This window comes from Gossypium hirsutum, chromosome D06 (genome assembly GCF_007990345.1).
Source record: "Gossypium hirsutum isolate 1008001.06 chromosome D06, Gossypium_hirsutum_v2.1, whole genome shotgun sequence".
In the NCBI taxonomy this organism is placed as follows: Eukaryota; Viridiplantae; Streptophyta; class Magnoliopsida; order Malvales; family Malvaceae; genus Gossypium; species Gossypium hirsutum.
Genome location: NC_053442.1, coordinates 16,617,307 through 16,689,395, shown reverse-complemented (window position 1 = coordinate 16,689,395; position 72,089 = coordinate 16,617,307). Strand labels below are relative to the sequence as shown.

General features: G+C 32.6%; 4 protein-coding genes across 9 annotated transcripts; 3 read left to right on the top strand and 1 right to left on the bottom strand.

Moving 5' to 3' along the window:
* Nucleotides 1-23,080: 23,080 nt before the first annotated feature.
* LOC121218304 (MACPF domain-containing protein CAD1-like) lies at nucleotides 23,081-25,150 on the top strand. Its single transcript, XM_041095356.1, has 3 exons — nucleotides 23,081-23,188; nucleotides 24,162-24,400; nucleotides 24,918-25,150. The coding sequence occupies exons 2-3, from the start codon at nucleotides 24,162-24,164 to the stop codon at nucleotides 25,123-25,125; spliced, it is 447 nt and encodes a 148-aa protein (XP_040951290.1). The 5' UTR covers nucleotides 23,081-23,188; the 3' UTR covers nucleotides 25,126-25,150.
* Nucleotides 25,151-34,473: 9,323 nt separating this feature from the next.
* LOC107901000 (E3 ubiquitin-protein ligase AIP2) lies at nucleotides 34,474-36,248 on the top strand. Its single transcript, XM_016826814.2, has 5 exons — nucleotides 34,474-34,851; nucleotides 34,942-35,158; nucleotides 35,385-35,587; nucleotides 35,685-35,900; nucleotides 35,997-36,248. Exons 1-5 carry the CDS (start codon nucleotides 34,693-34,695, stop codon nucleotides 36,144-36,146), a joined length of 945 nt encoding a protein of 314 aa, XP_016682303.2. The 5' UTR covers nucleotides 34,474-34,692; the 3' UTR covers nucleotides 36,147-36,248.
* A 2,211-nt stretch (nucleotides 36,249-38,459) lies between these two features.
* Nucleotides 38,460-43,789, top strand: LOC107901001 (uncharacterized). Of its 3 annotated transcripts, none has more exons than XM_041095351.1 (10): nucleotides 38,603-39,130; nucleotides 39,206-39,409; nucleotides 39,484-39,541; nucleotides 39,723-39,785; nucleotides 40,641-40,716; nucleotides 40,961-41,076; nucleotides 41,397-41,486; nucleotides 41,573-41,704; nucleotides 41,865-42,015; nucleotides 43,263-43,789. In XM_041095351.1, the coding sequence occupies exons 1-9, from the start codon at nucleotides 38,778-38,780 to the stop codon at nucleotides 41,997-41,999; spliced, it is 1,227 nt and encodes a 408-aa protein (XP_040951285.1). In that variant the 5' UTR covers nucleotides 38,603-38,777; the 3' UTR covers nucleotides 42,000-42,015; nucleotides 43,263-43,789. The 3 variants fall into 3 exon arrangements, with proteins under 3 accessions (XP_016682304.1, XP_040951285.1, XP_016682305.1); XM_016826816.2 differs by having other exon boundaries at nucleotides 38,631-39,130; nucleotides 43,260-43,789; XM_016826815.2 differs by lacking the exon at nucleotides 43,263-43,789 and having other exon boundaries at nucleotides 38,460-39,130; nucleotides 41,865-42,330.
* On the bottom strand, nucleotides 43,072-44,683 carry LOC121218303 (acyl carrier protein 1, chloroplastic). Of its 4 annotated transcripts, XM_041095354.1 has the most exons (5): nucleotides 44,292-44,539; nucleotides 44,033-44,160; nucleotides 43,742-43,858; nucleotides 43,505-43,624; nucleotides 43,072-43,377 (listed from the first exon to the last, which is right to left on the bottom strand). In XM_041095354.1, the coding sequence occupies exons 2-5, from the start codon at nucleotides 44,132-44,134 to the stop codon at nucleotides 43,252-43,254; spliced, it is 465 nt and encodes a 154-aa protein (XP_040951288.1). In that variant the 5' UTR covers nucleotides 44,135-44,160; nucleotides 44,292-44,539; the 3' UTR covers nucleotides 43,072-43,251. The 4 variants fall into 4 exon arrangements, with proteins under 4 accessions (XP_040951288.1, XP_040951289.1, XP_040951287.1 ...); XM_041095355.1 differs by having other exon boundaries at nucleotides 44,033-44,683; XM_041095353.1 differs by having other exon boundaries at nucleotides 43,316-43,624; nucleotides 44,292-44,529.
* Nucleotides 44,684-72,089: the final 27,406 nt, after the last annotated feature.

Sequence of the window (72,089 nt, the reverse complement as noted above, 5' to 3'; positions counted from 1 at the left end):
CTACTATTATCGAACAAAATAATATATTAAGTGCTTAAGTTTTATTAATATATCAAATAATTTTTAATATAAATTCAATACCTATAAAATTCAATACTAAAAATTCAATATTTAAATCTTCATTGCTTAAGTGCTATTTGGTAAATCGAAAAATAGTTCTAAAAAATTAAGTGTTGAAAACTTAAGTACTGAATTTAAGTTATAAAATATATTTAATTTATTCCTTAAAATTAATTACGGAATATAATTAGATTGTATGATAAATATAGATTTTCAATTATAAAAAAAATTATATCTACACTTTATATTTAATTTTTAAATATTTCACCTCTAAATAAAAGTGAAAATTTAAATGTATTTTATAGAATAAAATAATAATAAAATAAATACAATAGAAATAATTAAAAATATTCCCAATCAAGTAATAAGTAACTCTTATCTACTTATCATTTTTCACACCTTATTTATAAAATTATTTTTATTTTAAATTATCAAATAGGTGTAAAAAATTGACTCATTAGAAATTGTATGCTTGTCGAAGCCATAAAAAATAAAACCTACTTGAAAAATAATAATTAGTAAAAGCGACAAATAGAGTTAAATCCACAAAGGTTGATAGTAATCTTATTCAAAAAGGGGGTTTTAAAGAAAACTTTAAAACTAAAATTAAGATTTGAAAAAAGAAAGAAAGAAAGCAATAATTTGTTATGAATGTTATCTAATGGATGTTCAACCTTTCATCTTTCATTTCCCTTGATCTTTCACCTTTCATCTTCTTTAACCTTTAACTTTCCATCTTCCTTAAGTTGTGCAATGCAAGCTGCATTATATTTATATAAAACTGTTGGATTGTTTTTTTTTCAGAGCATAAACCACAATCTTTTCGTATGTGATGAATTACATACCTTAGCCACACACATTCACAACTAGCCTCATGGATTGCCAAAATCTCAGCATGATTAGAAGAAGTAGCAACAATTGTTTGTTTCATAAAAAATTGCAGTGCCACCATTTGTGAAAACATAACCAGTTTGTGATCGAACATTGTGAGGATCAGATAAGTACCCTGCATCTGCAAAACCAATCAATTTTGTTTTGGGTAGGTTAGGGCAAAACAAAGCCATATCTCTTGAACCTTGAAGATAAAGAAAAACATGCTTAACCCCATTCCAATGTCTTTGGGTTGGACAAGAGCTAAATGTTGCTAATAAGTTGACAGAAAGTGATATATCAGGTCGTGTATGACTAGCAAGATACACCAATGCACCAATAGAACTTAAATATGGTACTTCAATACCAAGCAAATCTTCATCACTTTTTTTATATATGTTGTTTAATGCACAAGGATTCTATTATTTAGGTTCTCAATTTGTAACCCTAGACAAAATCTTGTCTTTCTAGGGTCTTTCATTTCAAATTCTTTCTTTAATCACTCCATTGTCACTAAAGTCTCTTTAGGAGTCCTAATGATATTTAAATCATCAACATACACAGCAATTATAACAAATCTTGATCCAAAATTCTTTATAAAAATGCATGGGGAAATGGGATCATTCTTATATTCTTACTTCAATAAGTATTAACTAAGGCAATTATACCACATTCCCCCAGATTGTTTCAATCCATAAAGGGATCTATTTAATTTGATTGAGTAATGTTCTCGAGAACATGAATTAGCTACTTCTAGCAGTTTAAAATCTTTTGGGAGTTTCATGTAAATGTTATTATCAAATGGGCCATATAAATAGGCTGTAACTACATCCATTAGGCATAAACCAAACCCTTCTCTTATTGCCAGACTAATTAAGAACCTAAAAGTAGTTGCATCCACCACAAAAGAGTATGTCTCTTCATAATCAATACCAAATCTTTGTGAAAATCCTTGTGCAACCAAACGCGCTTTATATCTCACAATTTCTCCCTTTTCATTTCTCTTTCTCACAAAAACCAATTTATATCTCACAGGTTTTACACCTTCAGGTGTACCAACTACATGTCCGAATACATCTATTTTCTCAAGAGATTTTAACTCCACCTCAATTGTTTCTTTCCATTTTGGTCAATCATCTCTTTGTCTACATTCATCAATTGACATTGGTTCATGATCCATATTGTCATTCAAAATATCTAGTGCTACATTGCATGCAAATATGTCATCGACGTCAATTTGATTTCGGTTCCATTTAATTCTTGACATGACATAATTTGTTGAGAATTCTTCATTATTAGGTACCTGAGATTTTTCTTGAACTTTATTCATTCTAAAATCTCTTCTAGGGGTCCTTTTAAAGTCATTGCTTCCTTAATATGATCATTATCTATTTTTTCTCCTTTTCTTTTTCAAGGATTCTTATCTCTGGAGTCAACTGGTTTACCACGCTTCAAACGTGATTTAGACTCACTAGCAACTAGAGTTTATCCTTCAGGGACATCAATTTTGATTGGAGCATTTACAACTAGTATATGTGATTTTGTCACTCTTTTTGGATATTAAATGCGTTTGGCAATTGATTTGCTAAACTTTGTAAATGAGTTATCCTCTGAACCTCCAATTCACGTTGTTGCATATGAGGATCAAAATGTAACAATGATAATTCATTCCAATCTATTTCTTTTTTCAGCTATTTATTTTCTCCCCCTAACATTAAGAAAACTGACTTATTAAAATGACAGTCAGTAAATCGAGCCGTAAATAAATTCCCCATTGATGGCTCGAGATATTTAATTATTGATGGAGATTCATATCCAACATATATTCCTAACCTCCTTTGAGGACCCATCTTAGAGCATTGTAGTGGAGCAATAGGAACATATACAGCACATCCAAAAGTTCTTAGATGGGAAATATTTGGTTCTTGACCAAAAACCATTTGTAACAGGAAAAACTTATGATAACTTGTTGGCCTAACTCGAATTAGTGATGTTGCATGTAGCATGGCATGTGTAACACCCTTAACCCGTATCCATCGCCAAATTAGGGTTACGAGGCATTACTAGACAAAACACAACTCAATACAGACGTTCAGTAGAATTCATTAATATATGCAATTTGTTTGAATACAGGTTTAAATCTATTATTTCCAAATCAATATATAAGCATTGTATATATATATAAATTGAAATATATTAAGCTTAGTCAAATTTTAAGTAAGTATAATTATAAATTCTACTTTAACCTTTTAAAACAAAACATAACATTTCGATCCCGTTAAACCATAAGAAAATAAGCCATTTTCATATGGCTATTAATTATATATACAGTCCATCAAAGTACGACTTCCAAAACATTATCTAGCCTATACATGCCATAAGTTAAAATTTAAACATTTCAATACCGAGACAATAGATAGAGTGATGATCTTTGCTGACGATCACGAGCCTTCAGCTTTGTTTTTATCTATAAAACAAATGGACGTAAACTAACAAAGTAAGCTTTTATCGCTTAGTAAGTCTTTAGCATATCTATAATACATATAAAAGAATCATATAATTCCCTAAGTAAATTTATTGAGATCACAAATACCAAATATAATTACTATTCAAACATTGCTATCTTAAGTACTTTTGTTGATATCTAAAAGAATGTATATTTAATTAATACATATAAACGAACATATATATATTCATTATATGCATATAACCAAGTTATAAACATACTCACTAACTGCATATACTGATTGCTAGTGTACTTATCGCTTGCACTTCATCGAATGCTTTTATATATATAATTATTCAAATACATATGCCAAAAGCATATATTTATACTTATCAATTACATGTGCCGAATGCACATATATACTTATAATCCACATATACCGAATGCATACATATATATATATCCAACAATTTCATAACAACCAATATACGTACTTACTCACTAAACACAAAGATCCGAACGTTTATATGCTCATCAAATACATAGAAACAAATGTTCATATATTTATCCATTACATATAACCAAAATCATAGATATACCCAATGCATATAATCACTTAATTTAAACAGATTCACCGGTACTTAACCTGTTAGGCTTAAAGCCTGATTCAGATCACCAGCACTTTGCCTGCTAGGCTTATAACCTGATTCAGATCACCGGCCCTTAGCCTGCTAGGCTTATAGCCTGATTCAGATCACCGGCACTGAGCCTGCTAGGCTTATAGCCTGATTCAGATCACCGGCACTTAGCCTGCTAGGCTTATAACCCGGTTTAGATCACTAGCACTTAGCTTGCTAGGCTTATAGCCTGATTCAGATCACCGGCACTTAGCCTACTAGGCTTATAACCTGGTTCAGGTCACCGGCACTTAGCTTGCTAGGTTTTAAAACCTGATTTAGTTCACCAGCTTTTAGCCTGCTAGACTTATAGTCTGAAACGTTTCATCGGCATCAAGCCTGCTAGACATAAAGTCTGAATTATCTCACTGGCGATAAGCCTTCTAGTCCCTGCTGAAATCTCATTTCACATAAGTTGTAACTCATATTCAAACTATATATGTATATAAAATCCATACATAAAAATTCAACCCAAAATTTATAACTTATATTCTTGAACCACATGGATATATATAAAGTTCAATCACCAAATCTAACATTAATATCTCAATGATTTAACCGAACACATTTATATATAACTTCATACTTTAGATACTACTACTAATATCATACTATTTAACTTATAACATACTATGTACATTTAACATTCGAATCTCACATATACCTATATAATTTCATACCCCATTTCAATACAAAAACTTATACATGTACATATATACATATTCGAATCTAACATATATACATATATAATTTTATACTTACATTCGAAACAAGTACTTATACTTGTATACACATACATTTTTGAATTTAACATATACATATATAATTTCATACTTATACTCAATATAAGTAATTATACATATATATACATGCTTATTCGATCCAAACATATACAAATATATTATACATATATATATGTAACATCCATACTTTTAATCAAATCCAAGAATTTATACTCATATATACATACCTATTCGAACCTCTTGTAAACATATATAACATTCAACATTAACTAAATTCAAAACTTATTCATGTATATACATATATATCCGAACTTTATATATATAAATATAACATACGTACTTTTAACTAAATTCAAGAATTTATTCATGTATATACATATATATCCGAACTTTATATATATAAATATAACATACATACTTTTAGCTAAATTCAAGAATTTATTCATGTATATACGTATATATATGAACTTTATATATATAAATATAACATACATACTTTTAACTAAATTCAAGAATTTATTCATGTATATATATATCTGAACTTTATATATATAAATATAACATACATACTTTTAACTAAATTCAAGAAATACATATATTATCCACTATTAGTTCTATATTATTGAACTTTAAACAACTTTAGCTAACATACATGTAATTTGCATCATTAATATCAACTTACCAAAGTAAATTCTTGTATTCGGCTATCAATAATAAAATTTAAAGTTTCATTCAATTTGAATATATTAAGTTTCAGCTTATCATATGTAAAATAAATATAATAAGCATATATTTAATTTAGATAACATTTAATTGCTAATTGACTTACCTCGGATATCAACGGACACGTTTGACTATTCAACTACTTTCGTTTTTCCCCAATCCAATTCCGTTTTCTTCATTTATTGATCTAAACATATTCAAATTTAGCCTTTTTATTCAATTAAATCCAAAAATACATAAATGAGAAAATTACCATTTTGCCCTTAACATTTTACACTTTTTGCAATTTAGTCCTTTTTATACAAAACACAAAATACACAAAATTTAATCACGCCATACTAGGGCCAAATGTTCCTAGTGTTCATACAAGTCCACACATTTCGTTTATTTCACATTTTAGTCCCTACAAAATTTATTTTCACAATTTAGCCCTAATTACTCAATTTCACCAAAAATTCAAAGACAAAACATGTTAATCTTTCACATATCTTTCATTTTTCATCATCAACTATCACAAAGCTCAAGCATTCATCAATGGCACATTTCAAAATCATCAACAATTCACAAAATTAAGACATGGGTTTTCAAGTATTCAAAGCAATGATATCAAAAACGTAAAAATTATCAAAAACCAAATAAAAACTAACCTTGAATTAAGCTTCAAAAGATGGCTGAACCTAGCTTAGGTTTCTTTCTTTTTCTTTTCTCTAGTTTCGGTCAAAATAAGATGAAAATGTGGCTTTTAATTTGTTTGTTTTTTAATATATTAACTTTATAATATAATATATTATTATAACCTTTATACATAATATAAAAACTATAAATTATAAGCATAATGTCGTCCACTATCTTGATTAATGGCCTAATTTCCTATTAAGGACTTCACATTATAAAGACATTAGCAACTTAGCACTTTACACATTAATTAGTCAATTTCACATTTTACGCGATTAAGTCCTTTTATTAAATTAAGCACACAAACAATAAAATGAATTCACGAAACTTTCACACATGTAAATTAACACATAATAAACACAGAAAATAATATTAAAATATTTTTAAACTCAGATTCGTGGTCCCGAAACCACTATGTCCGATTGGGGTCGAAATCGGACTGTGACAGCATGCCCTCAAGCTGAAATTGGAAGTTTTGACTTCATAAGTAATAGTCTTGCAATCAATTGAAGACGTTTGATTAATGATTCAGCAAGACCGTTTTGTGTATGAACATGTGCTAGAGGATGTTCAACACTTATTCCAATAGACATACCAAAATCATTGAAATCTTGGGGAGTAAATTCACCAGCATTGTCAAGACGAATTATCTTGATAGGGAAATATGGAAAACATGCTCGTAATTTGATTAACTGAGCAAGTAACCTGGAAAATTCCATGTTTCAAGTTGATAACAAGGATACACGCAACCATCTAGTCGAAGCATCAAGTAAAATAAAAAAATATGTAAATGGTCCATACAGAGGGTGGATTGGTCTACACATATCTCTTTGTATTCGTTCTAGAAAAGTGATAGATTCATAATTTATCTTGGCTGGTGATGGCCGAATGATTAATTTTCCTTGAGAGCAACCATCACATGAAAAATTATTAGCTTGAAGAATCTGATGGCTCTTCAATGAATGTCCACATGAATTGTCAATAATTTTTTGCATCATAATTGAACCGGGATGGCCTAATCGGTCATGCCAAATAATAAAGTCATCACTAAACTTCTGATTTATTTTAGCATTTGCTTCAATTTTACTAATTCTCGTGTAGTACAAACCAGAGAAGAGTGCGAACAATTTCTCCAAAATAATTTTATTTCCTTGAATTATACTTGTAATTTGAAGATATTTATCATTCCCTTCACTTATTGTCTCAATATGATATCCTTTATGGCGAATATCTTTAAAACTCAACAAATTTCTTGGAGACTTAGGAGATTATAATGCATCATTAATTTGAAACTTAGTTCCTTTAGGCAACAATATAGTTGCTCTTTCGGAGCCTTGAATGATTTTGATACTACCAGTTATAGTACTTACACTAGCTTTTTGCATTGTTAAATGAGAAAAATATTTCTTATTCATAAGTATAGTATGAGTAGTTGTACTGTCTGCTAAACATAAGTCTTCATCATTTGTCGTTAATTGAATTTAAAGGGTATTAATATTCTTCAAAGAAAACAAATAAATGTCACATAAATTTTCAAAATATATAAAATTTTCATAAATAGTTTAAAAGAGCAATAATTCCCTTAATACATAATCATCTTTGCCATTCTCGCAAAAAATTTCTCTATATTTTCTTCTCTTTATCCTTCAATGATTGTTGATATAGTTCTACAAGATGCTTTGGTGTATGACAAGTACGGGACCAATAGTTTTTACCTCTATAACGATAACACAAACTTTTCACTTTCCCAGTTGTATTTTTATCATTCTTTCCATTACTAAGATCCCACTTATGGTGGGTATTCCTGAAATAACCAGCTAATTCGCATCCACGTCCTCGACCACGACCACGATCACGACCGTGACCTCGACCACGACTGTAACACCACTAACCCGTATCCATCGTCGGAATAAGTTTATGAGGCATTACCGGATAAAACACAATTTCGTATAGTCATTTATCATTTTTCATACACAAGGTTATATCAACTTCTATAAAATATAACTTCTAAATCCAATAGCAATTATCCATTAAATCATATTAGTTAAATTTGCACATATGGAACAAATAACCAGATAAAATTGATCATGCCTTATTACTTATAACACATACAAACTATGCTTCAAATTTCAACCATATTAATATCATCTATATAACCACATATTCGAATTAACTAATGTCTAACAAAGCCAAGTGATACGGGGTTGCGCGCGGACCAAGATCGAGTTGCCAAGTCACGAGAAACTCCTACGAAAACCCTAAACAATTAGATCTGAAACGAAACAGAAAATTAAAAGATTAGATTTTTGAATTTTCAGATCTGAAATAAAATCCCCAAAACAGTAAAGAATCAAATAGAGAATAGAAATAAGTGTTAATAAGGAATCTTGAAACCCTAGAAGAGATTGCGATTCTGCCCAATTGAACACCCAGATAGTTTTCCCCAAATTTCGGCAATCTAATTTCTCCCAAAAAGAGTATGGATGAATCGGCAAGAACCCTAAAAATTGGGGATATTTGGGCTAATTCCTTAAGATAGAAAAAGGCTGAAAACACAATAAGAACAGAAAATAAATTAGATAAAGATTCGGCACAAGCAGAAATAAAGAAAGAATTGAAAGTAAGAAATTAAAAGATAAGTCCTAAGAAGCCTTGAAATCCCGAAAGATCTCACAACTCCCTTCAAACGGCTCTAATCTCCCCTCCAAAGAATATCAATGGCAAGAAGAAGGTTGAAGATGGCTCCCACAATCACAAGATTGTTAAAACAACTTCTAAAGAAAACTCAAGAGAGAAATCTTGGAGAAAACTCAAAGAAAATTCTGCTCTCAACAAATCTGAAATTTTAATAATAATGATAAGTGTTTAACAAGGTGGACAGCCATGCCTTTAAATAGGCCTTATAACTAGTCTTAATCTAATTAGAAAACTAAAATAAAAAAAACTCCTAATTATTTTAATATGGAAATTCGGTCAAAGGTCATTTTATCTAGGACTCTTGGACTGAATATTGACATAAAAATTTAAACTAAGTAAATAAATAAATAAAAAAATAAAAATAAAACTTTACAACTTGGGTCACTTTGACAATTTGGCCTGATTTTCAACTAAGTATGGATGGATTTCTTGATTGGGCTGGGAATTTGCTTATTGGGCCTCGCCTTCAAGAATTTGGGCTTTTGTGACTCGTATCATTCCCCCCTTCCTAAAAAAGATTCGTCCTCGAATCTAAAAAATCAAATGAACTCGACTTTCCTCTATCGAACGGGACTAATGGCAATTGAGTCCACTGAAAAGAATAGCCATGAGATAGTAAATAGCAACGGAAACAAGCTTGTAGTCCAATCATAAGCATAACAGAACAGGTATAACGCATGTGAATGGACAGATTCAGATTACCATGCAAACAATCTAATTTACTCACCACTGCCTCGTCAAATATTTGAAACAAAGATGGACATGTTTTAAGGCATTCAGTCGTCTCACATTGTTCCCACAAACCATGAATAAATTGCGAGTAATAAATCAAATGGTAAACATAATCGTCACAAGTGGGTATTTGAAAAGATTCACATGGTTCACAGAGTTGCATAATCATACCATGCATTAATCGACGGTCTATAGATTCACTCACACATGCATTATCAAAAACAAGAATCTTTTTATCAACCATCAAAACAGATAGATCATCAATAAATAAAATAGGACAGTCAAGCACGTTTCGATCTAAGTGTTCATCAACACGATCTTTATCACTATCTGAGGAGTACAAAAGTGTTTCAAAGGTTTCAAGCATCTTACCTCGATAAGCAGAAGAATAAGGGTCGATTTTACCTTTTTCATTTAAAACAAACCTTCGCTCATCGGGGGCATAGTGTAGTTGAATCTCCGTTGTTGAGTTAACCTTTGTCAAATGGAACTCAAACTTCATGTACAACCACATAAACTGTTTAAGGCACGAATATAAATTGAAAACAAATTTGGAAAATTTCGTTACCTTATTCTCCAAAACAGATTTGGACAAATTCGAGGATTTTACACAAGGTAAATCAAGAGAATAACAAATCACGCTTCTTTTCGTAATGACTTTATCAACCACAATCGAAGAGTAACAATTAATCGGATCAAAATGAGGGGATCTTTTAAGAACTAAGTCACCAAAAGTTTTATCAATAATTTTCAAATCTGCAATGGACTCGGTTTCTAAAATTTCCTTACCTCGCTTACCTTCGGGATCATGTAGTGTGATTTCATCTTTGCCTAAGTTGATCGTATGAAAGCGTCTTTCATTTGAGAGGTATTGAAGTTGAAAGTTATCTTTCGATCTTTCAGGAACCTGAAAAGTAGCAACACAAGAAAAATTCATATCTTGGTTAGTGGAAACATTCCTCACTAGCCTTTCCTCATCTTTTTCTTTTGTTTCTTTTTCTAACTCATTTTCTCTTCTTTCTTCAACTTCTTTTTCAAATTTCTTTTCTGTTTCACATTCCTTTTCACTCTCAATCTCTTTTTGCTCTTTTTCATTCTCTTTTTCATTCTCTTTTTCTTTTTCCTCACTTGTTTTAACAGAATTTCTCAGTTTGATTTGGTCCTCATGGACTTGTTCCGGAGTGAGCGGCACTAAGGTAAGTTTCTTTCCTTGATGCTTGAAAGAATACCTATTGGTACGACCATCGTGAGTGACTTTTCGATCCAGTTGCCATGGTTCTCCTAGCAATAAATGGCAGGCTTGAATAGGTACTACGTCGCACACGACTTCGTCTTGATATTTACCGATAGAAAAGGCGATGCACACTTGTTGAGTGACCTTAAATTGGCTTTCGTTGCTAAGCCCTTGTAGTTGATAAGGTCGTGGATGCTTGGTAGTGGTTAAGCAAAGCTTTTCCACCATCGTCGTGCTGGCTACGTTCGAGCAACTTTCACCATCAATAATAACTCTACAAAGCTTACCTTGTACATGGCAGCGAGTATGAAAGAGATGTTCTCGTTGCTGCTCGCTCTTTGGTTTTGCCAAAGAGGGTTGTCCACGATCATGAAGATCATAATCAGTTCTAGGGACACGCCGAGGAGCGCGCCTATGAGCAGGAGGCTGGTTATCCACATCGTCTTTAATTTGATCTCGATATTGAGGCTCTTGATTCAACCGCACCTCATTGATAGTAGCAGTCAACGCTCGAAGTGCAGCAGCCTGTTCGTCCAACTGTTGTTGGAATTTTTTAAATATGTCACTAGTATTATCACCTGTAGACATTTTTTTTAAAACCTGCAAAACACTCAACAATCAAAAATAAAAGTTATCAAACCTCACTGTTAATCACTCAAAAAGAAAAAATCAAATTCTCAATGAGGTCGAATTCAATCTTGTGAGTTCTTTATCAGAGTTTATATCAACCAATTAGAGAGTGTGAACCAAACTACCAAATAATCCTAATTTGCACTAGGATGCTAAAAACTGACGAGACACCAATTGATTCGTGTTGCACCGAGGAAGAAGTTGTGCACACGTTTAAATCCTACTAACACAAGAAACAAGAAGGTGTTAGATAACGTAAAGGAAGAATAAAGGGAAACAAATGAAAACCTACAGCTAAGAATCAATAAAAATTGCTGAAAACAGAAAACCCGAAAAACTGCGGAGTAACTTGACAACTTCGTTCGAGGTGTTCCCGATCTCCAAAAATCACGAAATTAAATCTGGAGTGTCCTTATATATTGAATTTTTGATCTGGAAATTTTGGGCACCAAATTCAACCCGCTAAATCTTTTTTTAAATTTTTATTGAATTTCGTATTTTTTGATTTGTTTGACTTTTTTGACTGATTTTTTTGCGGGAATAATTTTTTTATATTCAATAACAGTGCCAAAAATATGTATGTAAAATTTTAGATCAATCGGACAACGTTTACCCACTCAAATGAATTTTTTTTAAACAATTTTTCTGGGTAAAACTGCCGTTTATGCTTTAAAAAATAGAGATCAGTTTAGAAATCAACCAAGAACACCCAAAACGCCCAAAATCTGATACCAAATGATACGGGGTTGCGCGCGGACCAAGATCGAGTTTCCAAGTCACGAGAAACTCCTACGAAAACCCTAAACAATTAGATCTGAAACGAAACAGAAAATTAAAAGATTAGATTTTTGAATTTTCAGATCTGAAATAAAATCCCCAAAACAGTAAAGAATCAAATAGAGAATAGAAATAAGTGTTAATAAGGAATCTTGAAACCCTAGAAGAGATTGCGATTCTGCCCAATTGAACACCCAGATAGTTTTCCCCAAATTTCGGCAATCTAATTTCTCCCAAAAAGAGTATGGATGAATCGGCAAGAACCCTAAAAATTGGGGATATTTGGGCTAATTCCTTAAGATAGAAAAAGGCTGAAAACACAATAAGAACAGAAAATAAATTAGATAAAGATTCGGCACAAGCAGAAATAAAGAAAGAATTGACAGTAAGAAATTAAAAGATAAGTCCTAAGAAGCCTTGAAATCCCGAAAGATCTCACAACTCCCTTCAAACGGCTCTAATCTCCCCTCCAAAGAATATCAATGGCAAGAAGAAGGTTGAAGATGGCTCCCACAATCACAAGATTGTTAAAACAACTTCTAAAGAAAACTCAAGAGAGAAATCTTGGAGAAAACTCAAAGAAAATTCTGCTCTCAACAAATCTGAAATTTTAATAATAATGATAAGTGTTTAACGAGGTGGACAGCCATGCCTTTAAATAGGCCTTATAACTAGTCCTAATCTAATTAGAAAACTAAAATAAAAAAAAACTCCTAATTATTTTAATATGGAAATTCGGTCAAAGGTCATTTTATCTAGGACTCTTGGACTGAATATTGACATAAAAATTTAAACTAAGTAAATAAATAAATAAAAAAATAAAAAAAAAATAAAACTTTACAACTTGGGTCACTTTGACAATTTGGCCTGATTTTCAACTAAGTATGGATGGATTTCTTGATTGGGCTGGGAATTTGCTTATTGGGCCTTGCCTTCAAGAATTTGGGCTTTTGTGACTCGTATCACCAAGTTACATGCACTTAATACATATAAATGTTCGAACCACATGACTCTAATATTAATGACACTTGTATACTTAAAGCATACCCCAGCATATATCATTACATTTCTTACATCGAATTTATGTCACTATATCTATTTCATTAGTTGAATATCAAACATATCATTTCGTAACTTCTGCACAAGCACATAATAAAACCATTTGAACCATATTACGTTAATTATTATTCAATCACATATGTGACTTTAGTAACATTACAACATGGCCGAACATACTATTGATGCATATATATATAGTGCACATTTTACCCAAAAAAAAAAACAAAAGCCACATTTAACACTTGAACACAAATAACATCCCAATGTACACCTAATTTTCATATATATATATATATATTAATATACCTAAACTTCATATTTACTCCTATTACCTAATCATTGATTCGGTCACACCATTATCAAGATCATATGCTTATCAAAATGAACCAAATATTGTAACCGAATTTACAACCACATATGTACGCATAACTATATTAATATTAACATCAACTTGACACTTTTAACTATCCGTTAAAACTAACCAAAACATACCTAAATCATAACCATCATTTACCATTTGGATACGTACCAAAACAATCAACCAAAATAATCATGAAACATATTCATTTCTTACCATTTAGCAACCAAACCTATATAGCCAATATACAATCAAATACATATCCATCATATTACCTCATTACTAAGCCAAATTTTACAATCATCCACCATCCAAATTAATCTACATTTCATACTTCCAAAGTGAGCTAACTATTAAGCCGATTATACATCATACTTACCATTTCTCTTTGTCGAATCATATAACCAAACATCATAAACGTATATATCAAAAAAATACTTCCAAAGTAAGTTTAAGTCATAGCCACACACAAAAACTTTAACATTATAATCAAGCCATTTTCACATGCCTTTCTATATACAAATTTCAAAACCAAACATATAAAAACCAGCCTATACATGCCATATGTTCATATTTCAAACTTCAAAAGTATCAAGTAATAGTCGATAATGTGACGATGATCCTTGACGATCCACGAGCTCAGAGCTAGTTTTTAAAATCTATAAAACAACGGATAAACACACAAAGTAAGCTTGGAATGCTTAGTAAGCCATAAGCAAATAAATCATTATAAGATTATTAACAATTCAATTCAAATAGGCCGAATACAAACAATTTTAAACATATATACATTCACTTTTCTCATATAATTCAATTTAATACATAAGCTTCATTCATTGTCATTTATTTCACATATAGTCATTTGAAATATACTCAATTTTACATAATCATTCATTTCTCGATATTGCCCGTCGAACCGTTCGGAATCAATAAGGGTACTCAGATAACTCAAAAAGCTCATACAATGCCAACGACTCAGACGTGGTCTTACATGCAATCAAATATCGACTCCACTGTCCCAAACAGGGTCTTACACGAAATCATATACGATGCTGATGTCCCAGGCATGGTCTTACACGTAAATCTCAAATCAATGCCAATGTCCCAGACGTGGTCTTACACGAAATCACATATCGGAATCCTATGTCATGACATATGTATCCTATACTATTCCTATGGTTCGTACGGGACTTTCGGATATCATAATTTGATCAATTCAAGCTTGTAACTAGGTCTCCAATGCTTAATTAATTTCGGCATATGCACACACATATATTTATTATAATTCAATTTGGCACATATAATACACATACAATCGAATTTAATAATATTTATTTACTTATGAACTTACCTCGTACGAAAATGAACGGATGGAATCGACAACTCGACCACTTTCGACTTCTCCTGATCTAATTCCGTTTTCTTTTGTTCTTGATCTATATAAATTCAAAGTTGGATATTTAATAACACATTTCATTCAACTCAAACCACAAACACATAATTAGGGCATTTTTCACTTTAGCCCCTAAAATTCACATTTTTGACATTCTACTCCCTATTTCATAAAATCACAAAATACACAAAATTTCATATTTCTCATGCTTGGCCGAATATTCATATAGCTCATATAAGCCTATATCTTTCATTTATTTCATATTTTAACCCTTCAAATTCTCATTTTCACAATTTAGTCCATACTAAGAAAATTCATCAAAAATCACAATACAAAACATATGAATCCAACATATATCTTTCATTTTTCACCAACTATCAATACAAAACTCATGGATTCATCGATGGCGTATCTGAAAATCACTAAAAATTTCAGAAATTATGACATGGGCTAGCTAGAATTCAAAGCAACAATCTCAAAGACATAAAAATTATCAAAAACCGAATCAAAAACATACCTCAATCAAAACCTTCAAAGTCCGAATGTACAAAAGCTTTAAAACCCCTTTTTCTTTTCTTATTTCAGTGAAAGAAAGATGAACTAAACACTAAATTCATGTTTTGTTTTTATTTAATACATATTAATAAACTATTTACCATTTTAACCTTAATGAAATTACTTTAATAATTAACTCACCATGTCCATAAAAGTCCACTCATAATTTCAATGATATAATATCAACATAAGGATCCCACATTATAAAAGCCATAGAAATATAGCACTTTAACAAATAGCTAGCCACTTTTGCATTTTACGCGTTTAAGTCCTTTTATAAAATCGAGCACACAAACGATAAAATTTTCATACGAAATTTTCACACATATAAATTAACATGTTGTAGACACAAAAAATAATATTAAAAAATATTTTCTGACTCAGATGTTTGGTCCCGAAACCACTGCTCCTACTAGGGTCTAAACCGGGCTGTTACATCTCCCTTCTTAGGGATTTTTGTCCCCAAAATTCTTATCGTTGAACAGATGTGGATATTGCTGTCTCATAGCATCTTTGGGCTCCCATGTAGCCTCTTTAACACTGTGTCGATGCCACATTACTTTTACTAACGGAATTTTCTTATTTCGCATTTCTTTAATCTCGTGAGCTAAGATACAAATCAGTTTTTCTTCATAAGTCATATTGGACTGAATTTCTATCTATGACGGAGAAATTACATGCGAGGGATCAAATCTGTATCGTCAAAGCATCGATACGTGAAACACATTGTTTATCTTTTCTAACTCAGGTGGCAACAACAATCTGTAAGCAACCGGCCCGATACGTTCAATAATCTCATACTATTCGATGAATCTCGAACTCAATTTACCTTTACGACCGAATCAGAGAATTTTTTTCCACGGATATACTTTCAAAAACACTTTATCCCTGATCTGAAACTCAATATCTTTCTGTTTCAAGTCTGCATACGATTTCTGATGATCTGATGCTGCTTTCAGACTATCACGAATCACTTTTATTTTCTATTCAGTCTCTTTAATCAAATCAAACTCGTAAATCTTATTCTCACTAAGCTCAGTCTTATACAAAGGTGTTCAACATTTACGACCGTACAAAGCTTCGTAAGCTGCTATTTTTATACTCGATTGAAAGCTATTATTATACGCAAATTCAATCAAAGGCAGATATCGTTCCCACGTACTTTCAAAATCAAGAATGCAACATCTCAACATATCCTCAAGTATCTGAATAATCTGCTCAAATTGACCATCCATCTGTGGGTGAAAAGCAGTACTGAAGTATAGTTTCGTACCTAATGCATTTTGCAGTTTCTCCCAAAACTGTGATGTAAATCTCGAATCTCTATTCGAAACAATAGAGATAGGTACACCGTGCAATTTCACAACCTGAGAATTGTACATGTCATCAAGCTTATTAAGTGAATAATTTGTACGAACCGAAATAAAATGAGCCGATTTAGTCAATCTATCAACAACAACAACCCAGATTAGATCTTTCTTACTCGGTGACAAAGGCAAACTCGATACAAAACACAGCCTTCTTGCATAGGCTATCACTTTGCCTTCTTGCATCAAAACACAGCCTAAACCATTCAAATATGCATCACTAAAGATTACGAATTCTTTACCCGATTCTGGCTGAACTAATAGCGGAGCTTCAGTCAACAAAGCTTTCAACTGATCAAAACTTTTCTAGCACTTTTTTGACCACTCGAACTTAACATATTTCTGAAGCCGTCTCGTCATCGGGGTTACGATCATTGAGAAACCTTTTACGAATCTTCTGTAATAACCAGCAAGTCCCAGAAAACTTTAGACTTCGGATACATTTCTCCGAGGCTTCCAATCCAGTATTTCCGAAATCTTGCTCTGATCAACCTGAATACTCGATGTTGATACAACATGTCCCAGAAAACTAACTTCTCATAACTAGAACTTACATTTACTGAACTTTGCATATAACTGCTTATCATGCATAATTTGTAGTACTATTCTCAAATGTTCGGCATGCTCGGATTCATCACGAGAATAAATTAAGATGTCATCTATAAACACAACCACAAATCGATCCAAATACAGTCTGAAAATTCGATTCATTAGGTCCATAAAAACAACAAGTGCATTTGTTAATCCGAAAGGCATAACTAAAAACTCATAATGCCCATACCTTGTTCTGAAAGCTATTTTCAGAATAACAAAATCTTTTACTCGCAACTGATAATAGCCCGATCGCAGATATATCTTCGAAAACACAGTAACACCTTCAACTGATCAAACAAATTGTCAATTCTGGGCAGAGGATATTTGTTCTTTATAGTCACTTTGTTCTACTGACGGTATTCAATGTACATTCTCCTCCTGCCATCTTTCTTTTTCACAAACAAAATCGGAGCACCCCAAGGTGAGAAACTAGTCTAGCGAACCCTTTATCTGTCAATTCTTGCAACTGAGACTTTAATTCTTTCAACTCGATCGGAGCCATTCTATACGGAGCTATCGGAATCGGAATTATTCCCGGTATTAATTCAATGCCAAATTCAACTTCTAGAATTGGAGGTAATCCAGGAAGTTCTTTAGGAAAAACATCAGGGAACTCACAAACAACAGGCACTGATTTTATTTTCTTTTGTCACATTCGAATAAATCACAAAAAGAAAATAGGCTTCACATCCCTTTTTCACATAATTCATAGTTTTCATCGATGATATCACAGTTGGCAGCCCATTTAAATCACTGGACTCAATTCGAATTATCTCGTCATTCTTGCATCTCAAATCAATAGTTTTCCGTTTGCAATTCACAATAGCATCGTGCAAGGTTAGCCAATCCATACCCAGAATTATATCAAATTCATCAAAAGGTAATAGCAACAGATTAGCTGGAAAACAGATATCTCGAATCATCAATGGGCAATTCTTGCAAACTTTTTCGATCAGACAACTTTTGCCTAGGGGTTTCGATACTCTAATCACAAATTCAGTAGACTCTATAGGCAAAATCTTACTAGATACTAGATTCATGCATATATACGAATGTGTTGATCCTGGATCTATCAATGCAATCACAAAAGTATCGTAAAGAGTAAAATTACCAGTTATCACATCTGGGGACAAAGCTTCTTCACGAGCTCGGATGGCGTAGGCTCTAGCAGGAGACCTAGCCTCAGATCGAACAATTGTATCTTTTGTTTCTCTTTGACTTCCATGCATATTTCCCGTATTTCTAGGAGGCCTGCCTCTAGCCGAGGTGTTACTTGATCTTAGATTCTGTGCAATTTCTTGTTCAGTAGACTCATGACAGTTTCGGATAAAGTGATCTAAAGATCCACATCTAAAGCAAACTCGATCATTAAATCTACAACTTCTCAGATGTTTTTTTACCATAATGCTTGCACTCAAGTTGATCGGATCAAACATTTCCAACGCTCACAATTGAAGTAGCAGGAGCTTTGAAGCTCGAATGTAATCTAGCTCGATCTCTGTTCAAAGGTCCCATATTAGCCTTTGAACAGCTAAAATCATCTCGAAATTTCTTTGATGCAGACTGAAATGATTTACTCGAGGGTCTCTTTCTTGCATCTCTAACTTCTGAATCAGCTTTTCTTTTATCTTTACTGAGTTCTTCGGCTTTACATGCTCGATCAACGAGTACAACAAACTCTTTGATTTCTAAAATCCTGACTAACAGACGGATATATTCACTTAAACCATCTTTGAATCTTTTGCACATTATTTCTTCAGTTGATACACATTCTCGTGCATACCGGCTCAGTCGAACAAATTCACGCTCATATTCTGTAACAGACATACGGTACAGTTTTAGCTTCAGAAATTCTTTACGTTTCTGATTAATAAATCTCTGATTGATATATTTCTTTCGAAATTAAGATTGAAAGAAATCCCAGGTAATTCATTCTTTCGGAACAACAGAAGTCAAAGTTTCCCACCATTGATAGGCCGCATCTCTCAACAAAGAAACGACACATTTAACACATTCGTCGGGAGTATATGACATTTCATCAAACACTCAGATTGTGTTCTTGAGCCAAAACTCAGCTCTCTCAGCATCGCCATCATTAGTGGCCATGAACTCTTCGGCCCCATATTTTTAGATTTTATCGACTGGGGGCTTATTCATCAAAATCAGATTCATAACCGGAGGCACAACAAAAGTATGAGGTTGTTGAGCAGCCAGATTCATACGAACGAACTCCGTAAACCACTCATTCATCATTTGGAAGAAAGCTTGTTCAGCTTCTCCCTTGTGGCTACTAATTACGTTTCTCAAATCAGAAGGCACTGCCCCTTGTACGGGAGCGGGTGCGTTACTTTTAACATCATCAGCTACGGCTCGTTCGGGATCTACTTACTATAAGAAAACACATTTTCAAATGTCAGTAATCACCACACTATCGCAGTATATAATTATGGCATGTATAGCTAGACTCACACAAGCTACGTTAGTCCTAGAATCGACTAAATTGTAACTCTGATACCAACCAAATGTAACACCCCTAACCCGTATCCATTGTCGAAAAAAGGTTACTAGGCATTACTGGACAAAACACAGTTCCGCAAGTCATTTATCATTTTTCATACACAAGGTTATATAAACTTCTATACAATATAACTTCTAAATCCACTAGCAATCATCCATTAAATCATATGAGTTAAATTTGCACATATGGAACACATAACCAGATAAAATTGATCATGCCTTATTACTTATAACACATATACAAATTATGCTTCAAATTTCAACCATATTAATATCATCTATATAACCACATATTCGAATTAACTAATGTGCAACAAAGCCAAGTTACATGTACTTAATACATATAAATGTTCAAACCACATAACTCTAATATTAATGGCACTTGTATACTTAAAGCATACCCCAGCATATATCATTACATTTCATACATCGAATTTATGTCACTATATCTATTTCATTAGTTGAATACCAAACATATCATTTCGTAACTTCTGCACAAGCACATAATAAAACCATTCGAACCTGTAATAATTATTATGCAATCACATATGGGACTTTAGTAACATTACAATATGGCCGAACATACTATTGATGCATATATATGTAATGCGCATTTTACCCAAAAAAAAAAAAAACAAAAGCCACATTTAACACTTGAACACAAATAACATCCCAATGTACACCTAATTCGTATATATATATTAATATACCTAAACTTCATATTTACTCCTATTAACTAATCATTGATTCGGTCACGCCATTATCAAGATCATATTCTTATCAAAATGAACCAAATATCGTAACCGAATTTACAACCACACATGTACGTATAACTATATTAATATTAACATCAACTTGACACTTTTAACTATCCATTAAAAACTAACCAAAACATACCTAAATCATAACCATCACCAAAACAATCAACCAAAATAATCATGAAACATAATCATTTCTTACCATTTAGCAACCAAACCTATATAGCCAATATACAATCAAATACATATCCATCATATTTCCTCATTACTAAGCCAAATTTTACAATCATCCACCATCCAAATTAATCTACATTTCATACTTTCAAAGTGAGCTAACTATTAAACCGATTATACATCATATTTACCATTTCTCTTTGTCGAATCATATAACCAAACATCATAAACATATATATAAAAAAATACTTCCAAAATAAGTTTAAGTCATAGCCACACACAAAAACTTTAACATTATAATCAAGCCATTTTCGCATGCCTTTCTATATACAAATTTCAAAACCAAACATATAAAAACCAGCCAATACATGCCATATGTTCATAGTTCAAACTTCAAAAGTACCGAGTAATAGTCGATAGTGTGACAATGATCCTAGACGATCCACGAGCTCGGAACTAGTTTTTAAAATCTATAAAACAACGGATAAACACACAAAGTAAGCTTGGAATACTTAGTAAGCCATAAGCAAATAAATCATTATAAGATTATTAATAATTCAATTCAAATAGGCCGAATACAAACAATTTTCAACATATATACATTCACTTTTCTCATATAATTCAATTTAATACATAAGCATCATTCATTGTCATGTATTTCACATATAGTCATTTGAAATAGACTCACTTTTCATTTCTGAATTACATAAACAAATCACACGTACCTGAATTAGATACATTTTTACATAATCATTCATTTCTCGATATTGCCCGTCGAACCGTTCGAAATCAATAAGGATACTCAGATTACTCAGAAAGGTCGTACAATGCCAACGTCCCAGACGTGGTCTTACATGTAATCAAATATTGATGCCACTATCCCAAACAGGGTCTTACACGAAATCATTATACGATGCCGATGTCCCAGACATGGTCTTACACGTAAATCTCAAATCAATGCCAACGTCCCAGATATGGTCTTACACGAAATCACATATCGGAATCCTATGTCATGACATATGTATCCTATACTATTCCTATGGTTCGTACGGGGCTTTCGGACATCATAATTCGATCAATTCAAGCTTGCAACTAGATCTCCAATGCTTAATTAATTTCGGCATATACACACATATATTTATTATAATTAAATTCGGCACATATAATATATATACAGTCAAATTTAATAACATTTATTTACTTATGAACTTACCTCGTACAGAAATGAACGGATGGAATCGACAACTCGACCACTTTCGACTTCTCCTGATCTAATTCCGTTTTCTTTTGTTCTTGATCTATATAAATTCAAATTTGGCTATTTAATAACACATTTCATTCAACTCAAACCACAAACACATAATTAGGGCATTTTTCACTTTAGCCCCTAAAATTCACATTTTTGACATTCTAGTCCCTATTTCATAAAATCACAAAATACACAAAATTTCATATTTCTCATGCTTGGTCGAATATTCATATAGTTCATATAAGCCCATATATTTCATTTATTTCACATTTTAACCCTTCAATTTTTCATTTTCACAAATTAGTCTATACTAAGAAAATTCATCAAAAATCACAATACAAAACATATGAACCCAACATATATCTTTCAATTTTCACCAACTATCAACACAAAACTCATGGATTCATCCATGGCATATCTCGAAATCACTAACACAATGTTTGGTTGGGTGTATTGGTATAGCCATTACACCCCTAATCGGTGGGCCCCACTTAATCCCCCTTTAATCCTTTGTTTGGTTCAGTGTATTACTATTACGGGTCTAATACATTACAGATCTAATCTTCAAAATCCACCGATTTCTATTCCGGAAGGAAAGCTCAGTTTTGCTGCGTATTAAGTTCTCCTGATTTCTTCTACCCTGTTTTACCCTTCTAACTGCTTCTTCTGATTTCTTCTGATTCCATAACTTTTTCCTTCCTTTCGGCCACCACAACTGCTTCTTCATCATCACTCATCAGCAGACTGCTTCTTCTTCTTCATCCGCTCGCCGATCGCCAGTCATCCGTGTCTATTTTCGGACAACGGTGTCTTGACAGTTCGTATTCCGTTGACACCAGTACGAGAGGGGAAGATCTGTGTCGGTGCTTCTCCATTGCCTGACATCCTTATACAAGAAAGGTTTTTTATTTGCTAACATTTTACATTTCATTCTGTTCTCTGAAAAAAATTGAATTTTGACCACACGCCAAGCAGCCCGAGCCCTTCTAGTTTTTAGTGATTACACTTCTCGGCTCCGGGCACTTAGCTCCTTATGGTTAGCCCGACCTAGAAACTGATATTATTTTATTTCATGAAAGCTCAACTTGACTGCATTAATGCTTTGCATAGAGTGTTCTCCCTATTTCACCTTTTGGTACCCATTGACGATTCTTGGATGGTGAAGCATAATGTGAAATGTAAATTTTGGTTGCTGTGGTTTACACTCACTAGCCTATGGAAATGGCAGTAATTTAGACAATTGTTGTATATTAAGTAGGATCTGAGCAAAATGTGTTTGTGATTGTGTGTAGTAATCTCACATGTGAGGCAAATCTTCCAAAACTTTGACCATCTTGTAATCACCTTAAGTGCAATGCTAACTTAGATAGTTCAATGCTTCCAAGTATTTAACCATCCACATATCATATTAGCATCAATTTTTCTCTGAATTGGCTATCTCTCTATATTACAATGTCTAATGTAATCAATGATGGAAATGATCCACAAAAGTTATTTACAAGTAACAAGATATTATGAACCACGATGTTGAACTCCCAGGCAGTTGATTTTGCATCTTGCTTGTTCATGAATGTTTGGTCTCCACTGGCCTGTAAAATTTTCGCCTATCCTTCCTTCCTGCAAGCATGAATGTTTGTTCATGAATTCTCAAATAAAAATAACAACTAGCTTGAGGTTAACTAATTGTTAATAATGGCTGATATTAATCAGATAGCTACTGTCTATCATGCTGAAAACTTCTGTAACCTTAACGATGAAGAAATCCGAAAAAAGAAAAGGCTAGAAAAGTACATAGAATTATGCAGTTTGTTCAATTTGGTGTTTTAATGATGTTGTACCTTACATTTGTTCCAAAATCTTATTTCTTTTACAGATGTCTGAGTTACTTAATCAGAAGTCTTCTATACAAGGAAAAGTTCATTCAGGGTATCTTAACAGTATCTTCGATTTGAGTGGAAATTGGCTTCATGATGCTACAGACACCAAAACTCTCGCTTTCGATGGTTACTTTATTTCGTTGTACTATTTACACCTTACAGCATTTCCACTTGTTCTAAACGACAGAGTTAAGAAGTCTGTTCCACCTCATTGGGATCCAGCAGCCTTGTCTAGGTAACTTTTCCACATATTGTTTGCACATTTTTGGCATTAAGAATCATATGGATTATGCGGATGCTTTTTGAATGAATGAAGAAATAGTACTGGTGACCCTACTTTATAAACGCTTGCCTATGTTAAAAGAAAATATATTATTGTTATGCTGAATTAAAGTGGTTCTCAACTGGTTGGGTCGATCATGTGGCCATATGCTGTAAAAATATAGTGTAACTAATTATATGTTGGATGATGAAGGAGCTGCAATATGTGTTTTCAACTTTCTTATGCAATTTTAGCTAATTTCTAAACATTTTTTCTCAAAGAAGTAGGATTCTGTTTATTGATCATTAGATTGAACTTTCGGCATATAAACTGTTACATAATTGTGCTTCTATTGCCTAATTGGAAAATTTTGAGACAAGGATAAGTTACTCTAGTCCATCGTAAAGTTATAAAATTGCTACTGCTATGGTTGTTGTCAATAGTTGTAGTATAATATGCAGTATATATCTAATAATTTGTGTTTTGGTAGGTTCATACAGACATATGGAACACACATAATAGTCGGCATGGCTATCGGTGGTCAAGATTTAATATGTGTCAGGCAAAACTCTTCCTCTACAATTCCTACATCCGAGCTTAGAGGGTATTTGGAGGACCTCGGAGATGTTATGTTTTCAGATGGGAAAAGCCCTTCATTAATACAGAGAAAGTCAAGAGATGGCAAACAAAAAGTATAAGCAACTCATTTATATTTAAGGGCCCTTTCTTCTTTTGTTCGGTAAACACTGATATTTTTACTAAATGTCGTATATTTATGTAGGTGCCCGACATCTTTAACCATATTTTGCAATCAAGCACCATGCAGTTGGCCAGCATTGTAGAAACATCGAGCGTTCAGCACATTGAGGTACTAAGCCATTGAGGGCTTGGTGGTGATTGGCAAAACCCCTTTGCATTCAAACCCCTTGTCCTCTGTCTCTACGGTTTTCTGATTCCAGTTCTTTATTCTTAAAAATTATATCTAAATTTGTTTATTGTGATCGCGATTCTGTTCGTTCTAAATAACTTTCTCATTGACAAAGAAAGTATGTGTCCCATAAAGAACTGCAAAAGGTTCAAAAACAAAGAAAGTAGTGTTAAACCACTAATGAACATGTCTAGAAGTGTGTATATGGTATATGCCCCATGTTTTGAAGTCTTTACTCTTTAGCATGTCTAAGAGAATGTGTATAGTATTTGCATGTTGAATTTTATATAAGCAAATTAAGTGATCAGTTTACTAATGCAGGGAAGAAGCAGATGAGTTGTGCCAAACGCTGGAGGAGAAAGAGGACAGTTCATGTACTGCCTCAGATCAGTTTTCTTGTATCACAATATAATGAACCTTGCTAAACAAGTTATGCGTGCAATTTAGTTGGAGAGGTTTTTTGTTAGGTCATGTAAGACTTTTGTTGGTTAAACTATTAGAAATTCAAGAGCAAATTGGGTCCTCTAATATAAAAATGAGCAATTTAGTCCTTATATAATTCGTTTTGAAGCAAACAAGTAACTTTTGAATAGTTTTAATATTTTTCTTATCTAAATGCTCGTGGAAAAAATTGAAAATAAACATGTCTAAAAGTTTAATCATAAAAAATCCATCTTTCTACAGAAAATATAACAAAAAAAGAAGTTAAAATGAACGAAGAAAACAACATTGAAGACCAAAATTGCTTCAAGTCAAATCTAGAAACAAAAATGAAATTGAGAAAATAAAATTTACGTTCTAAATTTTAGAATTCGAAATTGTTGATGCACGAACAATAGAATCCTAATTTGTCAATGGACAGAAAATCACTGATGAGATGAGTTGAAAGGTGCTTTACGGTCGGAAATGGAATACATAATTGGGAATATGAAGAAAAACCCTAATTCATTATGTTGATACAATCATAAGAATATTTAATACTAAGAATTTTATTAAATTATATATTTTTGTTAAATTATATTTAATAATAATTATTTTAAATTATATTTTATAGTATTATATATTATGATTTTAGTAAATTCATATAAGAATATTGATTATTAAGAATTTTATTAAATTATATATTTTAATTATAATATATTTAATAATATTTATGTTTAAATATGATTAAATTATTTATTATTGATATTAATAATCTTATTAAAATTTAAATAACAATAACAATAATCATTTACCAAAACAAATTTATGCTAAGGGTATTCTAGTCATTTTAGTTTTTTCCATTATGCTATTACACCTCTATTCCATTCAACCAAACACAAGATTACTATTACGTCTCTATTCCATTACATTCAACCAAACAGTTGATTTGCTATTACACCTCTATTCCAATACACCTCTAATCCAATACACCTCTAATCCAATACAGCGAACCAAACGTGCCCTAAAAATTTCAAAAATTATGACATGGGCTAGCTAGAGTTCAAAGTAGCAATCTCAAAGACATAAAAATTATCAAAAACCAAATAAAAAACATACCTCAATCAAAACCTTCAAAGGCCGAATGTACAAAAGCTTTAAAACCCTTTTTTCTTTTCTTATTTCGGTGAAAGAAAGATGAACTAAACACTAAATTCATGTTTTGTTTTTATTTAATACATATTAATAAGCCATTTACTATTTTAACCTTAATGAAATTACTTTAATAATTAATTCACCATGTCCATAAAAGTCCACTCATAATTTCAATGATATAATATCAACATAAGGACCCCACATTATAAAATTCATACCAATATAGCACTTTAACAAATAGCTAGCCACTTTTGCATTTTACGCGTTTAAGTCCTTTTATAAAATCGAGCACAGAAATGAAAAAAGTTTCACACGAATTTTTCACATATATAAATATACATGCTATAGACACCAAAAATAATATTAAAAAATATTTTTCTGACTCAGATTTGTGGTCCTGAAACCACTGTTCCGACTAGGGTCTAAACTGGGCTGTTACAACGACTGCTAGTGTGGTCTTTATCCTTTCCGTTGTATGATATCACATTCGCTTCTTGGAATGGAGTAGAGCAAGTTGGATGTGACTCATGATTTTTCATTAATAGTTCATTATGTTGCTCAGCCACAAGAAGACAAGATACTAATTCAAAATATATCTTAAAACTTTTTTAATGATATTGTGTCTGCAGGACAACATTATTTGCATGAAATATGAAGTATGTTTTTTCTAACATATACTCATAAGTTATGTTCTCTCCACATAATTTCAATTGGGAAGTGATTTTAAACATAGTCGAGTTATACTCACTCATAGATTTAAAATCTTATAATCTCAAATGCAACCAATCATAGCGAGCTTTAAAAAGTATTACGGTTTTCTGATGAACATATCTTTATTTTAAATTATTCCAAAGGACAAGTGGATCTTTAACAGTTAAATATTTAGTCTTTAGTCCCTCATGGAGGTGATGACGAAGAAATATATGGCTTTGGCCTTATCTTGACTAGATGCTTCATTTCCTTCATTAATAGCCTCACCAAGGCCTTTTGCATCTAAATGTATTTCAGCATCTAACATCCGGGATAAATATTTCTTTCCAGTAATATCAAGAGCCACAATTTCAAGTTTTTCAAGGTTCAACATTGATGCTATTGCTACAATATAAATATAAATATAAATATAAATATAAATATAAATATAAATATAAATATAAATATAAATATAAATATAAATATAAATAGTTCATTAACAAACATTCAAGCAAACATTAGTAATCCCTTAACAAAAATTTCAAGCATAACATAACAGGAAAAAATAACCCAAATAATTACAACAATTAGTCATAAAATAATTACAAGTAATTTGACTATGTTATTAGTTTTTAACAAATTAAAAGATTAGTGGAACTCTTAAAAAAATGAAACAAATTATAAACATAAGTAATTTTATCATAATGGACATCTTGATAAAATGTATTACATACCCTGATCCAAACTAACGAAAAACGCAAGACTCTTGTATTGATGTAAGTGCCCGTGCTGATAACGCATTATAAACAAAAATAATAGATAAAAGATGGATATGAGAATATGAGAATTTCTATTGCATTCTATACTTTTTCATCATACTTACAAGTAGTATACTCCACTATATATATAGGGAGATTAGACTTTTCATATTCTAATACATAAATAAGAAAAAGGGGTTACAAAGAGATGAAAGGTTTAAGGAAGATGGAAAGTTAAAGGTTATTGAATATGAAAGGTGGAAGGTCAAGGGAGATGAAAGATGAAAGGTTGAACATCCATTAAATAACATTCATAACACTCCCACTTGGATGTTCATTGTATAAATGATATGACTCATTAAAAATCTTACTAGGAAAAAACCATGTGGGACAAAACCTAGTGAAGGAAAAAAGAGTACATAATCCTTTGATGCACAGTATGTCACAACCTTACAAGAACGAATTTACTCTCCCTCATGTAAGCATCACTTAAGATCTTTAAAATGACGCAATCCAATGTTGAAAATTAACTTCTCAAATGTAGCAGTAGGGAGCGCTTTAGTAAAAAGATCTATCAAATTCTCATTTGAACGAATCTGTTGAACATTTATATCTCCATTCTTTTGTAGATCATGAGTGAAGAAAAGTTTTGTAAGGTTTGGAATTGATGATATCGCTTGATCCAAACCAACAAAAAATACAAGACTCTTGGATTGATGTAAGTGTTCATGCTGATAATGTGTTATAAAATAATAATGCAGAGAACACAATAATAATAGATGAGAATAAAGGGATATTTCTATTGCAATTTTCTTCTATTTCCATCATCCTTACAAGTAGTATACTCTTATATATATAGGGATATTAGACTCCTCATTTTCTAATACATAAATAGGAAAGGGGTTACAATAAGATGAAAGGTGAAGAGTTAAGGAAGATGAAAGGTGAAAGGTGAAAGGTTGAGGAAGATGAAAGGTGAAAGGTTGGAGAAGATGAAAGGTTGAACATCCACTTAATAACATTCATAACACTCCCCCTTAGATGTTCATTGTATAAAGTATATGCCTCATTAAAAACCTTACTAGGAAAAATCTTGTGGAACAAAAACCTAGTGAAGAAAAAAAGAGTATATAATCCTTTGATACATATTATGTCACAACTTTAAAAGAAAAATGTAGTGTTAATTTACTCCCCCTCATGTATAGATCACTTAAGATCTTTGAAACGACGCAATCCAATGCTAAAAATTAACTTATCAAATGTAGTAGTAGGGATGCCTAATTAAATTCTTGATTATTATTCGCATCGGGTGATGGGTGTTACAACAATCCATATTTTGCTCCCCCTTATTTGAACATCATTTTATAACCAAATATTGAGACATTCAATATTATTTATCAATAACAAATCAACAAAATTTATTGATGTGTATCAATATAGCAATAAATTTCAATTACATTCTCATGCTTTGGATGTCACTAACAACTTTATAAAGCATGATGTATTGTATCATTCACTATTACCAATACAATGAGTGCATTGGGCACAAAAAAAATTGTACTTTAGGACAATCGTTTTATAACATTATTGTATGACCATTTGTTCTTATTGAACACTCAATCTTTAGGTCAAGATAAAATTTAATTTTTTAGATATACTTTCATTATAAAGTTTATTTACCGAATAATTATTGCTCTTGAAAATTCTTCAGGAACTCCAATGATATTTGATACATTAATATCAACAATGATGATAACAACCTATATGCATAAATACATTTTGAACAAAATCATATTTACATTTAATGATTTTCTCATGCAACTCAAGTTTTATGCTTCAAGTATCAATATTATGAAATAATTTGTACTAGTCGAATACAAATTCACTAGATGTAAATAAATAAATTTATTTAGTGTTTGAATACACCACAAATTATACTAGCCGAATACAAATTCACTAGACGTAAATAAATAAGTTTATATGGTGTTTGAATACACCACAAATTAATCATTTTTCATAACCGAAACCAAATGTCTTGTTACAAGTCAATTCATATATTATGACTTGCTATTATGCTAACATGTACTCTCATTGGCTTTACACCTTCCGGGTGTTTGGACTTCAAGTTCAAGATGCATTTCATAAGTTATAATAGAAGTGTCTCTTTATTTTGATGAGTTGCTCCGAAATCAATGCTTTCAAATATATTTTCATTCAAGATCCTCACTTTTCCATAATATTGAAGTGTTCTACGTATATTATCGTTGTCGACAATAATTTCCTTTTGTCAGCTCCATTTAGTTATATATGAAAAAGGGATTTCAAGGAGATGAAAGGTTTAAGGTGTTGGAAAAACGGGTTTGGAAAACGCAACAAAAAATAAATTTAGGGAAAACCAGAGTTTTAATTTTTTTTTCAAAATAAGATATTGGTTGTGATATCTAAAGTAATAAACACTTAATCAAATTGTACCTTTTCGATTTGTCTAGGATGAATGCTTCGACCGAGTAGTTTTCTCTGCTATCCTCAAGCTCACGTTTGTTTAGTGTGGGCTCACTTCGAATCAAAAAAATTTTCACAAAAATTATCAGTAGGGTAATTTTGCAATTTTTCTAAACTTTTGGGTCAAATTGTAAATTAGAAAAATATCTCTAGAAATTTTCTGTTCTCTTCAGTGAATTTTCTCTTTACAACTTTCTCTTGAATTAAAGTGTGTGTAAATAATGACCCAAGGCTCTCTTTATATAGAGAGAGTTTAAAGAGTTCAACTATGATTAAACTTAATCACTTTAATATTAAATCTTATTAAAATAATAGAATATTTAATATTAAAATAATCACTTTAATACTAAATTAATAAAATACTATTAAGATAAGTATTAAATTAAATTTAATATTAAACTATTAAAATAATATTATTTTTGGAACAATTAATCTGAAATCAAATTCTCTAGTAGAGTCTCAGTGGGAGTGTAACTCTTCCACTGCTCAACCACCAACGACCAACCGTTACCGGCCACCAGGGTGTCGTCGTCACAGCCGCCGGTACTGCCGTGTCTGGTGATGCATGTGCGATACCCTTACGGTAGGTCAATGATGACCCGACCGGTTCGGTCTAGCCACCGGTTGGATCGTTGGTCCGGTTTCACATACCGGACCTGGTTCAACCAATTTTTGGGTCTTAGGCTCGGTTTTGGACTCATAGGTTTAATTTACAATCTTAGGTCCAATTTTAGAGTTCAATTACCCATTGGGCAATTGTCTAACTTGAAAATTAATTTCCAAAAATACCATATTAATTTTAATTAATTTGATTAATTTAATTTTACTTGATCAAAATTAATTTTTCAAAAAATCAATTAGATTTTTCAAATTATTTTTCAAGAAAATTCTTTAATCAAATTCTCTAGTCGAACAATTCTCATAACCACCTAATTTAGTTCCACATTGAATAAATCAACTCAATTAAATTACTCTCAAATTCGTAGAATTTTCTTCTAATTCAAATGCAATCTAATCGAGCTTTTGTTAAGCTAACCGAGGGACAATCAGACATATATAATTAGGCTCTAGTGATTGCAATTATATTCAGAAGCATCATTCTGATAATTTTCAATTACTTAGTCATAGAGTCAGTCCACAAGAAGTACCATGATTGAAAATTCCTTATTATATACTCTTTACAAAAGCAATTCATCCAACTGTTTTGTCCAATGACCTCATCATGTGTGTTTTACCCTCATATGATATCCTTGATTCCTTTGAGTTAAGTTCGTTCACTCAATACAATCATATTTTATCTCTTTGTTAGCATTATGTCTTCTTAATGATTAATATGATCACTATCAACAAATGACTGTGATAAATTGCTCGTTTGAGAACTAACAACTCGTGACCACGTTTCATATTTAACAATCCACACAATGCCAATGAGAGGATATCATTAACTTTTTAATTGAGCTATGAATTTCACTGTTGCTAGTAAAGTTATGCCATACACAAGTTATGTACCCAACATATCGGCTATGGGCGATCATCTTTAGAGCATAAACCTTCACTTATATTAAAGCACATGAGTTGCATATGCACGGTCAGTGACTAACTCAGGATTTAGGTAAATCACACCATGAACGTCACAAGTGAATTAATTCACAAACGAATTCTGAATTAATTCATCTTGAGCCCAGTCCAATGTATCATTCTACCAAGGAATACATCTATGTCTTTACTTATGGAGTCTACTGCTCTGGTAGTCAAGACTAGTCATCTTCCCAATTGGAATTGTAGACAACATAATAATCCTTCTTAGTATTTGAATCAAATGCTCACTTTGATTCTTTTAAGAGATTACAAACTCATTTAGATTATCGACTAAAGTAAGTTGTCTTTCTCGCAATGTAAGCGTTCTTTACAATGCCACTTAACTTCAGTTTGAATTTTAGACAATCAATGAGCTAATATTTGCTTGTCACAATTTCGCTATGCATGCAAAATATAAAAGACAGAAAATAAAAAAGACATAATAGTGAAATGTGAAATTAACTTTACTTAATTATTAATCGTTCAAATAAATAGAAAACAGTTACATATTTACTACAATATTGACACATTTCCCAACATAAGGGAGATGAAAGGTTAAAGGTTAAAGAAGATGAAAGGTGGAAGGCCAAGGGAGATGAAAGATGAAAGATGAAAGGTTGAACATCTAAGGGGGAGTGTTATGAATGTCATTTAATGGATGTTCAACATTTCATCTTTCATCTCCCTTGACCTTCCACGTTTCATCTTCTTTAATCTTTAACCTTCCATCTTCCTTAAACCTTTCATCTCCTTGTAACCACTTTTTCTTATTTATGTATTAGAATATTGAAAGTCTAATCTCCCTATATATATAGTGGACTGTACTACTTGTAAGTATAATGAAAAAGTATAGAATGCAATAGAAATTCTCATATTCTCATATCCATCTTTTATCTATTATTTTTGTTTATAATATAATTAAAATTTTGAGAAAAATCAATTAGAAGTTCTAGTCAAAGTAAATTCTTCATTTGATTTGAGAGTTTGATCATTGATGCAAGATCAATTTCAATGTTCTTTAATAAATTGATTATAGGCATTGCCAATCGCCAAGTAACCTAATCTCTTCTGACTTTCTTGATAATCAAGACAATCGTCATTAATTGCTTTCTTTATTTATAAATAATTCTATAATAATCACTTATGAATTTAATTTATCAATAACTTTAAGAATGAAAGAAACTCAATTCTAACCAACAAGTGCACAGTCATGGTTTATTTAAGTTAGACCGCATGCTTACACTACATAAATAATCATGCAGTCGTCACAAATATTAGAAATCAATCAATCGACTAATTATCTAATTGAGAAAGCAATCGCTCTAAGCTATCAAATATTGGTCGGATATTTAACAAACTTGAATAATTGCAATTAAACCAAAAGACATTCAAATACTAAAGAGCAAAGAAAGATTAAAAAGAATTCGATCTTACAAACTCGTACAATCAAATTTCGAATATTGCTTCAACTAGAAAAGAGGGTTTAGAAACCCATAAATTAAAAAAAACAATATAAAATTAAGAATGGCTAGGTATCTCACAAATCTTAACCTAATAATATTTATTTATAGGACAAAAATAATATAATAGAGAAAATATAAAAGTGCCATTAATTAAATAACAATTTTTTTTAGGTTTTTAGGCAATTTTTGCGTTAGACTTTTAGGCCATTTTCAAACATCTTCTTGACATTTTTAAGCTTGAGTTGTGAAATAACTTTAGTTATATTTTTCAATTTCTTTTAAATTGGTATATTATAGGCCCAAAAACGGGAGTTTGTAACTCAAGTTATGACCAAAATATTAAAGCTACACCGTGTTAAAAAATTCAAATCACAAAAATTTGTCAAAAAAATAAACTTTAACCTCTTTTTATCTAATTATTTCATAAATCAATAAAAATAAACCTAATTAAATAAAAAATATACATACTTATAATAAATATTAAGTTTCAATAAATTTAAATTTTACATCTGTTAGTCTTAATTTTTAAATTTATCATAGGCACGCTAAGTCGTTTCAAATCACTCCAGATCCGGGCATTCGCCCATATAAGATTGAACCGGGCGGACTGGTCCACGGCCGACACCCTCGTTATCCCCCTCGCCAAGAAATCTGCTCTTAAAAACAAAATTCGAATAAGAATTCTCTAAACCCCCAACATATAAAATAAGTAACGAGATTCAAGAATCGGAATTTTTTTTTCTTTAAGAATTTGATTGCAGAGTTGAAAGAATGGGGTCTTCTTCTTGTTCAGATGGAAGCTTGAAGCAACAATTAGAGGAATTACAGAAACAGCTTGGAAAGAAACAGAGATTCGAGGACGCAGTTTCCTCCATCAATTCCCTTCTTAAACTCCATTATCCTTCAGCTTCTCCCTCCCTTCGCAAATCGGTGAGATCCCCTTTTCTTTATTCATCTTTTCTCTCTTCCAATTTAAAGCGGTAATTGAATTTTCACATGCTATCGTTTTTCGTCGTTCAGTTTTATTCCGTTGTTTGCCGTGTTGCTACCATTTTGAAGACCAGATACACCGCACCCGGTTTCTGGCTTGCCGGTTTACGCCTTGTCGAACTCTTGGAACCCCTTGTCTCTGATCCTTCTGAAAAGAGTCATCTTAGGAATTGCATTTCTCAGGCTAAGCAACACTTGAATGAAATCGAAAACCCCGTCCAATCATCTGAATCTTCCGCCAACAGAGGTTTGTTTCGAAAACAATCCTTTGCTTTTTTCTTGCTTGGACTTCTTTATTTTTGTTTAAGAACGGATGTGATATACAAGGATCCTACAAATATACACATAGAAAAATCTAACCTTATTCATGTCAGTATCCGACCTTCATATTCAAGTTCGAGTAACATAGTTTTGAAGTATGTTCAGGGACATTGAAATGTTTAAAATGATTTCTGTTTTGTTTTGCCCAAAAGGTTATCTATTTGAGGGACATCTTACCGTGGATCCTGAACCACCACAGCCTCAATGGTTGGTCCAATCAAATCTCATGAATGCTTTTGCTTCTGCTGCGGCTGCCGAATCTTCTCAGGGTTCGGCCACAAATGTTAACACAGTGGAAAATGCTGCCAATGTGCTTGAACAGCTCATTGATCATCTTGATAGTGTTATACCGGAGGTACTTTTTCTGCGATCTGCTAGTTGAATATATATTGGTTTATAGAAGTTGATTAGAATTTGAAACTCATGTGAATGGATTAATCTTTGTTTTCAAGATACTTGAGAATGAGGGTGGTGTTCGAAGAGTCCCACCAGCTAGTAAAGAAGTTGTCGCAGAGCTTCCGGTAATTACTCTCACAGAAGAAATCCTGGCTAAGCTTGGATCTGATTCTGAATGTGCAATATGTAAGGAGAACCTTCTTGTTGGCGATAACATGCAAGAATTGCCGTGCAAGCACACATTCCATCCTCCTTGTTTAAAGCCATGGCTGGTAATTAATAGTGCTTGATTTTATTTTATTAGTGATGGAGGATTAAATGCGATTGTGGGTTATCTGTGTCTTATATTCAATGGTATTTTGTGGCAGGATGAACACAATTCTTGCCCAATTTGTAGATATGAGCTGCAAACAGATGACCATGATTATGAGAGCTGGAAGGAGCGGGAAAAGGAGGCCGAAGAAGAGAGAAAAGGTGCTGCAAATGCTGTTCGTGGTGGTGAATACATGTATGTGTAGATGACTGGTCTTATTGGATTTATACTCAATTTCAATGATATTTCATTATTGTATTTATACGTGTGACTAAGTGGTGTAATAAAGATACTGATCTTTTTAACACATTATATGGTTACCTTTTTAGCTCACCTCTATCATAGATTGCGGGTTTCTCTTGTTTTTTCTTTTTTCTTTGGTTTCAGTATTAAGCTGCTTGCCGAGGACATGCTATAGGTCTATGGGTTTGACATGGTATGGACTCGAGATGTGGTAATATCATTGCTATGATCCATGATAAATAGTTATATAATTTCCAAACAAGCTAGTAATTTATACCATGGTAGTCGGTACCATAATGGCCGGTATGTACCGTTCCAGTCCTAAACTGGTACCAAGTAGTTTATGTTCCGTTTCGGTCAAAATTTCAGTGCATTTTGATCATTTCGGTGTATTTTAGCCTGTTACGATCAATACCAGCTTGTACCAGTGCGTACCGACCTGTAGCGGTTGGTACAAAAATTTTACTGACTACCTTGGTTTATACAAGACTGCATTTCTAGCTGGTAGTTTGGATGAAGCAGAACCTTTTGTATCCTAGACGAATGCTGCTTGTTGCTTTCTAAAGCAAATGAACTGTTGTAGGTTTTATTCTGATAGATTAGGGTAATGTCATCAATGTAAGAGGAATAACAGTTGACTCTAAACATTTCTGTCTTTGATAAATTAAGAACCCATATATACATGATTAATGAGTTTAGTGGCTTCTCTTGGCTCAAAACCGGGTGGACTTGAGAACTATGTTATTCGCATTTGGTCTCGGATGTGATGTGAGTGTTGATATGAAATGGTTAGATATTTCTAAAGTTAGCTATGTATTTAGAGGAGGTCATATTCTTATACCTAATCTATGTGTTGGAGACGGGTATTTCAAGAAAAATAATGAGTGTTGGCATTTTTTTGTTCATTATACATTTTCGGGTATATTTCAAGAAGTTTGGATCTACAACATCTATAGTTTTGAAACATCTACACAAAAAAAGAAACATTGTGGGTATTTTTGGCCGCTCTTTATTTTTTTCTTTCAATTTTTTCGCGGGTTATAACATATTCCAAATCCCTTTACTCCTTTTTCTTTTTAAAATTTAATTTTTTTGTTCATTTTTAATTAATTATTAATATAGTTAAAATTCTTTTGTTAAATTTATTAGTATGATATTTTTGAATATTGAAAAATATTTATTTATTTATTTATAATGCACTTGAATTTAATAAAAAAATTTAGTAGTCTTGATTGCATATTTTAAATTGAAAAAATAAGGAGATTAAATTCAAAACTTTCCTCTAGTTTGTTCACTTGAGCTCTGGTTATTTACTTGGTTTAGAAGCTCTGCAGGTCTTGAATGTTTTTTTTTAATAATAATTTTATAATAGATTGTTATTTTTGATACAATACTTACAATTATTTATAGTTTTTCTCTAATCCTTAAATATAAGAATAATACGCTTCAACGTATTCGAACCTATGACTTCCTGACAATAATACAATATTCATTGAGCTAAAACTTAATATTCAATGTTTCACTTCTATTTATACGGCCTTTAGGATGTCAACAAGGTAGTGCTTTTTTTTGCTTGCTTCGACCTTTATCTCATTTTTGTCTCTTGTTTTGTCAGGCAGTCTTGAACTTAATTTTATTTAAAATTTCAATACCTGCATCTGACTTCCAAAAAATCACAATTGATTTCGTTCGTCTTGAGATATTAAATAAAGTTTTACAAGACTAAATTGATCGCATATTATAAATTTTTATAAAAATTAAGCTTGATGTGGTAGATTGGTTTTGGGTTTTGAATATAACTATAGATTAAATTATTTGATATTTTTCTATTATTTTATTTTTACCAAATAAAATATTAAAACATCAAAAAAAAGAAAAAAAAAAGAAAAAAAGAAATACAACTTACCTGTTGAAAATTGGACCGAAAAAGTTATATTTGAAATCCAAAACCTATCTATTGCTGCCAAGTTAATGTGTAAATTAAATGATAATAAAATTTTGGGTAGCAGAATAATACAAGTATCAAATGAGATATTTTTGTATAAGTACTACATTGTATATATGAAAGTTGAGAGGCCAATTGTGACATTAAGGATATAATTAAAATACGTAAAAAATAATTAAGATGTTATAAAATCTTACAAAAGTCATAAAAAATTTCTAGTTGAAACATATAAAATCTGTTATAAAATTTTAAAATTTTTTTTGGGTGAATTTAACTGAAGGATGTTGCAGAACTCAATTTAAGGAAAAAAAACCCTTATAAAATGGGATTGAAAGCGAGAGATTTGAATTATTTTGCCTAGATATTCTTTTAACACTTGTGTTATGAAATTAAGAAAAATTACTCTTTTTAAATTAAGTATAAGAAAACCTAAAAATGTTATAATTGTAAGAGTGGGTGAAGTTGGATATTACAAGATATGGATTCACCAAACTCTGGCCATTTCCAGCCCAAGTCTGTAAACCTGAATGGTGTGATTCGTGGCTTAACTATCAGCATATATTCAAGTTTCCTCCTTTTCAACCAAAAGTTTTAGTGGTTTTCCCGCAAAGTGGTTCTTTTCGGATTTTGTCTCCGCAAATCACGCCCATGGAGTTAGCCACTTCTTTCATCTCAGGCGCACAGCTGAACTTGCTTTGTCCCAAGAATCTCACAACCTCCATTTCCCGCTCTTACAAGCTTCCTAAAAGAACCAAGTTTCTGAGCCTTCACTCTCTGCTTCCACCCCCGTTTTCCAATGCCTTTATTTGCCAAGGAAGCAGCTTTGGTTTCATTAACAACTCTACCTCTACCTCAAGTACCAATAGTAACATTTCTAACAGGTTTTACAAGAGGTTGGATTCTTGTTTGATCATACCCCCATCCAGAAACAAGAAACCACGTGCTATCATCAAGTTCTTAGGAGGTGCTTTCCTTGGAGCTGTCCCCGAAGTTACTTACAGGTACCTCGTTTTCTCGTTTCCATGGTGGAATCAAAGTAAGGTCCTTTTTGCTGATTTGGGTTTTTTTTTTTAAAGTTACTTGATTGAGCTTTTGGCCAAGGAAGGATTTTTGATTATATCAGTGCCATACAATGTGACATTTGATCATGAACAAGCTACTAAACAAGTGTATGAGAGGTTTAATGCTTGCTTGGACAACATTCTTGCTTTTGGATATCCAGTTGCTAATCTTACTCCTGCTGATCTTCTTAATCTTCCACTTTTCTCTGTTGGTCACAGGTAAGTGTTTCTAAGTGGTTGTAATTTTTTTATGCTTAAGAAATAATATTATTTTAATTATATGATAATTGCAGCAATGGTGCTCTTCTTCAAGTACTCACAGGCAGTTATTTCTCTGAGAAGATACCAAAGGTTTGGTTTTTCTTTTCCCGGTTTTTGAAGCTTTCTTTGTTGGTTGCAGTTTTGAAGAAGTTGATTTTACAATTTAGTTTTTGTAGACAAAATGTAAAATTATGAAGTTTTAGATAGTGCAATTTATTATTAGGTTCAATAGTTCCTGGAGTGTGACAAAGAATGTTATCTCTTGTGGAAGGCTAATGCCATAATCTCATACAACAACAAGTCAGCAACAGAGGCGGTGCCATACTTTGAGCAGGTAATAATCTTTATTTTATAAAAGGCAGCAAATATTGATTACGGTTACCTTAGGGCATATGTTTAATCTCCATGCCTAATGTGTTAGTAGAATTGCACTGGTATGTTGTTCTTGTCGCTTCTGATACCATTTCTTTTGCATGTTAACCATTATGTGAATAAAAGAAGGTTCTAAGCTTAAATTGAAGGTAACATTTGGTGGACTTGCCCAAATTTATTAGTCTTTTGTTGTTGTTGTTGTTAAGTGGTGTTATCTCACATCTATCAAAATTGGGCTTCTCCTATTAACAAAAGGTTTTAGATTGGATGCTTAACATGGTATCGGAGTCCAAGTTTGTTATGCTGTTCTACCTACCAAAACCTGATGTGAGGTTGTCCACATGTAGGCCCTGTGAGCTATACATGTGTGGGGGGGGGGTTGTTAAGTGATGTTGTCACACTTGTTAAGTACTTGGGCTCCTCTTATAACCAAATGATTTTTAGTCAGATGCTTATTCCTTTATTAGGGTTAATACTATATGAGTTGAGTTGGTTAATAAATTGCATGCATAAAAGATGATGGCTGTTATTAACTTTTATCAGGTAAAAGCTACTAGAACCGAAGTTTTTTTGGTAAAGTATTAGCAATAATGTGTTGTTAATGAGGCTTATTTTCTTGGGATCAACTAAAATTATTGGTAATGTTCTATTAAGCCTCTCATGTTTTTGCTTGTTATTGATACTTCATCATCCAGAGCTTTTTGATGTTGTTTATAAGTTTGCACTCACAGAGCCTGTATGAATCTTGTTAGTTCTTGCCCTTGCATGTTTGTCTAATGAACTGTGTAATGGTAAAACTGGTGATAATACTTTGCAGTTGGGTCCTCTAGTTAGGCAGATGATGCCAATGGTAGAAACATCTCCAATGTATTCAATGGCTAGGAGTGCTTCAGGTAAATTACATTCTAACTCTTGCTTAGCGACTTTTGGCTTGCTAATAAATTTGGTGCTATACTGTGATAGTTTTTTTCTTTTGGAATCATAGACTTGATGTCTTCCCCTGTTGTATAACCCTGACTATTCAAAATACAGCATGATTTTATATTGCGTGTGCATTGTTAACATACACATTATCCTTTTGTATGCATAAATAATATGAGATTATTTGGATGTAATTTTTCATTGCAAACGCTGCAGATGATGCGTGGAAGATGTTTATTGACACTGCTGGAGCAATGATACCTGAAAGAGACCAAGAAGCCTTTGTCTCGTTCACCAATTTTGTGGATCAGTTGCCCTCCGTTTTTGGTCAGGTATTTATATGTCTTTTACAAAGTTGTCTGAGGTACTACATGAAGTGACCAAGTCTATTGTGCACTGTAATTGGTTCTTTCTTCTCTCTGCCATGCGGTTTCAACTTATTGTGTTTAGACTGTTCTAGTGGATGAGACTCCAATTTGGAGTTTGTAACTTGAATCTTATTGAGCAAATGTAACACAAAAGTGAGGATAGTGGTGATTTGCTAGTTTGATTAGACCAATTTTCCTCTGATGCTTCTTTGATGCTAGTGAGATTTCCCTGGACAGGTGGACATTAATTTTTTACTTTCACTTTGTAATCTTGTTTCCTTTAGGTCACACAAGGGATATCAGAGTTCAAGCCTACACCTTCTGAGAACCGTGAATGTTGCAAGAACAAATACAATGTCCAACATACACTACTGGTGTACATTTTGTGCATTCTATTTGGTTAATTAGATGTTGTAGGTTGCTATTGTGTTTATTCTTGTGAACCTACATCTGTTTTTAGGTGAAGTTCAACTTTGACACAATTGATGAAACTGATCTCCTTGAAGAGACATTGAAGCCTCGCGTGGAGTCTATTGCTGGGACGCTAGAAAAGGTCCAATTAAGTGGCAACCATATAACACCGTGTGTGCCGGTATGACATGCAAAGTTTATTTCTTTCTGCCTCCCTTGTTCACCCCTCTGTCCCTCACCTTCTCTATACAGCTGGCTGTGTGGCGAGCATGGATACATTGAGTTTCCATGTTCAAAATGGTACGCATCTTGAATATGTTAAATTTACTTTGCCTGATCAGGAACCAAAATGGCAAGCAGGATATGTATACACTCCGGCAGATGCTATTGCTCAGGGATTTAAGACTCTTTCACTGAGTGAAACTAAAGTGCTCTCAAGAACAATTTCTGATTGGTTCAGACGTTTTGAAGAGTAACTGCCAAAATTCAATGGTAAGTTGATTCTGTGCGGGCACACAGTTTATTGAAAATATAATTTATGAGATTATTGAGGTCCAAGGAATTAAAAATTAGATAGCTGCATGTGTATAGCCAAGCTGAATGAGCTTTCATATGTACCAACAAAGGAAAATTAGGAATTGAACTTTAGACTACAAATGGATCAAAAAAGAATATAAAATGTGCCCCTGAGAGCTTCTTTTATCTGATATACATTTCTTGCTTGAATGTACACAATATGAATTTTCTTAGCTGAATTGGTTGGTCTCTTCCGAATCCATGAAATAAATTGGCAAATACTTTTCTCTATTTGAACATACATGGTTATGTAGCTTGTGAATGTTATTTCTGAGTGCATATATACTGGTGTATGATAAATACTTTCCTTTTTGCTTGGATTATCACCCTCTTTAACAGCTACTTTTCTAAACTTTTGGGTTCCAAAAAGGCTATGATCCTTTAAATGAATGAGGTTTATTTGTCAGTTGGAGAATACGTTTAAGTTTGAATCTTTCTGGTTTATTGGTATTTTCTTCATGCTTTTTTCTGGTGTATTTCTTCAATATACATGCTGTTAAGTGACTGATGCTCTCTTATCAAATAATCCTAACCATGTTTTTGTGCTACCGTTTGACCATTGTATGTATATTTAAGATAAGGGCCTTTCAGATGATGGTATTCCTCTGAGGGTGTCATTGCATTACCCATCAATTACAGCCCTAGCTTGGTTGCAAAACCTGCCAAACATTTTAGGATAGGCTAAATACAACTTTCTTATTACATGTTTTCTTGTTTTGAAAAGAGAAGGAACAATACACCCTGCAAATGGGGGTTAACAAACTCTTATCTTTGTTGCTTAGATAATGATCTTATATTAGTTGTAAGTTTCATTTTTCAGCCAGATTTTAACCGGATTCTCACCGGAAGAAGCTGTAAGTTGCATATCTGAAAACAAAGCTCAAGTTGATTCATGCATTTATTCATTGGCTTTACTGTTTTCGTTCTTGCTTTTGCATGAAACAGAAAAGAACAAAGAGACAAGTGACAGGCTACAATTTAAGATCCACCCTGTTACAAAAATTGCCCTCTTGGTTAAGCAAAAGGAAAGAAAAATAGTGCCACACCTTGTAGGAAAGAAAAGGAAAATCGATTACTGTAATTTATGATTTTTTCTTTGGTGGCATTTATAGGAACTAAAAGAAAATAAGTTCTGATATTCTTGTAAGTGGCCTATGCAGCAGCAGCTTTCACTTTCTCAATCAAGTCCGCGGCATCTTGGACGGTTGTGATGTTCTCAGCTCCGCCTTCTCCGACTGAAACTCCAAATTGTTCCTCCAACGCCATCATTATCTCCACCTGAAATGAATTTGACATCAAACAAAACATAAGAAATGAACCAGGATATTATGCTCATGATGTAAGAAACTGAAAGGGTTAAAAAAAAACACAAATGTGGATATGTCTTGTAAAAGGTGTAACGCACCGTGTCAAGTGAATCAGCTCCTAGATCAGCAAATTTAGTATCAGGAGTCACTGAGCTCACATCAATTGACAATTGCTTGGCAATGGTATTTTGGACGGTTTTCAATGTCTCAGGTTGAGCCTAGTGGAATCCAATATGTACGAAGATAATGAGCTTAATGACGATTTCATGTACTAAAGACAATTGTAATAAGAAAAAAAAAAAACGAAACAAAGACATGGTCTACAAGTTTCTTACAAGAGAGCATGAAACTGATGTCTTAAAGCAGCTAGATTGAGTCGAAAATTTGTTTCTCTCCTTGGAGAATTGAATCTTTGGAATAAGCTTCAATCCATTGCATACTACAGGACATCCCTGCAATAAAAACTCGGTTGGATGAAATCTACACATGATGAGCCAGTATTATTTACATAGGTAGAAAGGTCCCAAAGTTTTTATTTTGTCATTAAACCGAGACCTCATTGGTCGGTTAAATCTGCCATACTATTCACATTGTAGTTTTTTTTTTCCCCAAAAAGGATCACTTACAATGGTGGTGAAGCTTTTGTGCTGAGAAATAGATCCTTTGGCAAAAGGAATTGTAGCAGGGGCGGGCAATGAAGATGCGGAGATTGAAGCAAAAGCAGCCATTGAAACTGGATTGACTAAAATGCAGGCTGAAAATAACGAGATATATAGGGTATTACAAGTAGTGAAAAGGAAGTAAATTGATGAAGAAACTCAAAGTTGTAGATATATAAATAGAGAAAATGTTGAAGACAATGCCAGAAAGTGTCCGGGGAGTTACATGAACACCCGATGATGATTCCAATGTTTGATTTGGTTTTCTTTAATGACTTTTAGAATGGGGCGGTCACTTCCATGGATGTTCTGTGTTTGCTTATGCTATGCAAATTGGACTCTTAACGTTATTTTCTATTTGCAGAAATTCACCACTACATGCATGGTATGGCAACAGTAGAACAGTTACCTCCTATCCTATCAAGTGCTTGCATTCAAATGTTAAATATTATTACATTTACACCTCAAAATATTAATAAGATAAGAAAATTGATGTGTTTGCGGTTTATAATCAGAGAGACAGTGGGCTGGCAGTTTCTATTGGGTGAAACTTGTCATAATTCAAAACCACAATCAAAGCCATATTATATGTATAGAAAATTTGATATGCTGCATTGCACTGCTCTGCTGTCTTATGTTGGGGGTTTTGTGTAAGGTGTTGTTTGTTGGTGGCAGGTTGAAATTTGAAATGGTCCCACCGCCACCAACCCTCCCCCAGTTATAGCGGAAAGTGACCTTACGCTTTCGACCGTAAATGGCTTAGAGATAAAAAAAGACTGCATCATCTTCCATAATAAAAAAATTCCAACCATCCATGAATTTTTTGAAAAATTGGGTGTGACGAAATGAATTTTTTAGAAACTGCCTATCGAATGGTTATAATAATTGTTTATTTATTTTATCTTATTTTACTGTAAAAATTATTATTTTACTTATATAAATAACTATTAAAATGATAAAAATATATAAACATGTCATAAAAAAATCATATGTATTTAAATAACTAACAAAAATAAAATTAAAGTAAAGTGAAGTGAGGTGCGAATAAAATGAATGCATTTAATATTTATAAAATGATGGCAATTTTTAAAATTATACCTCCATCGTAAACATAATAGTTGTGGAATGAAGATGATGTAGTTGATAATTTTACCTTTTCTTATTATGCTCATATTTTTATATCTAAAAACATTAATATTTAATAATGTTATTAAACTTTGACTGAATTTGAAATTAAAATAACATTATTTCCTAATTTTAAAATACAACACTCAAAATTTAAATTTTACTTAAAAAATATTAAATTTTTATCATAATTTCATCGTCCATGGAAATTCAAAATAGAACCCAAATAAATGATATTGCAAATGGTGGCCAGCTGTCATGGTCCCTTTCCGTGGGTTCCCGCGTGGCAACGTGCCTCTATTTGGAGCCTCATTGATCTGGCACGTGGCATCCAGTTGTCAGCAAATGTTCCAACCTCCTCCACTCACTGAAAAATTATAGCCGTGCGATTATGAGCGGTCCCATCATGTCCGTCAGTCATTGCAGGCGGTCCCACCCCCATTCTTGGGCATTTTGAAAGAGAGAAAAAAAGAAACCTACAGTTCTGCACCTCAAAAGTTGTTTATATTCATTTCGCTTAATAAATTTATAAATTAATTTATGTTTCTTTATTAAATGGAATAAATGGAAAGCATTTTAAAATTAATTTATTAAGCGAAATCAATATAAACAATTTTTTATGAATATTATCATGATAGTTGGTATCGTTCCGGTGTCACTTATATCAGCCGGAACGTTTCATTCCTACAATAGATCATAACATTAAATTTTGGGTTCCACTTTAATACAAATTTCGATTGGTATAATTGGTGCCAGTGCATACCAGTTGGAATATAGTGTGGTATAAGAAAATTAAAATTAGAATTTTTATTATTTATTTTAGATTTGTTGAATTATGAAATGAAATAGTTTTATTGTTTAATTTATAAAATAGATTTTTACTTGTTTATTTTGAGATTATGTGGTGAAGCTAATTAAATAATATTTTATATCATTGAAGAGTATTTTATTTTTAAAATTGACATAAGGTGCCATCAATAAATTTTAGAATGTTATCTTTACCATTTTAACCAAATTTTTATTTCTATTTAATTTTATTATTTAATATTTATATACATATATAAAAAGTATTTTGTAAAAATAATAATATATCCGGGCAATAGGTACCAATAGAAAAACAGTATGTAGTGACTAGAGTTGGTTTAAAACTCTTGTGTTGCAGGATTGTTATATAATTAAGTATATAAAAGTAAGGTCCCAACAACCCTACCACTTAACGCTACTTTTGGTTTGCCTTGTATTATTTTATTAAATTTTAGTTTTTACTCTGGTACTATATTAAAAATTGAATTTTAATTAATCAACACATTACAACTAAAAAATTAATTTATATTGAGTGAGTATTTTTAAGAAAAATATTATTGTTACAAGTTGCCAATATTTTAATTTCATAATAAATTTAATAAAAGAATTTAACGGTGATAATAGTTGAACTTGAATTTTTAAATTCAGAAATTAAATGGACTAAATTTCATGTAAACTTTAATTTTTTATATATAATTTTAGTAATTATAAATAATTGAATGGTAGTAATTTATTAATTTATATTTAAAAATAGAAACATATTTATTTGTGATTTGTTAACTCTTCAAGAACATATTTTTGCTCTTCACAAATATGTTGAATTATATTGTTGATAAATATTTCCATGATTATATTCTTGGTAAATATAATTTAAACAAATTTAAAATTTTAATGAGAAACATAATCTTATTTAATAAAAGTTGATGTACTTCTCACCGGATTTTCCATGGGTGAGTTTGGAGGTGAATATAAATGAATGAAAAAGAGTGTTCTACATTTAATAATCATATGGAGCCGTAATTACTGTTGCTTCAACTTTTCAGGCTAAGCCTAAGGCATTCATGGAGACCAACTTGATTAAAGGGGGCCAAAACAACCACCCCGGAAAATGTATATTTCTGGTTATTCAGAAGTGGTTTTGTTTAGAATAGAGGTCTAAAACTACAACCTGTATGTATTGCTGTAAAAGGATAATTTACAATGCAGAGAGAGAAAAAGAGCAATCCTCGGAGGGGAAAATGTCGTATACAATTTGCATATTCGTGTTTTCTAATATTTTATTTTTATCCATGCTAGCTAGTTATTTCTATCTCTGTTTTTGCTTAAATCTTTTCTCCCTCTCTATTCTAAAATTAAAGAAACAGATCGAACAGCAGATTAAAAGCACTTGAGTCTAGCATGATTTTGTTTTCTGATTGTCTGATCAGTTATCGTGCATGCAATTCAAATTATAATTCCCAAATCATTTAATAATTAACATCGTACGGTCAGAATTAGTATTCGAGACATTTCAAAAGGTTTCCAGATTTATTTTCTAAATCATTATTAGTGATTAATTTAGTTATTATTAAGAAAATTAGAAGTTGTGGTAAGGAAATGAAAATTAGTGGGGCAAATGTCTTAAGAGTGAGAAACAAAATTAGAAAGGAGTAATGTGTTAAAATGGTTATCAGCCCAAGGGCATGAGAGCAAATAGACTAATAGGTGCGATTTGTTATAGCCAACAATTATTTTCTATTCATTTTCATGATTTGTTTGAAAACATTTTCTCTCAGACAATTTGATTCTTGATTTTCAATCAGTCAATATTAGTAAGGTAAACATGTTTTCTCATCAATTCTTTCATCATTTTAATTTTTAAAATCATGATTTCCCTTTCTCATTCATATGAAAACTACCATTGATAGGAAGGGGTTGGTTCTTTGAGTTTTTCTTGAATACAAACATTTGATTTCAGCAAAGTAAGTAAAACTTCACATTTAATTCATTATAATTAATTTTAGTTTTTGAAATCATGGTTTCACCATTTTTCATCTTTTCCTTTGTTCACATTAATTTCACTCATAGATAGCGCTTTAATTTTGTGTTTTTCTTGAAGATTTAGAATAACATTAGAATTTTTGCATATTTGAAATGGACTTGAGTGAATTTAGGATGAGTTTTAGAGAGAGAAGAGTGATGGCATTTAAGAATAAGTTTGCTGGAATTAAGAGATGTCTAGACTAATTAGGAGCCCTAAATCATTAGCAAGTTATTATATTTTAGTTTGAGGACATATAGGTTAAAGTTCTCCTAAGTGGTTTAGGTGAAATGAAAGTCTCGCTTTATCGAATTGCATCATTTCATTAGGTTTAGGAATTTTTATTGTTGTTTATGGTTAATTTGACTTGATTTATTATTTTGGCAATGATCTTGGAGCTAAAGAAGTTGGTGAGAGCTTTAAGGTGAAAGGGAAGGAAAATGTGTCGGAAGCATAGTTGGTTTCGAGTTGTACATTCTAATTTTGATATGCTTCATGATAATGCCTAAATTGCTAGCTTGAGGATTAATTTTACAATTTTGTGTCATATGTTTGACTTGATAAATGTTATGTTATGTATGCGACGCTTAAGTTGATATGTGATGAAATAAGTGAATGTTGATGTTTGACATGTTTTATTGAAATGTCAAATGAAAATCATGATGCTAATTTGTTGGTATGTTTTGGAGGTTTTCATGTTGGAAATACATGTTTCTAACTATTAATGGTCCAATTAAATGATATTGGCTAGTTCTCGGGTATAGTTGACATGCCATAGAATAGAACTCTTAAAAGATTATGTGTTTACGAATTCTTACTGTGCCCAAGAGAGTTGTTTTGTCATACTTTGCACAATTCTTGAGGATTGGTTGGATAAATTGTGGTAAACAAACATTGGAGATTCGTTATATTGTATAGCTTACCATTGTGCTTATGCATTACTTTTTGGGGATTTGGTTGGATATTCGTGTATCCATTTACGCAAATCTAATTAATAAGGGCAATGTTTTAGTATGTAATGATAACTAAATTTGATATATAAATCTCATTGGTGAATGCTCATGTTGATTTGATTTGAGTAAAGAAATTAAATATACTATGGTGCTTATGATGAAAATCTGAAATGTATGCTCTCAATGTGTATTCACGATGATCTAATGCATTTAAATGACCTTTTAATTATGTTTAATATTATTGTGATAATGTATTTTAAATGTTTGTTTTAATATGCTTTCAATTTAGTTTAATCATTAAGTATATTAGAAATTGGATGTGCACCATTGAGCTTTAGTGGAAAAGCTCATCATGCAAATTATTTTATTTTCGTGCACAGGTTTCAAGGATTTCAGAGTTGTTTATCGTGTCAAGCAACAACTTTTGAGGAGTTCTCAACAAGCCTTTTGGATTGTAAGTTTTTAGCTTTTATTAGTTTAGGACATGTACTTAAAGGTCTTAGTTTGGTTTTTCGATATTTTTTTTGTTAAAGTTTAATTTTGCTTATGGATAATTGGCGCAAATTGTACTGTAGGATCTAGTGCTCTAAGTGTAGTATATTCATTTTGTATACTTATATTATTTGAATAAATTGGTTTAATAAAAATATCCATTAATTATATTAATACCCTTTGTATATTGTCCTTAATGTTTTTGCACGCAAAGCAAATGGAAGCAAATATTGACTCATTGACTATCGAATGTTTCATTAATACTAAACGATATTACGTGGTTAAATCGTAATATAGAAAGACAACTTGTATTAGTAGATGAACCTAAACATGTCTTTTGTCAATCAGAAATGAACCATTTGAAAGACTAACGTGTCGTCTATCAAGTCTAATTAGGGAATTGCTTTATCTTGAGCATCGGAGCAGATGACTCCCAGAGGATAGAGACATAGATGTGATTGGCTGGATTGATAGTACACCGTACAAGACCCAAGTTATATAGATCCTAGATCTGTTTATAGATTTATTCACTTGTGATGTTTATAGTGTGACATACCTTAATTTAGAGTGGATGTTTGACTATGTATGTAATACCCTACACCCGACCCGATCATTGACCTGTTGCTAATTATAGTGGTAGTGTCACACCCCAAAAATCGGTAGATTCGAAAAGGTGAGCAAAGTAAGTATGTAGGTTATTGGGCTTTTTGTAGTAACATAATTCGCCACCTTATTGGCCTGATGGTCAGTTAGAGTATTGGCGTATACTAGCGTTAAAGCATATGTTCATTGGCGGTATCTAAGGAATTGATCGTAGGATGTTTCCAAGAGAAGAAAGAGTTTGCCTATGAGAGTGTGCGCCTATAAAGGGGAATGCCCCAGAGTTTTTTTTACTAAGAGCCTGTCAAGTGTATGAGGAACCTGTAGAAGACTTAATTATCTTTAAGATCACGCCGAATGTGAGTCACCGCCAAGATATGGTGCACCCAAATTGCATAAATACTGTCCAATTAGATTTTGTATCTGGTTTGGTTAGGAGTTGTTGGGATTCCGCAGCGACAGAAGCAGAGATCAGGGTAAAGGGCAAAGTAGCAAGATGTGTGAAGGATTTCTTGTATACTAAAACAAGCCAACTAAACAAATTATCATAAGCAGTATGGCCGACCATTTCTCAACAGGATTCAATTAGATTGATTTGACCCTTCCCATGACTGGTCAATAGTAAGTTAAACCTTTATCAGATTTTATTGTACCTACCCTGGGTTTGGTAGGGAAATCAGGGGACTAAAAGTATATTTATGGGAAGGGGACACTTTGAATGGTTTTTTCTATTTGTTTAATGTTCAGGTTCTTCTTTCTATCATCATCAGTTTCTTCTTCTTCTTCTTCGTTAAGATTGAACTAAGATCTCTTTTAATGAATAGATGTTCAGCATTTTGGTAAGTTTTACAGCTTTGCACGTTATGACTATAGAAGGGAATAGTGTTACAGGAAGGCCCTGTATGGGGGTCGCTTGTAGTTGAAATATTATTAAAATGTCTGTAATGTGGATTCTAATGGAAACCTTATAATCGTTTAAGCAGTTGCTGCTGTTGGGTCGAGAATGACTATTGAAGTAGAGGCTTTAGGCCGAGGTATAGGTGAGTCTCTGGTGAGTTTCTAAACTCAACTTCTGCATGTCATGTAATTATGTGTATATGTGTTTCTGAGACGCATCTATAAATACGTAAATGAGGTGAACAATGTGTGACAACAGTAAACACAAAATTCTCTAGAAAGCCTTTGTGGCGAATTCTTTGGGAAGTCTTCTTGGTCTATTATATGGGAAATCCATAGAGTGAATTCTATAATGATAAAGCGTTACTATGCTAATCTGCCTTGTGCGAGATCTAGGTATGCTTGTAAGACATTTTCTGATAGAATTCTCGATTGAGTAACCAATTGATGAATTCGCCTTAGTGATCTGCCAAACTTGGAATTTATTAGGTTATGTATTGAAGTCATATGCGATTCTATTACTTGAATTAAAATGTTGTATTCTTCTAAGTAAGTATGCCTGTCTGTACTAATTTGAAAATACAATGTAATTGGTATTTTGATAATCACTGGGTTCTATAAAGGAATCTGTCAAGAGTAGTATTCGCTGAGTATCGTTTTGAGAATCATATCTAACTACAAAAATAAAAGAGATTGTGTAATGGGATTTGAAGTATGATGTACAGTTGAGATCTGCCATTCGGGTGAGAGATGGTTAAGTACAGAGATTGACGTATGATTATCCGCCAATCAAGAACCAGAAGGTATTTGAAAAGGTCTGAGATGGGATCCAAACCATTGAGTTGAGAAATTATACAACACCGTTGAAAGGTAATAATGAGTTAGACCCACTAAGTTCCTTTGAATTTATATGCATCTTTTGGTATGCAGGTTTATGAATTGAACCAGTGCATTAAGAGGAACCAAGCCAGGGAAGCACCAAGGTGGTAGACCGAAGGAAATATTATGCATATGGAGGGACATTTGTAGAAATATGTTTTTCAAATGACAAATAGTAATATACACTATGAATATGTCTATTTTATTAAACAATTTGATGTAGGGTCTTATTTTACCTTTGGAAGTTTGTGACAAATTATAAATGTATTATTCAAACCTATTGTCCTAGAAAGAATTTTATAAAGATAAGAGGTATATTCAATATGGTTTTTGTAGATTATAAAATTTGACTATGTAAGTAATGTGACATATTATATTCAGATTCAGTAAATTGGGTCGGGCATATGGTGTTACAAGTAGTTTGAATACATTTCGGCACTTAATGACCTTGTTTTCTTAGCGCTTTGTAATTAATTTTACATTTTCAGTATTAGTAGGTTAGGAACTAAATATTAATAAAATAAAAATTTTTATGCATTTTCTACTATTTCGATGACTCGTAAGGCCGACTTGGGCTGCGTGAGTGACTATTCAGGTCCAAGAATACAATGGATGATGAGACGCGAGATAAGGAAGTCCGATAGAGAAATGAAGTTGCAAGACAGGAAAGCACTTGATGTCGTGATAATGATGTTCATCTTATCATGATGACGCGATGATTTTGGGAAGAAATTCATAATGGCGATGTCATGATGAGGAGTCTTCCCATGTCATGATGATGTGATGATGGCAGACTAAAATATGGCTGATTCTTTTGATGAAACTTTTGGGATATTTCCATATTTGGACCGTAGCCTTTATGAAAATATTGTATTAATTGATATCTAAATGTATCTAGGGTTGAGTGGTCACCAAGTATCCCATTGCCTATATAAGCAACCTTAGGGTCACCATAATTGGTGTGCAGAAGTAGACAAACAAATTTTCCTATTCAATTTTTAGTTTTATTTTCTTTTCATGTTCGTGTAGTCTGAATTTTTCTATTCTAATGTGAAGATGTAACGGTATTTATGTGCAAGTGTACACAGTTGTTCAAGTAATAAGTAAGTAAAATGAGTTATCGTCTCCACAAGGACTATGTGTGCTAATCGATTATTTGCAAGATTATAAATTCACAATTTGGTACTAAAACACAATAGTTTGAGTGATGATGATTTAACTAGATTAATTCAACTAAATGCAAAATTGATCCCTAATGCAATTTAACCTAAATGCAAAGAAATGAATGTTTAAAATGGATGAGATGGATTTTAGCAACAGAAACACAACTTCAACAATCAATAACATGTATAGGCTAGGATAATTACATTAGTCAACTTAATTCATTTTCATCATGCTTAACAGTGTTCGGAAAACATTCCATGGCAACTTGATCTTTCATGAGTTTGGAAACCAAGTTAAGTCCTTTTAGATTTTTTACTTAGTGAAACATGCATTTTACTGATCATATTAAACTAAGGGTTTCTTAGTATTTATGCGAGGTAACAAGGACAATTAAGTTTGAAACAATTTAATCACATAAACCTAAAAACTGTGTAAGATAATAGAGCTAACTAAATATATTATGCGTAATAGCTCGTTTATCAGTGGTATCAGAAATAATGAATTTGGGGCTACAAATCTGACGAGTAAGTTCGTAAATATTATTATTAAATATTTATGAGTCAATTATGGTATTAAATAAATTTTGAATTGGCAATTTATGCTATTTGAATGAATAATTAGGTTCAAGTGGTATGACCCTAAAGTCAAGTGGTTTTAGAAAATGAGGTATCAGGACCTCGTTTCTACAAACCGAGCTAAAAATATTTTATTAAATATTTATGGAGTGTTATTAAGGTTGTCTTAAGGTTTTGTTAAGAAATTTTAACATTTAAATGGTTAATTAAGCAAAAAGGACTAAATAGTAATAGTTGAAAAATTCAATCGCTATTAGTTTAAAGGTGTTAATTGATTAAAGAAACATAATTGGATGGCCTTAGTGGATAAATTAACCATTTTTAAGTTGGTGGAAGGTTAAAGATTTAATTTCCTTTAATTAAATATGTTTTATATGTTATATTATTAAAAATAAAGAATAAAAGGTTAACAAAAAAAGAAAACATAATGTTTTCTTCTCCAATTGTTTTGTTCATCACTGAACCACCATAGGAGGTTTTGAAGTTTCGGCTAACAAAGTTTCCCCCTAAACTATTAGTTTAATGTAATTTTTTTATGTTTTCTTCTCCAATTGTTTTGTTCATACCTTTGTTTTTGAAACTGTTAAAGATTTTGAATGTTGCCATTGATGAATTTTTGTGATTTTAGATGTTAAATGATGAATTTGAAATATTAGTTGTTATTTATAATTATTTTGTTAAGTAATTTATAATGGTTTAAATGTTTAGGGATTAAATTACTACTTGGTGTGAAATTGTTACAAATGTGGGCTGTAATGGATGCTAGTAACACTCGATTGGTATGAATTTTCAATAAAGTTGGTTTATTTGCATGATTAGGATATATGGGCTAAATTGAATAAAAATGAAAAATTGAGGGTAATTTTGTAAAAATGTAAAAAAGACTAAATTGCATAAAATGAATTGGTTTTACTGTCTAAATTAATGGATTGAATGAAATTATTAATTTAGATCAAGAACGAGTGGAAAATCAAGGAGAAGAGAAAATTACCAAATAACCTCTATACTTAGTTATTGTTGCAAATTAGCCAGGTAAGCTCGTATGAACTGTAATGATTATAATCTTAATTAAATTAAATGTTTATTATGTTGTTTTTAATGTAAATGAATCAATATATATGTGAATATATCTACATTATGTAGAATTGATGGTTATCGAGCCCCGTTTGAACCTTAAGAATTCGTAGGGTACAAATGACATGTCATTAGGGTTACCATGTTTCGAGTGTTGGTCCTGAATGTCTTACCGATGGTTGAAGTTTGGCATTTGTTGTTGATACTCAACAGCTTGTGTGAGTAGCATCATGTAGCTTACATTCCGATCGTCAGCTTGTGTGAGCAGACCCATTTTAAATGATGTTGTTCATGTAGAATGACTTACCTTATTTTAATTCAAGTGAATTATGAGTTGATGCACTAACATGTTTTTCTGATGATGCTTAGGCTTGTGCCAAGCTTATGGTTGGATTTTATCATGCTTAATCTTAATGATATGCATTGAAAAGATAAGTGTCCAAATGGAAATATGCTTATGTGCATGAAAAGGTTGTATGAATAAAAAGATATATATATTCTTATGAAATGGCTTAGCATGTGGTTGATCTAAACAGAGTTATGTATAAATGCACTAACTTGTGTATTGATGATGATATTTAGGCTTGTGTCAAGCTTGTATAATTGGTTGATGTCTATGCTTATGTCTTGTATTATGCAAATGATACGGGTAAGAAAAGGTAATGAAACCGTAAGTTCATAATTGAGATGTAATATGATGATATAAAAGGATGGAAGAGTCAAAGAACTTACTTATATGTGAGTAATTTACTTATGCTATGGATGAATTTACCTATGTCATGAATAAACACACTAATTCGTGAATTGATAATGTTATTTAAACTTATGCTAAGTAAATGGAATGGTAAGTAAGTAAATGGAATGCTTCATCGTCTGAAGAAAAGGTTGATGATTATGTAATACAACTTATAAGATCTTATTATGATATGAATGAAAAGTATACGTGATGCAGAGGGATTTACTCATTTGTGAGTTGATGGTTATGTAGTTTTATAAATCTTGTGGCATTGGTATATGTTTATATTTACCCTATAAAGTTCATTATTGAAATGAATGTTATGTTAAAATTTTGTACGAGCTTACTAAGAATTCATCGCTTACGTAGTTATTTTCCTTTACTTTACAGATTATCAGAAGCTCGATCGGTTAGAAGCTCGCCGGAGATCTATTACACTATCCAGCGATTATATGGGTAGTTTTTGATGTTTTGGCTAAGGTTATAATGGCATGTATAGGTTGACTTGTATTGGTATCTAATTGAATGTTAGTTGATGATATTGGCATGCATAAGTTGTTTTGGTACCATTTGGTGTGGGTTGGTTAGTGTCATTTTGGTACTTATTGATGCCTTTCTAGTATGTGTTAATTTCGCAATATGTTGATGCATGTTAGAGTGGTCAAAGTGGTATGTTATGAATTGATCTCAATATGGTCAAGTTAGGGTATGTTTTGGAAGTGGTATTAAACTAGATGTTTATGAATCAAATGTGGTTAAGTATATACATATGTTTAGGTAAGTTTGAATGTTGCAATTGAGGTTCCTTGCATGGTATATTGGTTAAATGATAATAATCTATTGAATTGGTCATTTCATGTATGTTTTGGTAAGGTTATGATATTTTGAGTCTTGGCAAAAATTGCTTTTAGGTACATGCTTGTGTTAGTGATGGGAATGACTTGAATTTGACCAATCTCATGTCTACACGACTTGAGAAACGGGCGTGTGACACACAACCATGCGACATGGCCGTGTGTCCTCTGTAGGTTTCAAGGTTTGCAAGTCAGACAGTTACACGGCCTAGCACACGGCTTGGCACACGGGCGTGTGAGGGTATTTTGAGAGTTACATGGGCCTGGCGCACAAGTGTGTGGCTTAGCTGTGTGACCCAACTTCAAAAGTTACACGGGTACGGACATGGGCTGGGACACGACTGTGTGTTCGTATTTTGATATTTACATGGCCTGAGACATGGACGTGTGTCTCAACTGTGTGAGTCACACAACTGTGTGACTCCTGCAGTCTAAATTTTCTTACTTTTTCATGAAATTTTTGATTGATTCCAATTTAGTCCTGAATTGTTTCTATTGTATTTCTAGGGTCTCGAGGGATCTATTAAGGGACAATATGCATGTAATGAATGATTATGTTAAGACTATGTTGTTGTATGAGATGTATGTTTTAAAGTTACATTTTTACGATAATGCTTTGTAATCCTAATCCGATGATGGATACGGGTTAGGGGTGTTACATTAAGAACCTCTAATTTAGTCGGGTTTAATGATCTAAATTAAGCATTGCACTTTTCAATTATGTGCCTACTAGCCTTCATCTGGTTAGGATCGCTCAGCTAATCTGAATACATCCAATCACATATGAATGAAATACATCTTGATTTTAATTGAAAACATGATAGACTAAAGCACAAACACGTTAAACATGAATCAAACAAATATTATTGAATTAACATAATTATCCTAGCTAAACAAAATTAAGCTATCATTGTTGATTGCAAGATCAATAAACACTTAGCAAACATGTTTACATTCAACAACAAAGAGTAAAGTGTAAACTCTAATTCAATTCAGTAGCCTTTCGAATATTTCTAACTGAGGTGTTTCTCTGATCTGCCCATTTCTCCTTTGCTAAGGGTTTCTCAAGGTGGTCGGCCAAGAAATGATCTTGACAAGGCTTTTGTTGGCTAAAGAATGGAATGGAAAATGGAGTGGTTAGGTGTGGGGAAAAAGGAAAGGGAAATAGAATGTGAGAAAAGAATGTAGAATGAGAGATGTGTTATAAATGAAGGGATGAAAAATAAGGGATGAGTAGTGTGGTATTTATAGGAGAAGGTGAGGGTGAAGTTTAATAAAAATAGAGTTTAAAATCCCTCCATCTTCTCCATTGCATGGCCGACCACAAATTATGGAAAGGGAGGTGGTTTGGTTGATTATTTCAAAAATAAAATCATGCTATAATTAGTATAGAGTGGATGATTTGAAAGGCATAGTTTTTGTGTCAATTTCTTATTAAATTGCAAATGTAGGGACCTCCAACGAAGTATCCAAAGTTGAGTTTTGGGCAGCCATATGCTTGTGCTAAAATTGGGCTTGACTCCCCCTTGTTAGACAGTTTCATGATCCAAAATTTAATTAGACATGTCCACTTTGTAACACACTTTAACTGGGTGAAATTAGCATCCTTATGACCTAATTTTGCATGGTATTATTGTCCAAGTAAGGTGGATGTGTCCATGTCCATGATTCATTATGGCAATCTCATCTTCCATGGACCCACTGCATTATAAAAATCACATTTTAATAATTAACATGAAAATAAGATAATTTATGCACAAAAATAATGTAATAAAGCATAATTTCGCATACTTCATAAATTCAAGTCCAATATTAACATTTAAACAAAATCCCCTTAATTTATTAACAATTACTCAAGATTAATATAATTATTAAGTCAAAAGGTGGTAAAAATTTCTAGAAAAATCCTATACAATTTCGAGTTTACAAAAGAAAATCGCAAGTGGGGATTACTCTAGATCCGCACTTCAATATATATTCTCTTTTCTATTCTCTTCTTTTCGTTTATTTATCTTCTGTTAATTTGGTTAATTGATCGTTGTATAAATATTTAAATAGATTATTGGTGTTTATTTATATTTTGCATGTTTGGTTTATTAATCTGATTTATTTGTTAAGTGATTATTTATTCGAAATTGGTTGTTTATTCAAGAGTACTCAGTATATTAGGGAGTGATGCCCTTGATAGAATATCTAGACAGGTGAGACCGGAAGAGTATCCTGTCGTGTATAACTTTTGCAAAGCAGTGAGATTGGAAAGGTATCCGTATGCTGAAGAAGAGACCAGAAGGGTGACTTAGGCGGTAATCCTAAGTGTAGATGAGACTAGGAGTGTATTCTTAACTAAAGGTGGTAAATAATTCAATTGAGGACAAATTATTGAATTAGATTATTATGGATTTAATTGATCATATGCTAGAGGCTTGCTTTGTCATTACTAGGAATATGAAATTCCATTAGGTTAATTTAGGTTTATTTAATTTAATTATTTTAATTAATACTTTAATTTGGATTAACACTACTAATTTGTGACTCAGTTAGATTAGTAATTATTTTTTATAATTAATTTAATAATAATTTCTCCAATTTGCAATCCCTTGGGTACGATCCTAAAAAAACTTGTGTTCTGTTGTACCATATACTATATTACAATTTGACCCGTATACTTGCAGACATCACCATTCTAATTTTATATAAATTTGGTGTGCTAATTTTACCATAAACGATAACACATTTATAGGCGTTGTCGGACCCAAGTTTGAAGTGTCATAATTTGAAACAATCTAAACTAACAAATCAATTTGAAATCCAAACACTTCAAGTTCGATTGGTTACTCCACGAACTGTAGCGTTAACATAAAATGTCAAACGACATATAAACTTTCAAAAACACTTTAAGTGGTAATATGCCAAATATAATTAAACCAAGTCTAAACAAACATTTGGTGGAAGCCTTATAATCATCAGCATGTTTAAATAAAATGAAAAATGAACCAACACTCTTACAGAAGTTCAAAATTTATTCTTGGCTGAATGTTACCATAAAAAACTTTTTTGACGAGTGCCCAGTATTACTCCTCATAAGACCCCAAAGATATGACATCAATAAGTCAATTACAAACTTTCGAATTTAGAACTGGCAAAATCAAACATTCATCCTATCCCTAGCGTTTACATGTTACAAGCAAAAATAAAAGATGTTGCACGAAAGAAGCCGTAGTTCTGGCTGATTCCTTTCTACAATTATTCCAACCTAACATCTGAAAGTAAGAAAAAGAGACCAAGTAAGTTCATAAGAACTTAGTGAGTTCCACAGAATTTCAACCTTATAAGAGAGTTTAACTAACAATGCATGACTAAGACTTAGAGAGTTTAAACGACACGCCACTGTAGGCAGATACAATATCCCCTTACCGAAGTATCCGCTGGGGGATACAATTCGCAAGTGGTTACAGTCCATTGGCGGATACTATCTATTATCAAATATCATATATCGCATGACTAAGACTTTGACATTTTAAAATATATGACGACTCTATTGATATATTACCCTTGTGAACTAACCTTTATAGTCATTTCATGTACTTTTTACGCTTCATGAAAATGTTCACACATCATCTAAATACACTTATACACTTTTATACTAATACACCCCTTTCTTGTGCTTGCTTCTGATCTTTGTTTTGAAAAACCAATATTCTCATTTCCTTATAAAGCTTCATAGAGCTAGTAGACTAGTTATACCCACCAAACCTGGAACACCCCTAACCTGTATCCATTGCCAAAATAGGGTTACGGAGCATTACCGGAGTGTACATATCGAACAAACAAAATTTTAAAACATTTTAATTCACATCATTATACATAGAAAAAATAATCAATAACATGCATATTGTCCCTTATACGAGCCCTCGAGGCCCTAAAAACACATTAGAAATAAGTTGGGACTAAATCAGTAGCTTATAGAATTTTTCAAGGAAAAGTGAAAATTTTCAAAACTGCAGGATCACACAGCAATGTGGCTAGGTCGTATGACTCACACAACTGGGACACATGCCCATATCTCAGGCCGTGTGGACATTCGAAGTAGGGACACACGGTAGTGTCTCAGCCCATGTCTGTGCCTGTGTAACTCTCTGACTTGGGTCACACGGCCAAGCCACACGCTTGTGTGCTAGGCCGTGTAAATTTTGAAATGCAACCTTTAAAAAAAACTACAGGGGACACACGACCGTGTTGCCACGGCTGAGACACACGCCCGTGTCTCTGACCGTGTGGACAAAAAATAGGCCATTTCCAAGCCATTTTTCTCACCCATTCATGCACACACCTATAACCAATTTACCAAATGTGATCAAGCATCCTAAAGTACACCAAACCATACAATAACAAGCTATCCAAATAGGTACATATTCATACGAACAATATGCCTAAAAGGCACCTCAATCATAACAATTTACATATATAACTAAATGCTTAGTTTAGCCAAAACTTACCGTTTTGTACACATCAAATCCACACGTATATGTACTTAATTTACCTTTTAACATTTAGCATCATAAGCCATAAATACCAACTACATTTTTAATACCAAAATGACCATGTTCTACTTCCATCATCTAAGCATCATAAAGACTATAAAGTCATCCATCAAAAAGCCACATACATATATCCACATATCAACCATTTAAATCATTCAAAATACCAAATTTACAAGCCAAAACATAATGGCTAAAACATCAACCAAAAACACCTATACATGTGCATATTTATCCAATTATCAATTAACTTGTTTCCATGCCAGAACATAACATAGTTGCTACATAATCACCACACCATATTAGATTCATGCCATATCTAGTTCAAAACCTTTCAAAAGCATACCATATCTTGACCATGCTGAGGTCAATTCATCATATATCACTTGGACCATTCAAAATTTCTTTAGCACATTATCAAATTAACACAGATCAACAAGGTACCAAATGTGCCAAGGCTACATCACCCAAAATGACATAGACATGCCAAACTCATTAATTAACATTCAACTATCATCAACCATAAGTCCACCTATACATGCCATTATAACCTTAACCAAGACATCGAAAACTCTGATATAACTGCTGGATAGTGTGATAGGTCTCCGATGAGCTTCCAACCTTATCAAGTTTTTGATAATATGAAAAGGTAAAGGAATGACAACTACGTAAGCAATGGATGCTTAGTAAGCTCGTATAAACTTTAGTCATATCAATCCATTTCAAATATAAAATTTATACATATCAAGAATAATCCTATATTGATACCACAAGATTCATGAAATCATATTCAACAACTCACAAAGTGACTAAATCCACAGTATCACATATACATATCATCCCCAGCAAAGTAGGATTTTAAATAACTTTAAACTCTTTTAAATTTTCTTATTTTCATTTTCATTTTCATTTCATTACTTTCCATTGCATTTAATTTCTTTAACTTAAATAAGAACATCAATTCAACTTATCATTCTTTTTTTTTTTATCATTTTATACTTCAAGCATGAACTTACTATTTCATTACCTTTCCACACCCGTTTCAAATGCATATCACACAAGACATAAGCATATCATCAACCATAGCCACAAGCTAGTGCATTTAAACATAGCTCTTTTGGGAATTAACCACATGATAAATCATTTCATAAGAAATCTCATAATTAAAACCTTACCATTCTTTCATGAACACAAGCACATTTCCATTTGGGCTCTTACCATTTCAATGCAACTTATAAGTAAACATAATACCATTCAACCAATATATTGGCACATGCCTAAGCATCAAACAACAACACATGTTAGCATACTTGAACATATTTCATATAAATTCAACATGGATAACCATTTATTCTCAACATGTAACACTTGAGTTTATTACTAATCTCCACTTACATACTTAGCATGTATCATCATATCAAGGATGTTCATATATGTACATGTCATAATACACATCATTCTCTTGCCATTTCTTATCTGAATAATGCCCGTTGAACCATTTAGAATACCGTTGGATACCTGGGATAGCTCACACATAGTGTGCTAACTCATATAACTATAATCTGTCAATTCCTATACATGTATGCTCACACGAGCTGTGGGTCGGATCGTAGCTACATGATGCTACTCACAAGAGCTGTGGATTATCCGTAACACATGCCAAACCTCAGCCATCGGTAGGACGTTCAGGACCAGGGCTCGAATCATGTAAACCCTAATGACATGTCATTTCTATCCTATGAATTCCTAAGGTTCAAACGGGGGTCAATAGTCGTTGTAATATCGTTGGATATGCAATTCACAATATAATCACATATTAACATTCAATATATTAATTTAGACAATAAAAAAATTCTTTTAATGCAATTTGGTCAATTTTGACATTTTTACAAAATATCCCCTAAAGTTTTAGTTTTATTCAATTTAGTCCCTGAGCTCAAAACATGAAAATTAACCATTTTTACCCAAAATTGAGCTTATAATAATGTTCATGGTATCTAAAAGATCCCATTCATGCAACAAATTCATATTTAATCCTTGCATTTTTACTATTTTAATAATTTAGTCCCTAATAAAAAAATTCATAAAAATCACTTAATAAAATACTTTTAAATAACAAATAATATTTAAAATTCATCATTTAACATCTAAAATCACAAGTTTCATCAATGGTAACATTCAAAAACTTTAACAATTTCAAAATCGAAGATACGGGCTAGCTGGACCTAGTTGGAACGGTCTCAAAAACATAAAATTTATTAGAAACAGATAGCTTAGGGACTTACATGCACAAAAATGAAGAATGGACGAACCTAGCTTCCATAACCATGGCTGTAATGCCCTGAATCTGGGCCTAGAAAGAAAGGGCCTTGAGCGTAGGATTAGCTAGGAGACTGCAGACAAATGTTTATGTGTGCAAGAAAATGACACAAATTGCTTGTTTGCTTTAGTGGCTAAGTGATTTAGGAAGAGTTAGGAGTGTTGGAGAAGTCCTAGGTTCAAACCTAGGTTTTAGCAAAAAATTTGATTTTTCTTTTAAGTGAATCTTGGTCTTAGCTTGAAGGCTTTGTAAATATTTTTGGTGAAATCATGACGCAAAAAGAGCTTGTGGTCTAGAGTCAAGGTGGTGTGCTGAGAAACTGTGAGGTCTCAGGTTCAAGTCCTGGTTTGCGTAAAAGAGTATTTATTTTGCTCTCTTGCCTTGTGAGAAGCAGAAGTCGGCTAGAACTCTGCAAAGTTGGATTTGAATTGGTCAAGGAGAAGGCTGTGGAGAGGATTATGGAGGAATTTGAATGAAGTTCAAATTGGATGGTTGAGTGATTTGTGGATAGATTTGTGGAGGGATGTTGGGAGAGATTAAGGGAGGAAAAAGAGGAGTTTTAAAGGGAGAAGAGTTGTAGCTGAATAGGTACTCTTACCATAGGGAATTTGGCTTGGGAGTTTTGGGAGCTCCTCTTGCTATTCATTTCGCGTTTTGGCATTTTTTTTCTTTTTCACCTTTGTTTCTAAAGCCGTGGAGTTCATTTGCTACTCTTCTCTCTAGCCCTTTAGTCCACCGTTTTTTGTCCTTCATTCTTTTTTAGTCAATTGATATTCCCCTCTTTGGCCGAGTAGCACTTGTTTTTCCTTTCATAAACCCTTTTCCATTGCTAGGATCGACTCATATCTTTTTCTCGTCTTCCTCTCTCAACTCTTCTGTCCTTCTTGTTTGGCCGAATCTTGTCAAGGCCTGACCATCTTCCTTCTCTTCTCTTCTTTTCTGATCCTTGGCCGTTTATTGCTAAAGGTTTGCCTAAAACCCCTTGGTCTATCGGTAAGTGTTACGGTTTGTTCTCCCTAGCCGAACCTTATTAGGTTCTCCTCTTAAAGGTTTGACTTATGTATCTCTTAGGTCAATCGTTGGTGTCTCCTCTTTTCCACCATGGGAAAATATTCCTTTAACACTTCTTTTTGTACGAATGATGCTAGGGACTCAAGTTTATAACAATGTGTTAGGCCGACTACTTATCCCCTACAAGGGATATCTCTTTTATTAATAAGCGCTTTAAGTCCTTGATGTATTGGAGATTCTTATGAATCGATTTATGGTTTCGTGTGAAGGGAAGGCATTGAAGAGAATACGTGGTTTTGGAACACGAGGGGTACTACGATTGGTTGTTTGGTAAGTAATTATGATTTGATTAAACGTTCCAATGTTATGATTATGGATTAACGATGGTTTTGGACTAATAAAGGGTTGTGTTTTAACCATAGGCTCTCAACTTCAAAAGCATCTCGGCCACAATTCCTTAACATGTGTGTAACTGTACACACACATTGATTCAACTGTAAATCGGTAAAAGCCGAAAAGCCAAAAAATGCTGCACTTGATGTATGGTAATCTGAGCCCACAAAACATGGGCGTTTAGGTGTAAAGGCCACCATGAGCGATCTCATGGGCCTAGGCCGTTTTAGGCCACGTTGGGCCGAATATTAGACCTTGGGCCCATTTACACCGTTATGACGATTTAGGTTATCTGGGTCACTCGAGGCAACTGTAAACCTTCGGAAAGGTTGTAAAATGATCGTAATACCCATGTAGGGTAAAATGACCATAATGCCCTGGAAGGTAAAATGACCGTAATACCCCTATTGGGTAAAATGACCGTAATACCCCTTTAAGGTAAAATGACTGTAATACCCCTGTAGGGTAAAATGACCGTAGTACCCTTGTAGGGTAAAATAACCGTAATACCCTTGTAGGGTAGAATGACCGTAATACCCCTGTAGGGTAAAATGAACGTAATGCCCTGGTGGGTAAATGACTATTTTGCCCCTCGAGGTCAAATGACTGATTTATCTGTGGTTAAATCACTGATTCGTCTGTGTTTGGTATGATTGATTTGTCTGTGATTTGAATGACTGATTCTGAGCATGGCATTCTGCATACACGACATACTGCATGGGGTTGGGATACTGTTATGGAGGAAGTATTGTACTGGTGGCTCTGCCACAATCACTGTTACTGGTGGCTTGGCCACATATACTATTATTGGCAGCTTTGCTGCGATACTGCTACTAGCAGCTTTGCTGTGATGCTACTGATGGCTTTGTGCTGATCATATTACCATTACTGATGGCTTTGTGCCGATCATATTACCGTTACTGATGGCTTTGTACCGATCATATCACTGCTACTGATGGCTTTGTGCCAATCATATTACTGTACTTATGGCTTGTAGCCATTCTGTTTATAGCTTATAGCTATCCTGTTTACGACTCTTAGCCATTCTAACTACTGACAGCTATGCTGCGATATTGGTGTGAGGGCTGGGTGGGTCGACTCTGTCCCCTCATGGTGTGTTGGGTTGGTAAGGGTGGTGTGTTGGCTGGATTATGATGGGTTTGCATACTTGCACCATATTGACACTGTATTAGGCTTCAGCCACACTATTTTTGTATTAGGCTGAGGCCGATACTGTACTGTTATTGTTAAATGGCTCTAGCCTAGACTGATTCTGTTCTGTATGCCGACTGTTTGATAAGGGATTACACATTGAGTTTTCGCAAACTCACCCTTCTGTCTAACTATGTAGGTAATCCCCAGCCTTAGGCGATTCGGTGCTGCGAGAGACATGGAGGTAGCGACACAACTGCTGTTGTTTAAATTTGCTTCTATTTTAATTAAATTTTATGCTGGGTTTTATTTTTGTAATAAAGTCTCTAAAATTTCTAGATTCTAAATTCGGGATTTTATTAATTGTGATTCTTATTTGCTAGATGTAGAATCCAGTTTTCCAAAACAATAACTATTTTCAAACGCTAGGTTTCCGCAGCTTATGTTTTTTTTAAATATCACGTATTCATAAATCATTTGTTTTAAATTAAGCTTCCGCAACAATAAGGTTTTGAAGGTAACAAATTTTCTTTAATAAACCTCAATTGGAAATAAATGAATGCAAATTTAGGTTTTGTACAAGTTTTAAATGGCAAGAAGGTTGAAATTTCAAGAAGGGTTTTCAATGGAAACTCGATTTTTGAAAAACACTTCAATGTGACCAGCCAGATTCGGGCCTAGCTTCTAGGCCAGATTTGGGGTGTTACAATGACTTTCAGTTGAAAAAAGAAAAGAGAAAGGAAGATAACCATATCTTTTACTTATGTTTAATTTAATTTAATTAATTATCAAATTACCATTTTACGCTCGGTTAATAAATAAATAAAACACCAAAGTCATGTCCATATTTTCCACTAACCTTTTGAATGATCTAATTACCATTTAAGTCCGTTTTCCTTTATTCAATTAACCATTTAATCACTCAAATCAAATAGTGATCAAATTTTGCATCGTTTATGATTTAGTCCTTTTTAATTAATTAAGCTTCAGAACATTAATATTTTTCAACGAAACTTTAATACCACATTAATGATACGCCGTAAATATGTATAAAAATATTTACAGCTTAGTTTATAGAAACGAGGTCTCGATACCTCATTTCCTAATACCTCTTGACCTTAGGGTCATACCACTTGAACTTAATAAATCGTTTATAAATATAATTTATCAAATCAAAAACCTTTTTAAAAACCATATTTGACTCATAAAAATTAAATAATAATATTTACAAACTTTATCGTCGAATTTGGTGGCCACGAAACCACAATTTTTAACACCATTGAAAAACGGGCTGTTACAGAACCTCTACTATTCTTCCTTGTTAATTCGAACACGTAAGTGTTGCCCCACAAGGCCTCGAGTTCACCAGTCATGGTTTGCATCAAGTGCCATACCAGAGGTGAAACATATAATACAATATCTCTTTTATTCTTTTCAATGTCATACATTGTTTCAGATACAGAGCTTATGCACCGAGGAAGGATTTTTTATGTCAATGCACACACATGACTCATTACTACAATTCACCGACATCGACAATACATGCATCGTCTAATTTCCATATTCCTTTGATAGAGTGCCAAAACTAAAGGTCAAGAAAACTCACTTGAATATATAATAAGAAAGTTTGAACAAGTTAATACAGTTAACAGACACAAGTACAAAGTAACTCACCAGAAGCCTTCACACAGGGTTTTCTACTCGACGGGTTCTTTTCCCTTAGCAGTGGGACTTTCTCCTGTATCTTTCGCTAAAACAATCACATAAATGTTTTAAATACAAGAACAACCAAAATTGAATGTAATAATAAGAATCGATAAACATACAAACAATTTCTAGAAGGAAGTTTCCTTCCTGTCTAGTATTTAGATGGAAACCCTAATAAACAACTCCTGCTACTACATCCTCTTATCTGGTAAATGCTAAAGAAGGATTTAAGAGTTTACTAGTAGACATCTTTAGAGCTTAAGAACGGTAACTTCTATAAGCTTAATGATTAGCTCATCTGAAATCAATGAAGAACACTTTTGAGTTTTCTTCGATGATAACGAAGGTGAGCAAAGAAGAGGAAATAAAAATCTTCTCTCCACTATCGAGTTGTCCTATTTATAGGTAAGCTCTAATCCAAGTCCCAATCTAAGTAAGTTGTCTAATCAATATTCAAGCACATATGTTTTCACTAATTAATCACATCATACAAGGTTCTCTAGGTGTTTTTGTTATTGACACGATACCCCTATTAGGATGCCACATAACTTAAACGTGTCCCACTAACCACTAATTCTAATAAACTAATATGTTTATAGTAACAAAAAACACGAGTGGTGGACTTATTAGCAGAAGAATTCCCAAAATAAAGAACTCGCTAAACAAGGAAATCACCAACTTTATAATAAGAGTCCGCAAACTTGGTGAAGCTCAGCGAAACTCTTCGCCATGGAATTCACCAACACTAACCAATCTAAATCTCGAAACTTAGGTGGTTTCACCAGTACAACTTTCAAAACATTCTGGCTCTCCAAACGAGGGTGTGGCAGATCTTTCACCTTTGAAGAAAATTTTGTCTCCAAAATTTTTTACCTACGAAGTGATGAAGGTACTGCTCTTTCATGGTGCTTTCTCTTTCCCGCATAGCCTCTTCTACTTTATGGTTCCTCCATAAAAAAATTACTAAGGGAATTTCTTTATTCTTTAGTGTCTTTATCTATCTATCCAGAATATGAACAGACTCTTCTTCATATGATAGTTTCAGCTCCACATCTAATGCCTCTAGTTGTACCACATGATCTGGATCAGAATGATATATTCTTAGCATTGACACGTAGAATACACTGTAAATCTTGGAAAATTCTTGCAGGAGCGCTAAACAATACGCCACTAGTCCTATGCGTTCTGAAACCTCCTAAGATCCAATGAACCTTGGGCTAAGTTTCCCTTTTAACCTAAAATGAATGATTTTCTTCTAGGGTGAGACCTTGGCAAATACCTTGTCGGCAACTTCATAGGACACATCTTTCCTTTTCGGCCTGCATATGCTTTTTGGTGATCATATGCAGTCTTCAAATGATTCTTAATGATCAACACCTTTTCTTCTGCTTTGCGAACCAAGTCCGGACTAACAAGCTTTTTTCACTAAGCTCTAACTAATAGATTGGAGATCTACATTTCCTTCCATATAACTGTTGGATCTGGCGCCCTAAGTGTAGTATTTTTGTCTAAGTACACTTGTAATTTTTTGAACAGATTGATTAATAAAACTATTCATGAATTACATTAATACTTTGTATATTATCCTCAAATGGTTTTTGCACACAAAGAAAAATAGAAGCAAGTGTTGCTCATTGGTTGTCTATTGTTTAAACTGATACTAAGCATTATTATGTGGTCAAATCATATTATAGAAAGACAACTTGTATTAGTAGATGAATCTAAAAATATCCTTAGTCTAAACAGAAATTAGAAAACCAATTGAAAGACTAATATATCATCTATCAAGTCCAATTAGGGAGATGCTTTTGTTGGATCTAATACCGTAAGTGTAGTATTTTCGTCTAATTACACTTGTAATTTTTTTAAAATATATTGGTTATTAAAATAAATTCATTGATTACAGTTAATATACTTTGAATTATTGTCCTCAAATGGTTTTTGGACACAAAGCAAAATGGAAGCTAATGTTGCTTATTGGTTGTCTAATGTTTAACTAATACTAAGCGGTATTATGTGGTCGGATCGTAGTACGAAAAGAAAACTTATATTAGTAAACGAATCTATACATGTCCTTAGTCTAATCGAAAATGAGCAAACCAATTAAAAGACTAATATGTTGTCTAACAAGTCTAATTAGGGAGATGCCTTATCTTGGGCATCAGAGCGAATGTCTCTTAGAAGATAGAGACATAAATGTGACTGACTGGACTGATAGGTCATCGAACAGGAGCCAAGTAGAATAGATCCTAAATTCCTTTTATGGATTTATTCACTTGTGATGTTCATAGTGTGGCATACCTAAATGTGAGTGGATGGCGAACTATGTGTGACTTGGACACTTTGATGTGAGTAAAAGCCTGACTAAAAATGGTTCAAGTTACACTTTTTATTATCTATGACTAAAAATGAAAACTAAGTAAAAACATAGCTAGATTGCTTTTATAAGAGCTCCTTAAGTACAAAAAATAGTTTAATCTACTACAACGAACTATGACACATCAATTTTGCTTCACCTTATGGATCCATTTCATGCTAATAACTTCTTTGTCATTTGAGTTTTCAACCAACACCTATGTTTTGTTGTTTTCAATTGTATCAATTTCTCCTTGTATACCTTTCTTCCAAGCATCCTCTTTGATTACTTATTTGAAGCTTTCTAGTTTTATTACACAATAATTGCATCGAGCATAAACATAACTTAAAATCTTCATTTTTCTAGGAGTGGTGCTAGGTGATGAAAAGTTAAAACTTGGTGAAGTCACAAAGCTTGTTAAGGATGAAGAATTTTGGTGCAGAATAGTCTAGTTGCTTTTCATCATTTATTAATTGCATTATTGTAGCAAGAATGGTTTTCTTATCAACCTTTTCTTCTTTTGAATTCCAAGTAGCCTTTTCATCAAATACCATGTCTCAGCCAATGATCACTTTCTTAATCTTCAAGTTGTGAATTCTATAGCCCTTGGACATAGAACTATAGCTAATTAAAACACACTTCTTGTTTTTGTGTGCTTTTTCCTCTTTTATTTTGGAACTTGAGCATAACAATCACACTAAAAAATTTTATGATGGTTTATATCTGACTTTCTTCCACTGCATACTTCAAATGGAATCATATTCTTTACGGCTCTAGTTGGAAATTAGTTAAGCAAATACATAACTGTATTAACAGCCTCATGCCAAACTTCTTTAAGCATCCCTTTCTCGAACTACATGGATTTAACCAACTCTATCATTGTTTGATTCTTCCTTCCAAATACTTTTTTTTGTAGTGAATACTCAACAGTCAACTTTCGTTCCATGCGTTCATCTTCACAAAACTTATAGAATTCATTATAGATGTACTTCTTTCCCTTATCACTTCTAAAAACTTTTAGAAACTTGTCAAATTGTTTCGCCATAAGTACTTAAAAATTTTTAAATATTGAAATTACTTTAGGTTTTTTTTCTCATGAAATACACCCATGTTCTATAGGTTAAATCATCAATGAATAAAATAAATGTTTTGAGCATAATACAAAGTTTTCATTGGACTACATAGATCGATGTGAACTAACTCTAGTATTTCTCTGGCCCTCCGTGCTCCTTCCTTTGGAAATGGTTGACGATGATGTTTGCCAAGCTTACTACCTTTACAAGCATTAGATTTTTCTTGTATTTTTGGTAACCCATAAGCCATATTATTTTAAGTAGGTAGCTTGAGACCATTTTAGTTCAAGTACCCATGTCTCTTGTGCTACAGGCAAGAGTCATTTTCTTTTGTAGCCATTAAGATAAAACTTTTCTGGTACTGAAAAGGTGGTGGAAAGCTTTTATTTTTGGTCATGTTGACTGTAAAATTTTTTTTCTCTTTTGAAACAAGAATTTTTCACTCTCTATTCTCAAAGGTTAGAGAATAATCAAGCTTCAAAAAATGTCTAATGCTAAACAAATTTTCAACTATTGTTGGCATATAAAGAGTATCGTGGATGACCTTGTTTCCTTGCTTTGTTTTGACTCCAATATTATCTTTACCTTAAACTTCAACATATTCACCATTACCCAATTTCACCTTTGAGCAAAATGTGGATTCTATGTCAAGAAAAGCATTTTTATATCTTGTTATGTGTGGTTGCTACAACCACTATCCAAAAAAACATGTTCTTTTGCTCCTCAAATATAATTTTCTTTCTTTTAGTAGAAAAGTAAATATCTCTCTCTTATAGAAACCAGTAGAATTGTTATTTAAAAAAAAGAGAATTTATACTTAGAAATAAGTTCTCACCATTTTCAGGCATAACAATATCTCATTGTTGTTTATAACTTATTGTATCTTTAGCCTTACCGATGTCAGTTATTAATAGGAGAGGAAGTGAAACCCTAGTTGAATTAGTAGAATATATTTAATGCCTATTTAATAGAAAAATAATTCCACTGTTGAACTAGGAGAGAAATGGGCTAATAGGGTGTGTTTCTCCTCAAATGTATTATGATGGAGATTCGAGCCTCTCCTCTATTGGGTGTAATTATATATGCTTCCTAGACTTTTAACCCAACACTTTATAATTTAAGTCAACCAAATACATGTTTTACTATTTTCCAAAATAGACATTATTTATCAAATTAATTTAAAGTAATTAATTTTCCAATTAAATAATTTTCTCAACTCATTTCTAATCATGTTAAAATCATACAAATTTACTGTAAAAGAATCTATGAGAAATATATTTAATTTCTACATTCAATGAATT

What these genes read in the sequence shown, in the direction of transcription:
- LOC107901000 (XM_016826814.2), top strand. Translation starts at nt 34,693, where the DNA reads ATGGGGTCTTCTTCTTGTTCAGATGGAAGCTTGAAGCAACAATTAGAG. An exon ending in TGAATCTTCCGCCAACAGAG is followed by an intron (nt 35,159 to 35,384) that starts GTTTGTTTCGAA and finishes TTTGCCCAAAAG; the next exon opens with GTTATCTATTTGAGGGACAT. An exon ending in CTTGTTTAAAGCCATGGCTG is followed by an intron (nt 35,901 to 35,996) that starts GTAATTAATAGT and finishes ATTTTGTGGCAG; the next exon opens with GATGAACACAATTCTTGCCC.
- LOC121218304 (XM_041095356.1), top strand. Translation starts at nt 24,162, where the DNA reads ATGTCTGAGTTACTTAATCAGAAGTCTTCTATACAAGGAAAAGTTCAT. An exon ending in GATCCAGCAGCCTTGTCTAG is followed by an intron (nt 24,401 to 24,917) that starts GTAACTTTTCCA and finishes GTGTTTTGGTAG; the next exon opens with GTTCATACAGACATATGGAA.
- LOC121218303 (XM_041095353.1), bottom strand. Translation starts at nt 44,134, where the DNA reads ATGGCTGCTTTTGCTTCAATCTCCGCATCTTCATTGCCCGCCCCTGCT. An exon ending in ACAAAAGCTTCACCACCATT is followed by an intron (nt 43,859 to 44,032) that starts GTAAGTGATCCT and finishes TTTTTATTGCAG; the next exon opens with GGATGTCCTGTAGTATGCAA. An exon ending in CATCAGTTTCATGCTCTCTT is followed by an intron (nt 43,625 to 43,741) that starts GTAAGAAACTTG and finishes GGATTCCACTAG; the next exon opens with GCTCAACCTGAGACATTGAA.
- LOC107901001 (XM_041095351.1), top strand. Translation starts at nt 38,778, where the DNA reads ATGGAGTTAGCCACTTCTTTCATCTCAGGCGCACAGCTGAACTTGCTT. An exon ending in TCTCTGAGAAGATACCAAAG is followed by an intron (nt 39,542 to 39,722) that starts GTTTGGTTTTTC and finishes CTCTTGTGGAAG; the next exon opens with GCTAATGCCATAATCTCATA. An exon ending in AATGGCTAGGAGTGCTTCAG is followed by an intron (nt 40,717 to 40,960) that starts GTAAATTACATT and finishes CAAACGCTGCAG; the next exon opens with ATGATGCGTGGAAGATGTTT.